Genomic DNA, 53365 nt, shown 5'->3' with positions numbered 1-53365 from the left:
CTTTAGGCATGCTCCAGAGATTCGGCTGGATCATCAATTTTCCCACATCAAATTTATTTCCATCTCAGAGGATGGTATTTTTGGGTTTTCTCTTCGACACTCAGTGTCAGAGAGTGTTTCTTCCACAGGCAAAGATTCAGGATCTTCAATCCAAGACGAGGTCCATTTTACAGATGTCATATCTCAGTCCTCAGGCATGAAATCTGGTTATAGCAATGCCGTCGAATGAAGCCATCATTTCTTCCAGTAGCTGCATAGCCCTGATCACTGCAAAACCAATTGCTTCATCGATGGGTGAAGCCAGACCCTCAATTAAACAGGCAGATGTTCAGATTATCTCTGCAAACCAGTCAGTCACTTCTTTGGTGGCTACAGGATGCATATCTGAACAGGGGTTGCCAATTGTCAGTAATAAATTGGATCATTGTCACCACAGATGCCAGCCTAACAGGCTGGGGGGGGGGGCGAGCGGTAGTTCTAGACCGGCACCTACAGGGTCTTTGGTCAGTCCAGGAAACTTCTCTTTCCATAAATATACTGGAATTAAGGGCGATTCTGTATACATTTGTTCAGTCTTAATTCCATCTAAGGATCCTACCAGTGTAAATCCAGTCAGACAATGCCACGGCAGTTGCTTATATAAACAAGCAGGGTCACGCAGCTGGCAAGCAATGAGGGAGGTTTGTCTTAAGTCGCCACAGTGTGCATCCAGGGGAATGGGAATTACGCCATGTGTTTGTGGAAATAGTTTCCAGATGGGGATCTCCAGATATAGATCTAATGGCTTCACGTCTCAAAAAGAAACTTCCAAGGTATAGATCTCGGTCCCGGGATCCCCAGGCAACTCTGGTGGATGCCATGACAGCACCTTGGGTGTTCCAGCTGGAATACATCTTTCCTCCTCTGGTAATGTTAGCAAAGGTAATTCAGAGTATTCGTTCAGTGGCACAGCCGGACATTCTGGTGGCTCCAGACTGGCCGTATCGTCATTGATACACACTTTTTTGGAATATGCTGGCAGATGTCCTGTATAGTCTGTCCCTGTGTCCAGATCTGTTACTTCAGGGTCCATGTCACACCGAATTTCCTCTTTGCTTTGACGGTATGGTTCTTGAATCCAATATCTTGATGGCCAAAGGGTTGTGAAAACCATGATGCAGGCTCGCAAACCAGTCACTTCCCAGATTTATCATCTACTATGGAAGATATATATTTCTTGGTGTGAATGACACCAGTTCAAACCCGAAAGGTTCAGAGTCTCGAGTCTCTTGTCTTTTCTGTAAGAGGGGTTGGTTAAGGGTCTTGGATTGTCCTCTCTTAAGGGACAAATTTCAGCCCTATCACTCCAATTTCAGAGGAAATTGGCCTCCATTCCTGAAGTTCAAACCTTTTTGCAGGGGGTTCTTCACATACAGCCTCCTTATGTCCCACCGATTCATCCTTTGGGGCTTGAATTTAGGTTTGGAGGCACTTCAAAAGGCACCATTTGAGCCTTTAGAATCTGTAGCATTGCAATATCTCACTTTGAAGGTTGTAACCCTTCTGGCTGAGGCAATGGCCAAAAGGAAATCTGAGTTGGCAGCTTTCTTGTAAATCTTGGCTTCTCATTTTAGGATAGGGTAGTGTTACTCACTAAACCTTCCTTTCTTCCGAAGCTGGTATCGGTTATCCACATTGACGAGGATGATGTCCTTCAAGCTTTTTGCCAGGATTTAATTACTTGTGAAGCTTCCTCTTTAGCACTGTTGGATGTGCTACGTGCGTTATGTATTTACTTGGACTGTAATGCGTCTTTGAGGCATATAGATTCTCTGTTAGTGTTGTTTGATGCACCAAAAAGAGGCTGGCCAACCTAATCGGGATCCATCGCTAGATGGGTCACTTCTGCCATTCAGCAGGCATATTTGTCCTCAAATGTGACCGTTCCAGCCTCAGATCGGGCCAACTTGACTCTTGCTGTCGGGGCTTCTTGGGCTGTAAGCCATGGTGCCTCGGTTGAGCAGCTGTACAAAGCCACTACCTGGTCATCTGTACACTTTTTTACTCCATTTTACCGCTTCCATACATGTGGAGCGATGGACGCCAGTGTTGGGCGGAAAATTCTTCTTTTCCTGCCGATCATAGCAGGCACATTGTTTATTCAAGATGGACATTGCATGATATGAGGCTGATATTACTCCAGAGATTGATCTCATGGCCTATCATCTGGATATGAAGTTACTTCAGTATTCAGTCTGATACAGGGAACCTTGTGCCTACTGTTTTACCTGGGATGTGTGTTATCCTCAGATCTCCCTGCTCCAATGGGTACTCAATCAGATTTAGAGGGAACAGACCATGTTGTTCTCATCGCACTGAACTGAACTGAAGAAGGCATGGTAGGTAGTTCTTCAGGCTATGCTAATGGAACTTATATTGTGTCATCCTCAATAAATAAACCTTAACCCCGATTTAGATTGTTTGGCCTTGATGGCATGGCATTTGAGGTGAAGTTCCTGAAAACAAGGGTTTGCTAATCTATACTACTTAGGGGCATGGGTGTGGCAGGCTTATATTGTTTGGAGTTTCAGCTTTTTTTTATTTATTTTTTTGCAGGTTCACTTGGATCAGGGGCTTTGTTGTCATCCATTAAGACTCAAATCCCTGCCCTTTCTATTCTGTTCCATCGGAAGTTGGCAACCATATTGGCGGTCCTTTGTCCAGCTGGTTGTTCAGTTTCACCCATCTTGTGTTCTACCTGTTCCTTCTTGAGACTTTAAATTTGGTCTTGTAAGCTCTTGAAGATATGAATTTTGAGCCACTGCGCTTCATAACCTGGAAGGAGCCATATCCTCAACCAGGCATGTGTTGAAGTTGTCAGCCTGTTTCGGTTTATTGTTTTTTCAATCCTGGCAAGGTGATCCTGTGAAATCTTTCATCCTTTCAAGCAAAGGTTGTGTTGAAGTTCCATTTAGATCAAGAAATTTCCCTGCTGGCCTTTTAACAGGCTAGTTCTGGTTCGAATCCTCAATTTTCTGACCATGGTTTGTGCATTTGTTAAATGGACTTTGTGCACCTGTTGTACATTATACTATATACAGATATTCCAACACCTTGTAGGCAGGGCCAGGGCCGGACTGGCCATCGGGCACTTCTGGCAAATGCCAGAAGGGCTGCTTTGGCTGAGCCAGGCTTACCCTGCAGTACAACCTCCCGGGACGGTGCCTTGCTCAGCAAGCAGACATCACGAATGCGCGGCCGCGTCATGACGCGCCTGCGCCATGATGTAATGTTGCTGCGCGACCAAACCCCATGGCAATGGGGGCAGTGTGAATCTGGGCGGGGGGAGCGCTATGCAGATAGTCTGCGGAGCCACACGAGCTGAGTCAAAGTACACCACGCCATTCAGAGGAGCTGCACTTCATCCATGCTGTTAATGAAACCCTGGCATCAGCTACCGTGCAGCAGGACGCTGCTTCACAGGGGACTGCACACTCCAAAACTACATGAGGTATCTCTCTCTGCCATCTCCGCCATTAATTTCCTTCTGTCTCTGATCTCACCTTTTTCCTCCTCCTCTTACTCTCTTCCCTCTCCCCTGATTTTTTTCTCTTCTGTTTCCCCCTCTCATCTCCCCCCTATTCCTAAACTCTGCTGCCTGTCCTTATTCCTCCTGTCTCCCCTATTCCTCCTCTCTCTCCCAGATCCCCCTCTTTCTCCTATGGGCTCAATTCAATGCAACGCGAACTGAATAGCGCTGGGAATGAGCTCCTGGAGCCATTAAATTCTGCATGTTAGGTCGGAGGATGCCCTTCTCCCACCCCTCTCGCCTTAAAGAGGGTGTTTAGTCACGAGTACGGGCATTCTCTGACTAAACTTCCCGGTGCGATACTGTTTCCGCTACGCGCTAAGGGCAGAAAACAGCATTTGCCTGTACCTTTGTCGGATTTTTGCTTGCATCCCGGGAGAGATGCGAGAAGAAATCCTTAGTCGGGCTTAGCAGCGTTCTGAATTGAATAGCTCTGGGAGCTCATTCACGGCGCTATTGAATTTGCATTGAATTGAGCCCAATGTCTCTCTCGACTTTCCCTATTCCTTCCCTCTCTCCCAGCTTCCCCTATTCCTCCTCTCTCTCCCGTCTCCCCCTATTCCTTCTCTTTCCCAGGTTCCCCTCTTTCTCCTATATCTCTCCCATCTCCCCCTATTCCTCTTCTCTCTCCCAGCTCCCCCTATTTCTCCTATGTCTCCCGACTTTCCCTATTCCTCTTCTCTCTCCCAGCTTCCCCTCTTTCTCCCATGTCTCTCCCATCTTCCCTATTCCTCCTCTGTCTGCCAGCTTCCGCTCTTTCTCCTCTCTCCTGTCTCCCCCTATTTCTCCTCTCTCTCCCGTCTCCCCCTATTTCTCCTCTCCCGTCTCCCCCTATTTCTCCTCTCCCGTCTCCCCCTATTTCTCCTCTCTCCCGTCTCCCCCTATTTCTCCTCTCTCCCGTCTCCCCCTATTTCTCCTCTCTCCCGTCTCCCCCTATTTCTCCTCTCTCCCGTCTCCCCCTATTTCTCCTCTCCCGTCTCCCCCTATTCCTCCTCTCTCTCCCGTCTCCCCCTATTCCTTCTCTTTCCCAGGTTCCCCTCTTTCTCCTATATCTCTCCCATCTCCCCCTATTCCTCTTCTCTCTCCCAGCTCCCCCTATTTCTCCTATGTCTCCCGACTTTCCCTATTCCTCTTCTCTCTCCCAGCTTCCCCTCTTTCTCCCATGTCTCTCCCATCTTCCCTATTCCTCCTCTGTCTGCCAGCTTCCGCTCTTTCTCCTCTCTCCCATCTCCCCCTATTTCTCCTCTCTCTCCCGTCTCCCCCTATTTCTCCTCTCTCTCCCGTCTCCCCCTATTTCTCCTCTCTCTCTCTTTCTCTCCCGTCTCCCCCTATTTCTCCTCTCTCTCTCTCTTTCTCTCCCGTCTCCCCCTATTTCTCCTCTCTCCCGTCTCTCCCTATTTCTCCTCTCTCTCTCCCCGTCTCCCCCTATTCCTCCTCTCTCCCCCGTCTCCCCCTATTCCTCCTCTCTCTCTCTCCCCCTATTCCTCCTCTCTCTCTCTCCCCCGTCTCCCCCTATTCCTCCTCTCTCTCTCCCGTCTCCCCCTATTCCTCTTCCTCTCTCTCTCCCGTCTCCCCCTATTCCTCCTCCTCTCTCTCCCGTCTCCCCCTATTCCTCCTCCTCTCTCTCTCGTCTCTCCCTATTCCTCCTCTCTCTCTCTCTCCCGTCTCTCCCTATTCCTCCTCTCTCTCTCTCTCCCGTCTCTCCCTATTCCTCCTCTCTCTCTCTCTCCCGTCTCCCCCTATTCCTCCTCTCTCTCTCTCCCTATTCCTCCTCTCTCTCTCTTTCCCGTCTCTCCCTATTCCTCCTCTCTCTCTCTCCCGTCTCTCCCTATTCCTTTTTGCCTGTACCTTTGTCGGATTTTTGCTTGCATCCCGGGAGAGATGCGAGAAGAAATCCTTAGTCGGGCTTAGCAGCGTTCTGAATTGAATAGCTCTGGGAGCTCTCCCGTCTCCCCCTATTCCTCCTCCTCTCTCTCCCGTCTCCCCCTATTCCTCCTCCTCTCTCTCTCGTCTCTCCCTATTCCTCCTCTCTCTCTCTCTCCCGTCTCTCCCTATTCCTCCTCTCTCTCTCTCTCCCGTCTCTCCCTATTCCTCCTCTCTCTCTCTCTCCCGTCTCCCCCTATTCCTCCTCTCTCTCTCTCCCTATTCCTCCTCTCTCTCTCTTTCCCGTCTCTCCCTATTCCTCCTCTCTCTCTCTCCCGTCTCTCCCTATTCCTCCTCTCTCTCTCTCTCCCGTCTCTCCCTATTCCTCCTCTCTCTCTCTCCCGTCTCTCCCTATTCCTCCTCTCTCTCTCTCTCTCCCGTCTCTCCCTATTCCTCCTCTCTCTCTCTCTCTCCCGTCTCTCCCTATTCCTCCTCTCTCTCTCCCGTCTCTCCCTATTCCTCCTCTGTGTGATGTAACATGAATAAGGGACACTACTGTGTGACATAATGTGAAAAATTAGGTGGCTACGCCCCTTCCATACCTTCTATACCAGTGAAGTGCCAGCTTTACCTGTAGATATCTGTCCAATCTGTTTGGTGGGAAAGAAAATCTGGTCCATTTTCCAGCATCTTGGAGCACATTTCTATCGTTATTTACTCCCATACATTCCCAGATTTTCTGTCCCACCACACGAATTGGACAGATACGGGTATATAGGTGTGTACACATCTTAACAGAACCAAAACAAAACCCAATGTTTGACTCCCATGCAGGATGTGCTCTGTTGTATGTATTTTAATAGAGAATGATGTGTACTTGTCTGTTAAAAGTTCAGGGACCCGTGCGTCAACTGTCAGTTATCCCCCGATAACTGCACAGTTAGCTAGCAGGGATTTCTTGTTCGGTCTCGGGAGACCCGAAAAGAAATTCCTGATAAGAGTGGCTGATTGAATCCGGGCCAGCAATCATTTCACACCCGTTCAGTTAACTGTGCTAATTGAATCCCACCCTAAATTTATCTTTCTCCTTAATCCACAAGGCGACAATGGAGCTATAGACTGTGGTAGAGTAGAGCCTGGCACTTTAAACAATTTAGAAGTGTGACTGGCTTCCCCCCTATGTCCCATCAGCCCCTGTTTAGAAAATGTACCTGAGAGAACCAGAGCACATTGGGGATGTCTCCAGCCCTTGTTTGTTATAATTAGTTTTTTATTTTATGTACTTCACAATTTTACTGAAGATAGGCAGACTGCTTACTGTGACAGTCTGCCTGCTACGTGGGAGCTGCCGGGAGGGCACTGCCACGGATACTGCAGCCGGTACCGTGGCAGTGCCCACCACAGCTGACACCGACTCGTGCCGGGTTCCTCGCCGCCCCCTCAGCCCAGCTTCCAGGCCGCAGTAGTTGGTGAGTATAACCACCTTTCCTGAGTAGCAGGAGCGGTGGATGCTGGGCTTAGTGACAGCACAGCCATTGCTGTCACCTTATATGAGGCTGCTTTCCTACCCTATTGTGCACAGAGAGAACGCAGCTTCCCAAAGATAGCACCAGCAGCATCACTTTGCAGCGCTCCCGACACAGGTAGCCGCTGAATACAGTGGGCTGGTCCAGCAGGCTTTGTGCTGCTTTAGTTAGCAGCTCTCAATAGATGTGTCTTCAGAAAACGGCAAGTGTGTTAAATACAGCAGCCCTCCTCCTCTACTTACACAGGAGGAGACACCACGTCCCTCTGTCTCTACTGCAGCACTGTGCTGACAGGACACTGTCCTGCCATTTTAGCAGAGCCGTGCATGAGAGTCGGGGTGCATTCATCTGCCTAGCTTCCCTTTACTTCAAAAAAAGGGGCCAAGCCTTAAGCAAATAGCCGATGCTAAGTGGCTATGCCTGATAACGAAGCCTGTGGGAATTCCCGCCAAGAGCTGCGCCGGACCTGGGTAAAAGTGGGCATGGCCTAATTGTGGCCACACCCCCTTTATGTAAAAAAAAAAAAGTTTTGCAGCGCCGTGAACTGGCGCTGCGTGCTGGTAATGGGGTCATTGTGAGCCCTCTCAGCCCAGCGCATAACCAGTGATCGCTACCCCCACAGGCATAGGAGTCTTCCAGTGCAGCCCAGCACACAGCAGCATGTCTAAGCAAATGCCTAGGGTGACTGGGATGCCTAGGGGCATTCCAAGGTCTGGGGAGGCAATGTGTTAGATGCTGCATTAGTTGCTGATGTGAAAAGACTATGGGGGTATCCAGTTAGCAGTGCTGCTAATTGATCACGGCAGAGCTATCCACTTAGCCCCGATGCCCCCACTTATCGTGGATTATGTTTCGCCTGTCTCAAGCAGGCGAAACCAAATCCATGACTAGAAGCGTTTTTTTCTCCTGATTGCGGCAGTGAAAATACATATGTCTGCGAGTTTTCGCAGATCCTATGTGTTTTTGTGAGGAAAAACAGACAATTTTCAGACTTAAAAAACGGGGTTTAATTGGATACCACAAAAAAACATTGACAAAATAGACCCAAAAATCGGCAAAAAAATTTGTTTTTTTTGCGTCCGAAAATATTTCAGAGCTAATTGGATACCGACCCATGTTGTAACAGTGTACTCTGCTCATCACTTTTTCAGGCTGCTGACAGGACATGTAGAACTATCTAACCCAGCATGCCACACTGCTAAAATGTTCACTCAGTTAGAGACGAATGCATTTTCATACACACATTAAATATGTCTTTATACCAAACCCTGAATACCCACACATTTCATATTCATACATAAGGTTCAATAAGCTTTAAAGTGTATGATTCAAGAAGGTTCAGTTAGTTTAAATGCTAAGAAATAAAGATATTTGTTAACTAAGGAATTATACAAGATAAACAAGTCATTCTTGGAGTTGTTCTGATGCATACTCTTTCCACAGTTTCCCGGTGCTATCGGTGAGGAGATCGCATTATGCATTCTCGAGTTATGGACCGCAGAACCTACAAGCAACCAAAATGTATATTTTAGATTCAACTGTTAGGATGCTGAAGAAGGCGTGTGGAGGAAGACCCCTAGCTGTTAGAGGCAGGGAAAGTCTGTTTAAACCAGCCTGTTAGACGCACTGTAACAGATGCTTCACCTCTGAGAACCAATGACATCAGCAACAGACATACCTTTTGTCTTGTTTATACTGGGGGGGGGGGGGGGTATAAGTATGGGCGCACGGACACTATTTGGGAGTCTTTGTGCTGAATGACGAGGGGTCTCTTGCTGAAGCCTATCTCTGGGTCCAGAAGCGCCTGCGTACGTATACTGTACTTGTGGTCTGTATGATTTACTTTTGCGCCTAAATTGTGTCTTGATCAATTGCGTGTAACTGTCTGAACTTTTACCTGAATATCACTTGTGCTATGGAACCACAGGTTCTATGTCTAAGTCTTTATTTATGGTGTGACTGCGTACGCAAATTAGCGTCATCCTTAGAGGTTTATAGGAAGGATTTTAGAAGGTACAGGCAGGGGTACATAGAGGTTCTGATCCAATACTGTTAACTAAAATAGTAATCTCATCAGATTCCAGGTTTAAACTAGATAGCTCTCTTTAACAGGGGCAGTACTCCTCCCATGCGGGAGTGTGTGCACACTTTGGCAGAGCAAATAAATAAATAAGTAGTAGGGCTTCTGTCTAGCAATCTGCAGACCCAGTATATATATGCTAAGTTTGGAAGCTTTTTTTTTTTTTTAAAACTCCAAGCATTGACCTGGTATTGCAGTACTTCCAGGATCGGTGCACCAAACATTCGATTTAAGCTGTCTGTTGTGGAATTTTCTGTGGCTGTCCAGTGAGGAATTCGGATTGGCTCCTGTGCTCTATGATGCTTGGTCTTCAGCTCTTGCTTTTCAATTTGGCCCTACAGTTCCTGGCGGTCCTGGTTCGGTTTAGCCGTGAGGTCGGTGGTTTTCTCAGCGCTTCCCACCCAGGAGGGCTGCTTTGGGACGTCCCCAGTGTCCCATAGTGGATGAAGGCAAAAACAGAATTTTAGTACATACTGGTAAATTAGGGGAGGACAAATAGCGGCCCTCCCAGCTGTTGTAGAACTACGCACCCCAGCATGCACTGCCACAGTTTTGCTATATAGCTATGCTAAAACTGTTGCAAGGCATGCTGGGATGTGTAGTTCAGCAACAGGTGGAGGGCTGCTTATTGCTCACCCCTGTGGTAAATCCATTTCTCAGATTCCACAGGGGACACTGGACGCCCACCCAGCACTGCTTCCTGCCACATTGTTTGGTTCATTCTATTCTAGTTCTATTGCGATTGTCTGCATTATGTGACTCTGTGACTGCATGTGTTGCACACCGTTACCAAAGAAGTTGGAAAAAACTCTGTATTGGTGCACATACACACTACATGACAAAAGTTTAAAATGTAACCTTTTATTTAAATATATTTCAATGATTAAATGTATATGTGCTAAAGCAAGTGAAAAAGTTCAAACCAAAACAGTGAACAAAATTCTTTAAATAAATATTATGAATTAAAATAAGAACCAAAGGGGTCTCCTCAATTATCTGTTTTTTTTTAATTTGTTTTCTTATAGTTATCATTACAAATAAATGCTGTTTAAATATCTACCTTTTTAGCCATCCCAATCCTATGCCGTTATTCTATTTATTATAGAGACTTGTTTTAATATCCAACAAGTCTGCAACGAGATTACTGATATATTTTACAGCAATCCCTGTTGTGATGAGAATTGAAACTATGTAATAAAAATTGCAATGTTGTCACCAGATGTATTGTTTTACTGCAACAATTGCTTTTTCTTGAAGCAATTTTGTCTACCGATCACCTCATGAACTGGGAGAGAGAAATAGATTTCAAGATATGAGATATCTATTTGTGATTTTTAGAGATAAATAGGAAGCTTGCAGAAGATAGATATACATCTGGACTTCTTTTTTCCTACTTCTTTGGAAACAGTCTGGTTGACGTGTATTTCCGTGGTTGCACCCCTTTATGAAATATAATAATAAAGATATTTGAATTCTCATATATTTAGATACTAGGAGGGGTTATACTGACTGATTTTGGATTATAGATACACAAAATTCCAGTGCAGTGAGATTCTTTTCTTTCCCAGTGCCTGCATGTGTTCCTCTGTTCTCCTTCAGTCGGTCTTGTTCTGTTCTGTGCACTTCTCGTCTTCTTGTTGTTCTGCGTCTCCTCTCTGTGCTGAGGGGGAGGAGCCAGTCACACTACTAAATTATCTAAAGTGCTAGGCTCTACTCTACCACCATCTACACCACAGTGTCTTGAGCTCCAGTGTCCCCTGTCAATCTGAGAAGTGGATTTACCGGAAAGTACCAAAATCCTGTTTTTTTATTTTCTTCCCCCCCCCCCCCCCTCCCCCTTATATTTAGTGCATGGTGAATTCTAAAATATACCTCATTTTGCTCCATCAGGTAATTTATTTTTTTTTGCTCTCGCACATTTAAAAAAGGTCACATTTTGTAAATAAATTATATAATAGTTTGGAAATTATAATGTTTCAAAGCAGACTAAAGCTACATACACACGGTACAATCTGTACCACTGACTACTTGAAAGATATCTTTCAGTGAAGTCATCCTGCAACATCTCTGAACAGGCAAAGTTGACGATATTGTGCAAGTTGCCCTGCATGTACGGACGATCATCTCGTCAAAACGCGCCTCGTTGGTCGTTCACTGCATAAAAATTAACAATATGAACGTTATATTGTTGAATGTTATCGTTCATATACATCGTAATGTGTGTATGCAGCTTAACATTCACATCAATTGTACAGTGTATATATATGAAATGGTACACAAATAGTTACTCTGAAAGAAAGGACCTTTTCAAAGACTTTCGTGTGTGTGTTTTGTCAGTAAACTTGACTGTGTTCTCAAACTCAAAGCCACAGAAGCCATGTTTAGAGAAATACCAGAAGGAGTCAAAGGGCATCATGCCGATGGTCAGACAATGGAGTCTTTGAGTATAACTATGGATTTACACTATCCACAGACTTTGAAAATGGTCGTCTTCGTATACAAGGGGAGGCCGAAACTAGCATTTGCATATTATCGCAGCTGCAAATCCGAAAGAAATGGTATCCACGCATGTATTAGCATCCAGTTCTGAGTCAGGCCCGCTGTCCTGCAGATTCTCCTTATTCCAAGTCCTGGTGTGTCTATTACATACTATATGGATGGTGCACCACTGAGTATTTATCAACACAAGAGAGTGCTGCGTCATTCATGTATATCTGATCCAGCTTCTGTGATGAGAATGATCTTTCCTGCTAGATTAATACATATGATAGGCTTCTTTACAATGTTACGTACGGTGTGATATATTATTTAGAAATTAAAAATATAGGCAGTCATAGCATAGACAGGTACGTTATGTAGACATTTTAAATGTTGACAGGAATATAATGTAGACAACTACTATATAGACAGGATAAAATGTAGTCAGTCACAGTCAAAATGTTGACCGTTAAAAAATAGACAATCATAATGTTGACATAGATAAAATAAATGTGTCATAATGGACAATGTACAAGATAGTGTCCCACTGAGAGAAGTACACTGCGCATGCGTACACTACCATCATGCCATAGTGCTGGTGAAAGTGTCGATGGTGGCATGACCAGATTCGGCAGACTCTGAACGAGTAAGCACTAAGACACCCACTTTCAGACGCAGGGATCTACATCAGTGATAGCATTTGCGTATTATCGAACAAACGACTCAGGGCCTGATTCAGAGGTGAATGCTGGTGCCAAAGTATCACATGAATGCTTTGAACATATATCACCCTTCTAACATTATTTACTTTACTTAATAAAGATAAAAGAACAAACCAGGGTTGCATAAAATTGGATTAAAAAAAATAAATAAATAAATTTATTTGATTTAAATATTTTTTATTAAACTTTTTTTAAACAAACATTTCTAAAGAAAAAAATATTTTTTTTATTTAAATCCAAAAAATATCTGATTTAAATAAAATCAGTTATTGATTATTATTTTATTTTTTTTTAATCCAATTTTATGCAACCCTGGTTCAACAAACTGACCATAGCATTTTAAATAAAGGCATGTGTGCCATTGGAAATGGGTGAAAGTGTATGTCTGGGTGCTTCTGGGGTGTTACTAGTGAATGCAGGGTGGTGTTTGTGTGTGTCTGAGTGCTGCTTCGGTGTTGATGCTGAATGCAAAGGTGGAATGTGTGTGTTGGAAGTGAAGGAAGAGAGAGTGTGTGACTGAGTGCTGCTGAGAAAGCACCTGCAATAAAAAAAGAACCTCGCCCATACTTGCAGACCCCCCCCCAAAAAAAATTATTTCGCTAGTTTTTGAATTTTTTCACCCACATTTACAAAGTACTTTTTTGGGGTGTCCTTTGTGGGGGGTTTTAGTGGTTTTTTTTAGGCGGTTAGCGTCAAGGGGGGGTGTACAAAGGGTGCAGAGTGGTTCCCGTACCTCTGCACCCCAAAACCCCAATTCTGCACTTTTTGCGCCAGGTATTCTTGGGCCGTATTTGGAGCGAAAAGCCGTTTTCGGCTGAACTTTTTCGCCGGTGATGTCATTTTCGCTGATTTTGTACACCCCCTTGATGCTGTGTCAAAAAATGCATAAAAAAACACTTTGGAAATGTAGGCAAAATTTTTTAAAGTGGGGTACAAATTCAAAAACTAGCGAAATAGCCTTTGGGGGGGCTGCAAGTATGGGGAAGAGTTGGGATTTCAAATCATGCTTGCACGAATTTTCATGTACCCCAAATTTGATGGGACTACTTATTTTTCAAAAAAAAAAGTTGCAAAATGCTATTCTTCACCACTTGCTCAAAGATGCTATTTCCAGGAGCGCTTGCATGAATGAAAGGGCCGGCTGGGACCTGTAGTTTCACGGTTGAAAATAGCGTCGGGGGCTGCGCTATTAGCAGGCAGCGTGTAGGATATGTATACCTTTTTGTATTGTCTAAAAGTAACGTGTCGATCTTTTATCTGTCGATCTATAAACTGTCGACCTAGCCGTCATCGTTCTTGGACAAGTATCTCTTATCTGTCGATCTATTAGCTGTCGCTCTATTTGATTTCGATCTGATACGTCTATTTGTGTGGCGTCGATCTATTATTTGTCTACCTACTTGGTTTCGAACTTGGAACATAGACAACTAATAGTTAGACAATTTACGTTGTGTCACCCTTATATACCTTTTGATCTTACACATTTGATATATTACATATGGATCTAATGTCCTGTCCGACTATATTTCTTTTTTACTATTGTTACTGTCTATATTTTGTCATCTAAACTACATGTCAAACTAAAGTGGTCGACCATTTAATGGTTGAACAAGTTGTGTCCGATCTAATAATCCACACCCCACGGAAGTACCCCCCATACATACACACACACACACGCACGCAGATCTCCCCCTAGCACAGAACATACCCCCCTCAGAATTATCATCTTCCAGCTTAGAAGTCCCCCCTCAAACAGATCTCCCGGCATATAAATTCCCCCCCTCAAACAGATCTCCCCTGAGCATAGAAGTTTCCCCCTCACACAGATCTGCCCCTAGCACAGAACATGTCCTCCCCTTAGACAGCTCTACCTCCAGCATCGAAGTCCCTCCTCACACAGATCTCCCCCATCCTTTCAATCTTGCACACCAAGCATGTTGGCAGTGCTGCATTTGCCATTGTTGCGCTCCATCTTTTCTCATCAGAGTCGCACAGAAGTGCCTCTGGCTCCCAGTGGCAAGGTTGTCGGAAGTTGCTGAGTGTTTGTCTAGCAGCTGGGAGAGGATGGGGCGCCTCTGAAGGATGTCATGCTTGCAGCATTCAGTGCAACTCTATGGATGCTTAAAATAATCCAGCCCTGGGCAGAGGCAGAGCTAGTATGACTGGAGCACAGTGAGCCACTTGAGGGAGCGACGGTGGGATGTTTAGATTCCACCACTGCAGCGCCCTCCTCTGCAGTACCTGCAACTCCACCCTGGGCACAGGACCTGGCCTAGATACCTGATGTTTAAGTGTCAAGCCACAAACCAGGGCAACACCAAGAATCCAGCACATGCTTAGTATTTTGCAATTCTTAACACCCAAGTGTAAGTCCAGTTGGTTGGCTAAGCTGTATTCTCATCCTTTGACAGTAAGCTCCTATTATAAGAATCATTGTTTTATCAAGATGCAGTCACAGCCAACTGGCACTCATCTAAAAAGTGAAAGTAAAGTTTTAATACATACATACTCCTACTCACCTACATTACCTGGACTGGTCCGCTTCTCCCCATAGGCATCCATGGTCTTGGTAAAACAAAAAACAAATAAACACGAACCATGAACTAGGTAACAACCACAATGGTTGTTACCTCCCAAATGAAGAGCTCAGACGCGGCTCTAGCCTTTGTAGAGCCGTATCTGAGCGTTCATTGGCTGAGAGAGGTCAGCCCCCGCCTCTCTCAGCCAATGAACGGCTCCCTGGCAGCGAAGTGTGTGTAAAAATGCACCAGCCTGAGCCCGCCTCCCACCCTCCGCCTGGCATATTAGGTAAGCGCTCAGGGGGAGGGAAGGGACTCGGCTGTGCAGCATAGGTCGGCGCAGGGAAGCCTAGCGTCAATCCTGTGTAAATGTGTAGTGCTGACCGCATTCACTGCGGTCGGCACTACACTGGCTAATTAGGCCAGGCCGGCACCGCCGGTCCTACGGCGCCCAGGTCACGTGTTCACAGACAAGTGGCTTACTTGCGCAGGCTTGGAACCTTGGTATAGTTTTAATTCCATCCGAGATGGAGGATACTTTGGCCGGTATCCTATTAGCCATGGTAAATTGCCACAGCTAATTACCTCACTCTGGACTATACAATTAGGTGAAACCAAATCCATGATAAGAAGCCCTTTATCCTGTGATTGCGGCAGTGAAAATACATAGGTCCACAACTTTTCGCAGATCCTATATGTTTTGATGAGAAAAATGGAAAGTTTTCAGATGTAAAAAAAGGAGGGTTTAATTGGATATCATGAAAAAAAAAAAAATTATTGAAACTCATTTTTTCCTTCCCAAAAATTCACTCTGCTAGTAGGATACCAGCCTGTATCTGCACAGATGTTTGCAAGCTCTTTGCATCTGGACTGGAAGAGGTTTTCATCAGGGTGCAGACATGCTGGTTTGCAAAGAATCTCCAGTGTACAGAAAATCAGAGCTGGCCTATTGTTTGCCGCCATGATCTCACTTGTGTTCAATAAGCTTTACTATATTTAGCTTATTATTTACCAGGTTAGTCTTCCTCCATAGTCTTTCAAGCCTGCTACCTGTTTTCTTGAGCTAAGACTGTGGTCAAACCAAGGAGCTTGGTGGTGTTGCATACATACAGGAGCAAGCAGAGGCGGATCTACTGTGAAACTAATGAAGCTTCAGGGTACCCAACCCTGGAAGGGCCCTGAAGCAATTCTTTTTTTTTTTAAGAAGTGAAGTTTTCAACAAAATCAATGGAGTTTTTAAGTGTGTGTTATTAAAATAAGGTTATTTTAGTGATCGAATCAAAAGCCAATGGGTTGATGTACTTAATATTGACCTTAGAATATGCTCTACAGTAGTGTATGTAGGGGGGGGGGGGGGGTTGGTGTTTCTGAGTACCCAGAAACCCCTCTGCTCAGTACTGGCCAGCACATTGCTGCCAGCTGCCACTAGATGCTCCTATCTCCATTTGTGCTGACCCATTTGCCAGAAGTCAGCCGTGCAGTGCTGACCACAAACTGAAAGCTGAGCTGACTGATACAGCTCAGAGTCGGGAGCACGCAGAGTGGAGGGGATTCCAGAGATCCCACTCAGGAGGATCTATAGCTAGGAACCTACAGAGGAAGGGAGTAGGTTTTGGTTTTGTATGTGATCCATACTCCCTGGGTGATTTCTACATCTATCTTCAGTCTCTCACTCTGAGAGACTGGAGATAGTTGTAGAAACCCCCCACTCTCTGTGGGGTTTCTACTGTACATCTATCTATAGTCTCACTCCCTGGGGGGTTTCTATATCTATCTACAGTCTCACTCTCTGGGGGCTTTCTACATCTCCGCCATTTGGGCCTCAAGGTCCTTGCAAGAGCAGCAAGACCCTAAGGATCTTGTTGGATGTTGCTGGTTTCAAAGGGGCACCCATAACAGTCCAAGGTTCAGGGCCCCAAAAATGTAGATCCGCCACTGGGTGCATTAATATCCATTGCAGCCGTCACGTCCCTATTAATAGTAATGTACGATGATCAAGCATCTTGACAGGCACCCAATACTACAGAGAGATACAGATTTGCTGCAAGAGCCTGGAGAGTAACACCCCTCCTTGGATGGAATCGGTATAATTTACTGACGGACGCATGGAATCCCGACAGCGGCTGCCTGACATGGATGAAAATCCTGATCGTCCCTAAGTATTGACTAACCTAATTCCCTCCCCTAACCCCCCTTTTCCCCGCCGCCTAAACCGAAGTCCCTGGGGGGGGGGGGTGCTCAACCCTAAATCCCCCCCCCGGGAACACTAAACCTAAACTCGCCCATCCGCGCTCGGTGTCCATTCGATCGGGATGCCGGGTGTCCGGTATCGACGCCTGTCATACGGGATATGACAGTCGTGAAGCCGGCTGTCGGGATTAGGTCCACCACCTTCCCGACTGCATACCCCTTGGATGATAATTTCAGCTGCATCACTAGAGTCGGTGACACAAAGTGCGGCAAGTAAATCTGGAGATGCCGAGCTGATCTAAAACACTACCGTTTCCTTCTCAGTGACGGAGACTGTAACTGCACAATAACATCACAGTGCAGCTCTGGGCTCCCGGTCACTGAGGAGCAGCCGGAATTTTGGGGTCATCCCCTCTTTGTTTTGTGGATTTACACAAATTATTCCAGAACAAAGAGGACATGGATGAAGCATGACTGCTAACAAAGGTCACCTGGTGTCTTCTCAACAGCTGCAATTTCTGGAAATCTAGATAGACCAAGTGACATACAAAAGCATCAGTGTCATAAGGAACAATCCTAAATATTCAGTTACAGTCTTCTCAGAGAAGCAGGGCCATAACTAGGGTTGTGCAAGCGATACAGTCGCACAGGGGTGGCACCGTCACCCCTATGGCACACGTATGTGGCTTGCATAGTGACTGGAATGGCACATTTGCATCCATCCCCTTGGTTACTTAAACTCTCCCATGTATACCGGAAAATACTTTTGATCCTTAACTTTGTCCTTGGGTACCTAGGTCACAAATAGAGCTATTCTCACAACATCAGCGCCATAACACTAGGGGGTAAACTTACTAAGAATCGTGTCTGGTCTGAGATTGCAAAGTTTAAGCCCTCACAGCATCACTGAACCACGGGAGACTGGACAGCTGAAACACCCAAATTTACCAAGAATCATGCTTTGCAGAATCGTGTTTTTCAATGGTGTATGTGATCGGGTTTATCCGTGTTCCTGGGCTATGACCTCAGCCAAACACACCCGAACATGCAGTCTGCATGTTTGGGCTGATTATACTTTTAAAGGGGAACACCACGTCTTTTTTTTTTTTTTTTTTAAATGAACCCTTTTGGCTTAATTGCATTCAGAAACCTGCACGGATCACACTGATCTGTGTATGATGCTGATAAAAACGTTGCTCAGGAGGTAGGCTATTGTGGACCAAGTTTGCTTAAATTACACCCGTGATTATAATCACGATTCTTGGTAAAATTCCTGTGCTGTATTCCTGTCTATGGAAAGTACCTTCGAGTTTGGCTGATGGTGTATTTATTTCTATTTGTGTTTCCACCCATGTTTTGTGGAGTTTCACAATTTCTCACCCATGTTTGCCTTTAGTAAAATTTGTGAGTTTTTAAAAAATGGCCAAACACACCCGAGAATGCAATCTCGGACTAACATGATTCTTAGTAAATTTACCTCTAGGAGAGAGACTGGTTAGGCAGAACCTGCTGAAACAGACATCTGTGGCTATGAACACACTTGATATTTGGGCATCAGAAACCAGGAGGGGAGAGTCCGACATGGCCTTCCAGACAACTAAAATCATGGACGGTGTTAAAAATCCTCCTCAATCTACCCCTACTAGGAGCTATGGAATTATCTTGCAGTGACTCTAGCTGGAGCCAAACCATGTAGGAGTCCCCTGCATCAGGGGCTGATCCTCCACCACCTCCCCCTTTGACTACCCTACTCAGACACCCACAAATATTGGTGGAGGCTACACTTCTCCCAGATAGAATAATTAAAAAAAAAAAAAAAAAGCCAAAATCTTTTTGATGCCTTGGATCACAAGACCTGCCCAGCTGCCAATAGGGCTGTGTAACAAAAACTGCCCCAAAGGAAGTCACAATCCATTTATGCAGATCAAGCAATTATTAGCCATGGCGCATGCTGCACTGTGCAGCAATTGTATTGTGATTATGCTCGTACAGAGGATTTGCTCTGTGACAGGTAGTCTGCATTTGGGGGAGGTAACTGGGAGGGGGCGTTTAGAATAATGCAGGTGGTTTAAATGCCGTTTTTATGGCTGTGCATAAAATTAGCCATTGCGAGCTCTGTGTCTCAGGAGAGCTGCAGTGTTTGAGGCTGGAGCTGCGCGACAGCCCGATCTGCGTCGATGTTACCGATGTTTATGCTGTTGCACAGATGAGAAGGCAGCAGTGGGCGTCCCTAAGCATTAGGAATATTTTCGCCATTGCGATCCGAAGGAAGTTTGCAGCTGTGAATGCATTAGCATATATCTCTGAATCGAGCCCAATGTTTTCGTGCAGCATTGTGTACAGGGTTTTCAGGAGGTTATGTTTGGTGACCATCTTTAAATCAGGTTCACGGTGTTAGATAGTTGCCTAGGTCTCAAATCTGGTTATTATGATCTAACTGTCTGGGTGCAGGATGGCAGTTAAGGGTATAATCCAAGGGTCACAACCAGAGACGCAATGGGGGTGTAAGCAGCACTGGGGATCCTGACAGTTATTACGTCAGAGGACACTTCATTTCTTTTTAGTGCATTACTAGATCTGGGCTTGGATTCTTTTTCTCTCTGTTTTGATGTCCTGCCCATATCTGGCTGCATCCAATACATCAGGGCGTTTAAGGAGTCTGAATAGTAAATATGCAAGTGATGTTTACCTAATTATTTCATTTTTTTTGAAGCATTCTATGGCAGCCTCATATATTTTCCTCCCATGTCACCGTTACCATAGTTTTCAGGGGCATATTGGGAAGTCTGCTGAAGAAAGTGTGGAGTGGATGGAGCAATCACACTATATACTTTCCTGTCTCTACTCAGCTGACCAAAGTGTAACCTATACATCAGGGATCACATATTATTTCCTTTAAAGTACTCTATCAGCTAAACAGAATTTACGTATTTTATATCCATTCATGGATTGGTGCTAAAGATGTGACCGATTTAAAGTAAACAAACCATACAACACCCAGTTGCTAGCACACCACAGATGCTGGTAGCGGTGTATAAATACATATATTTAAGTGAAAACATAAATCAAATTGTAATAGTGATTAATGGGTGTATTACAGACATTGGGGCAGTTTCTGAGTCACGTCTCTGTGCATGGTTGCAAATGGCGAGTTGTTACACACAGCGCATGTGCAGATGTATTACAGACAGCGCTATTTAATTTGCGTTCAATTGAATCAAGCCCCGAGAGGGAGCTCCCGGAGCTATTCACTTCAGAGCGCTGTTAAGGATTTCTTCTCGCACCCAAAATCTGACAAAAGTACAGGCAATACTGTTTTCTGCCCTTAGCGCTGCGGAAACAGCATCGCGCTGGGAAGTTAAGTCACGAGAACAGGCATTCTCCGACTAAACACCGTTTGAGGCGCGAGGGACAGGAGAACGGGAATTCTCCACCCTAGCTGCGTGCAGAATTGAATAGCTTCGGGAGCTCCCTCCCGGCTCTATTTAATTCGCATTCCATTGAATGGAGCCCATAGGGGCAGTTACTGAGTCGGATCTCTGTGCATGGATGCCAATGTCGAGTTGTTGCACACAGCCCATGTGCAGATGCAGTCACGCATGTTTTGCATATTTCCGTCCTATTCTGAGTCAGATGGAACATGACCAGATCTTTCTCTCTGCGAGATTGGGCGCTCCAGGGCAACAACAATACAAGCACACGGAACCACCCTGACTTGTGGCATTGTGGTGGGTGTGTATCTACAGCTCTGTGTGATCCTGAGTCCTGCATACGGATCTAGCATGAGGCTGATCCTAATGACTGTTGCGGCAGCTGTGGTAAAACCAATGGGCGGCGCAGGATCCTGCTTGCAGATGCTCAGATCTGCGCATTAGCCCTACGGAAACTCGCATTAGCATAAGGTAGTACATTCAGTCTAAAGTCACTAGACGATTAAGTTGAGCGATTGAACGATAACGATCGTTCAATCGATTGCAAAAGTGTCTAAAACGACCAGCGATTTGCGTGCCCGATGGTCGTTTAGACATCTATCATCTTGTAAACATGCTGGTCAACCTGACGAAAACGTCAGATTGAGCATGTTTGCAGATGATGGATGAGCCTGCACTGAACGACTGCTCGTTCAGTGCAGGCTCATCACAGACTGACAAATGACTGCACAATTACAATGTCGTAATAGTGCAGTAGTTTTCATGTCTGCTAGTGAATGGGCACCTTAATACGGCTACAGCTCAGAATCAGCCCCATTGTCACGTTTGCTAAGAAATATTTTAATTTAAATGCCACAACATTATTAAAATGAATACCCATTTCCATACATTAGCCATAGCCTGTGCTGTACACAATGTTTGGACCATGTGTCTCAGATAGCAAGTATACATCGAAATAAAGTTACATCTATATACCACTTTACTTTCTGGTAACATTATAAAGTCTAAATCTAGTAACGCAGCAGCCCACTGTAAATTACGGCAGAGTTAGCAGCTATTTATGGGTAAATATTGTGTACACTTAAAAATAAGTAAAAAAAATACACCACACAAGTCCATTTACACAAAAAAAAATATGTATTTGGGAAGGCAGAGATGTATTGGTCAGTACACTGGGAGGAAGCAGGCAGGTGACTCATTACAGGCTGGGGAGCTCTGCAGCTGTAGTCAGGGCAAGCAATAAGGCATCGGGGGCAGGAGGAACGATGTTTAGGAGGCTCAGTCATCACCACCACACAGGTTTAGTAGGGCGCGTTGATAATCACCTTTTGTGTCTTGCTGTAATGTGGAAGAAAGAAATAATCAGTATTAAGGAGAAGCCATTTCTAAACCGACATACTGTAATACAGCTTCAAAAATGTAAAGTTCGACTACATTGTGCTCCTTATTAACATGGTTACCGCTGTAACGTACTCCTGCTAAAGTGCATGTATAATATATATTAATGTCTTGTTCAACATGTGTAAATGTCTACAGCCATTACAGCAAGCGAAGATCATTTAAGCTGCATGTTTGTTTTAAATCTGTAAATTCCAACAACCTCCCAGTCTGATAAGCAGTGTGATAGGGTTCACTCTAGGTCCGGCGCTGGGCAGGGCCCCGGACCTAGAGAAAGGGCACTCTGGCGTGTGCACGCCCAAAACGTGGGCGTGTCCACAGAAAACGGGTTGTGACTTGAAGACACGCCCCTTTCAGTAGCGCACACAGGGGGAGTTTGAGTACCCAGAAACCCTCGACAGACTATAGAGCAGGCATCATGCTCTTAAGCCCAGCCCCCTCACTGCAAAATGCCATGATTAAAAATGCCGTGATTCGCGGTCGATCAGGAGGAGGCGGAGCCAATATGACTAGATTCCTTTAGAATCGCGTCATTTGGCTCCGTACCCTCCCGGTTGACCCGCGGAAGCTTCACACTAGGGGAGGGGCTTAATGACATGATGGTGCCAGCCGTGTGTGTGTGTGTGTGTGTGTGTAATGTATATATATGTTTAATGTATGTGTGACTTATGTATATATCTGTCCATCCATCTCCTGTTAATGCTACACGGCAACATGCTCTGTTTTCCGTGAGCTACACTATTAAACAATAGTAAAGCTTCAGCTAATGAAACAAAAATGAGTGTGAGTGTGTGTGTAAACCCCCTTATAAAAATCCTGCGTGTGCACCTGCCATTTCATCACTCTTGGGTGCGTGCCCAACCTGTGCTTACGGACATGCTGGGCTGCCCCCAAGGGCTCATATCTCTGTGAATAGATGTCAGACGTATGTGTCCAGCATCCTTTCACTGGCAATAATCGTAAACCGCAATTTTCCCCACCTGCAGCCCTTGGGTGGGGACATCATCCAGCAGGCCGTTTTAGCAGGGTGCCGCCAAGGGGGGCAGGGCGCATTGTGCACTTTTGAAGTCGGGCAGAGCGCGGTGCTCTGCTAAAACAGCCTAGTGGGAACGCTATGATCATATACAAGCTATTCGTCATGGAGCTATACTGTAAACATTAGGTTTAAGCTACAGTAACATACCCAAATAAAAGTAGATATTACACTGAGGATGCTAGTCAAGTTATTTTGTTTAACCCTAAAAAGAGAACCATGGGTCTGACGCTCCTGGCCATTTCTAACTTTGCAATAAAGAACATTCAAGTGGCAACTTTACCTCACTCAGTTAAGATGTTATTACAGGACATTCTTCAAAAAAAATATGCACCTGCAGTTGGAAATAATAAGTCTACCAAATGCCAAGAGCTGTGGAATGTGTCCATCGAAAAAAAAAAAATCAAACCGATGTGCATGGAACATCGGGTAATGAGTTGTTCTGACTGTATATGAAAAAACATATTGCTTGGAATATATAGTAGCTATGTATTGCACCATTGTTCAACAAATGTTATTTTTCTGGATACTACGGATTTTTCATCTTATTAGTATCGCAGACCCAGGTTAGCTGGTTTTTTTTTTTTTTTTTTGTTAAAGGTTATCTTTCTAGGTTTAAATAAAGCTGCATATATTTGTCTATTTGCTTTGAAACCTGCTTTTTGATAGGGCTGGCACAATGCATTAATACCTGACCCACATCCTATTGTCACACTAGTAACACTCCGCAGATGGTTATGTCACACTTACCCCAATGAAGTAGGACAGAGATTTGCCATGTTTTTTCTTGAACTCTGCTCTAATTTTTAGCATGTCCACTTCACTTCGTGAGACCATGTTCCGGATCAACACTTTATCTTTGGTTCCTTTGCCCTGCCAGAAATAAAGTTAGAGGTGAATTCTGAGTATTGGATCAGTTCCTATAATTATCACCATCATAAACTCTAAGCAGAACATTGGGCTCCAGCTATAATAATGCTTACTATCTGGTCAGCTACAAATTTTACAACACATTGTGCTATATCTAACAAGTTGATGTCATGTAACAAGGGGGGGATTTTGTAAACTGTTGTAGCTACAAAAGGAAAAACAAATTAAAAAAGGTTGGGAAATCCAGGTCCTTGTATTTTAGAACCATCTAAATTCTTCTTGACATTTTGGGTGGATGAAAAGGACATACACCTGCTAAATAGGGGAGGGGGAGATATCTCTACACACCGGCAGTGCTAGTTTATTAGTGTAAGGTGTACTATACATGAAGTATATTATAAATTGTATTACTGCACAGTAAATGTATAGATTAGTGAGCATGCCAAAAATAAATCAGTGGCAAAGAGAACATTACACTGCGTAGTTCTAAATAGTGCTATAAGATATCACTGGATAAATATGGCCCATTACAATAGGTTATAATGCTGGCCACACACAGCGATATTTTACCCGATCTCGCCAATTCTGACAGATTAGAACGACAGATCATGTAAAATATGACCAAATTGAGAGTAAATCATGAGTCCCCACTCACGATCACGATGCACGTCCCCGCTGGTCGCACATCGCATCGTCAGATCTGCCGTGCAGTAGGGCAGATCTGACAATCTAGGACACGATGCACTGTGAAAGTCTGGATGCAGGAGAGATCGTATGAAGATTGGACACCAAATTGTGTGCAGATCATGTGCAGAGCTGCCGGGGAGAGTTTCAAGGGAAATCGTACAAATCGGTTCATCGTTTGCAGATCGCTATGTGTGTGGGCAGCTTAAGTCTCAGGCACAAACTTGATTAAAATTAGTTGTTGTTTTTCATATTAATTCTCTAAATCAAGAGCATACTTAACTAATGATATAAACATTGGTGATGCACTTTTTCTGTATACAGGACCTCACTTTTTGTAGCACTTGCACTACATTGGTGTATTGGACAGTGTAATGGGTTAGCATTACTGCCTCACAGCACTGAGGTTGTGGGTTCAATTCCCACCTCGGCCCTAACTGTGTGGAGTTTGTCTATTCTCCCTGTGCTTGCGTGGGTTTCCTCCGGGTACTCCGGTTTCCCCCCACACTCCAAAAATATACTGGTAGGCTAATTGGCTCCCAACAAAATTAACCCTAGTGTGTGTGTGTATGTGAGCATGTGGTAGGGAATATAGCTTGTAAGCTCCACTGGGGCAGGAACTGATGTGAATAGCCAAATATTCTCTGTAAAGCCCTGCGGAATGTGTGTGCGCGCTATATAAATAACTGGTAATAAATAAATTATTAGGCGATTTATGTTATTTTTCGTACATGTCAAATATATTAATATACGAAGAGGAACACTAGGGATGAAAAGGAAAAGGCTGGGGGAGGAACATCAGCAGAAAGCTTTGATACATAAAAAGCAAAGCCTACAGCTTGCCATATGGGAATAAGTCAGTATTAAAAAATTACCTTCATAGAGTCATACAACCGGTCAGCAAAATACAGTGGCTTGTTCTCAATACACTGGACTGGAATAAAACACATTAATCAACATGATTAAAGCTGGATTCTTACTATGGAAACAGTTACAGAATAGGAAGAGGATAGGAAGTAACAACTGGGGTGTTAGCAGTTTGAAAATACAGAAATCTTTTTCAGAAAGATAATTTATTGACATTTGTAATAGAACAAAAAAAAAACAGACTATTTATGAGCCTCCATCGTTAATATGTAGTATTGTATGTGGCAGTAAGCTGTAGGGAGGTAACGGTTGTTGCAGCCTAAAAAACTTTTGCTGTATTTCCCCTAAATGTATTTTTGTACTTCTACACCACCAGTTGGTTTCTATACTGTAGCATAGACATTTTATCACACTCACCAAGATTGAGGAAAGCGTTTTCCAGGTCACCCTTCACTTCCTTCTTGATGCTCTCCTGCATGTCATATGGGCTATAACTCCTGTACCTTTCAAAGACTGGATAGAAAAACACAAACCATATTCAGCATTGGAACCCGCAACAGGGGGTGTTAGTATATCAAATTCATTAACTGTCCCTTTATACACAGGGCTTTCACTTGTAAAGTTCTGGGAGCGCAAACAGGATGACACTTGTTCCATATTTATGCGCAACATAAGTCCATCTTGTAACAGCTATAATGCATGCAGTCAATGCCCAAGTGAAACATGGAGATAAATAGTAACATGCTGCATAAATTGTTTTGTTTTTAGGGCCAAAACGGTAGCAGGGCATGCTGGGATGTGTAGTTCCACAGCGATTGGAATTCTGCCTGTTGAATGCCCTGTTGTACTCTTGGATAGGAAAAAAAAAGCCTGAGTTAGGTATACAGATCAGGTATAGGTCTTAATGCAGCTTTGAACCTAACTTTCCAGTTCCCCATCAAAATCCTGACACGTATCCAGTTACAGTAACTACCTGACTGCAGTTTAAAGAAGGCGCTTTACATTTTGTTAATATAAAATTCTGTGAGTTATAGAATGAGATAACGCTGCAGCATCTTATTACATTCTCGTTAAAGTTAATTTCTTATTTTGGGTGGTGCTGTATTTTAATTGTGCAAGGTTATGATAAGCACTTTGTATAGAAGTAACACTATGTGGTTTTCCTGTTTTCTGAATGAACAGATGCCGGCTAACAGCAGCTTGCAGAGCTCCTGGGAGGCAGCCTGGCTATGTGGGGGCCTAGATGTGTGAAGGGTTCTCTTGCTTGTAGTGAGTCATATACCGATTTCTTGCAGAACAAGTATCAGAATCATAATACGGTATTAGAAATTAATTACAGGAAGAAGAAGAAAAGAAAAAAGATAAAGCAGTTCTAGAAATGTAAAAAGCATTTAGAGTAATAAGGAAGCAGCACTGGGCAATAACCCAACCTCAGATCATAACAGATCAGGGAATTCACCACTACTATTGTGTGGGAGTATTGAGTAGGTAAGATGCCAAATTAAAAATTCAAACTATTATATGGGTACGACCGGCTTCACCAGCAGTTTCCTGCCAGTATATGCAATTTGTTTGTAGATTATTCCCCTCGATGTACATTACTGATTACTAGGTCAGCATTTTATAAATAGGGGATAAGAAGTTAATAGGAGATTTGTTTTGTAATAATATCATCAGATAGCAGTGACTTTTCTATGATCACAAGAACCGCTTACCTTTCTGTAGGTGGGGAACGCTTCTTTCTGTCATGACTGTAATCCACCTGCTCACATCTGTTCCCTTCCTTTTTACTCCAGCCTCATACAGCTCCTGTGATGCAAAGGGGTTTTATTAGCAACCCGGAGCCCAGCAACCATCGTACTCCATGTTCTGAGGATTCCATCACAAAGTATTGCAAGGAAACTACACAGCTTTACAGCTTAATACTACAATATTATAACATATGTATCTACATTATGGAGAACTCTAACTGAGTATACCGATGTCACCAAGCCACTATTCAGTCGAATATAAAAGTCCCAGAATACACAGTGCATTACTTACCTGGTAGTTAAAGCAATAAGAAACACACACGTATTGTATTCTATGAGCATGGCATGGGGTGCACCTACTTACTCTGGCATCCTGATCAATCTTCTCATAGTCCACCACAGAACTCTCTTCTGGTCGCTTGCCCTGCAGACAAACCATTAAACCATAAATGTTAGAGTGCAGCACTGACCCCTTAGCAATCAGTGTCAGCAGTCAGGACTCTCCTGTTACACGATAAGGTAATAGTGAGTAGTATGTTGTAGGAAGTGTTACTCTGGGATAGGTACAATTAAAAAAAAAAAAAATAAAAAAAAAAAGTCAAGAACCCAATTTGCACTGACTCATTTTTGGACATGTGAATGGTTCATAGGGAAGAAGACTTTTACATGAAGACTGTGCTCATATTGCTTGTACAATTAGGAGACTGTCCAACTTTACATGAATTCCTTTAATTGGCTAGGAGCAGCAGTGAAAAGGGGGGCGGCTGCAATGATGTCTAGATACTAGTAAATGGTGTTTGGGGACTCCGTTCCCCATTTTTACTGTGTAGGTACAGTGTTCAAAACTGGAAACTCCCAAAAGAAAAGGAGAATAGAATACATTCAATTTAAATCTACTATTTGTTACCACCAAACACCGCTGGTCTGCAAATCAGAATCTGCAGATTAAACACTCAGCTATCAATTACATTTCATCTTAAATTACATTCCTTGTTACTATTGCTTAAATTGTACTTAGAAGTGTTTCATTGTCACTTACCTTAGCAAGGGCCACCATTAATTTCCTGAATTCTCCTGATGTGTCTGATACAATGTCTTTTTCTAATTCTGTCTTGTATACTGGAAAAGAAAATTCGATTTCTGTAAATTTTAACCTATTTTGTCTGTTTCCACTGCTCTTCAGTGTCTGATATCTAACTTGCTCTGCACCAAACTATTATGTCTTAACCTCACTAGAGCTTGTAAATGTAGTTTTACAGTGTTATATATCCAGCCACAAGGTGGTCCCCTAATGGCTGGTCCTTGGCTCCTACTATATGGTGTCTCCACCTGACACTGTCTTTGGAGTAGGTTCCCAAGTATGGTCTGTGGGAATCCCCATACCAGGAGGCTCGCTGTGATACAACGGTCTGTGATGAATAGTAGAAAAAGCATCCATCCCTTAGGTATTCACAAAAACCTGAGTGTCTGCAGGTGGTGGGATATAGAGGGAAGAGCTAACATTTGGAAAATCAATTTTGAGTCTGTGTCCAACTACACGGGTTGAAAGAGAAATACAAATGGGAAGATGTTCATTAGTCTAATAAGAGTTGTGTGTTTGCCAACAGTCTCCTCCTGGGTGATTGTAATACACACAAGGGAAGTTTCTTGATTTATTTTTACATACAAAAACAAAATACTAAAAAGCTGCATAGTGTAGAGAACACATAGAGGACTATAGTGTGTTTAGACCTTCATACCACTAGGGGGACTGCAATATCCCTAATTTTAGCATTACTGTACAGTACGACTTTGGCCACGGATGTAATGTGAATGGACAGAATGGCATTTGGTGTAATATAAGTTCATTCACCAGCACTCACATTCTCTGTATGCAGCCTGGATTGCCTGTAGTTCTGCATTGTTTCGTGAGCAGATAATTTCTATAAGTGTGTCTTCATCTGTGCCAAGGCCCTGAAATGAAAATCACCTTACTAGCCAAGTACAAACCAAAACACTACAGGAGCTGTCGGGCTAAACATGCAATTTGTTGAAAAGCTAGGATTACATGGAAGAGAGAAATCCAAATGGTTTATAGTCATTAAAATGTCATTGTTTAATAAGTACCAAAAAAAGAGGAACCTCTGCAAAACTATAGTGACCACTGCCAATTCCTAATTGTGCAAATCTAAAGCCATACAAAGACATCCTAAAGTATCTCACTGTAGTAATAATAATAATACTATGCAGCTGACTGCTCTAGAAATTAAATACTTCAAAAACAGGCACAACAATCCTTCGGAAACAAACAAAGCAAAAATAAAGTGCTAGTTGGATTGAATCCTTGTTGTATGAAGAATTGATGGTGCGATTTTGCGGTTTACGAGAGGCTTCCACGTGTAAGATACAAGGAAATATGGCATTTTCCTTTCACTGCTACATATTAATGAGCGACTTCCTTGAGTCATGTCGCACTAACAACAACATTTTTTTTTAAAACTACATTTATCACCATGAACGGAGTTTATAAAAATGTTGTTTTCTCTGTTCTTTATTCATGGTAACGGCTACAGGACATAAATGAAGACGGGGAGCAAATTCAGCAGCATTTTAGTAGTAAAATATTACTCCCCCGTTCCTTCACTCCAATCTACTATGAGCTTGTAACAAATAAATAAAAATCTCCAGTTAATAGTCTGTTACAAACTAGATTTATGTGTGGTTTTAATGACCATTTATTACACACAGTTCTGTTGTCCACATTAAAAGTAAGTTCACTCCTCCAAACTAAACATGACTTGCCTTCATTGCGCCTTTCAGTTCTGATGCATCATACTGAGGCCGGGTCTTCACCAGTGCCAGCATTACTGTCTCCAGATTACCAGAGAGGGCACCTTTTAGTGCAGATGGCAGATCCTACAGATGAGGAATGAGATATGTGCTGTAGGGTAAGTAACTGCTGGCATACAGGCAAAACAGCATTAAAGAGCTAGAACTAAGAAGAGCTGGGTGCAGTGTTTATACAATACCTCTTATTGTTGCAGTACCACTGTAAGGCCATAGAGTGTAAAGGTTTTTGCAGCACAGTACAAATGACCTTCTTACATGATGTCTTTAGCACATGCTCAGACTATTTTATGGCCAATATTAGTGGAGATGGCACAGAGTACAGGGCTGCAACAACAAGTGTAACAACCACCAATTCCAGGGCTTCTAGTTGCACCAATGATTTATAATTGTACACAGAAATCACTAGTCATCTGCTGGCATTACACAGCTTCCTTCATTTCACTGTCTTCATAATGATATACAGTTTGTCATGTATTAGGCCACTACATGACACATGATATAGTAAGCAGCCCATCTTTTTACCATGTTCATTCACCGCACATACACCTTCTGTCACCCTTTACATGGAGGACTAAAAGTAGGCGACTCTCTGAGAGCAAACTGCAGTGTTAACATGTAAATTTGTTCAAGATCCGAGTGTGTGTATTACTGATTTAATATCCCTAAGTACAATATATAATTATCTCATATGAACTGCAATTTACCTTCTTGGACCTCCTCTGAAAGGCAAATGCTATGTCTTGTCTTTGATCAGAGCTCCGGTTTGTTAAAATGTTGATGATTGTTAGTTCGTCCACACCTGAGAAGAAATAGATTTTTAGAAAAGGGGATATTTGAGGAAAGGGTTTAGGATTATTTGCTCTTTGTCAATGCCAGCTACAATTTTTCCAGGTGTACCTCTCCATAAAGGATAGTTATATTGAATTACCAGTATGAGCTGCATCCAGAAATTGGCTGAATGTACCTCAAACTTTGTGCACCATGGGCACTGGATCAGCACCATGTATGCTGCAGCTTCAGTAGGAGCCCGATGTCATCGTTTAAAAGAATACCAGATCTAGATTTTATGCAAGATGTGCAGGTTACAGGCAATGTATAGACTATATAAAATGGAAATACCTAGTGGTTGGAAAGAGACAATACTGGGAATATCAAATTTCATGCAACAGAATTTCTATGAAAAGCATCAGTGCCTGGCTATTTTATACACCACATGTAACATATGCCACATGGACATCCTTCTAAATAGTGTTTGGCCATTATAGCCACACCAATCACTAACAGGTGTAAAAAATCCAGCATACAGCCATGCAACCTCCATAGTCAATCAGTAGCACCGTCAGGTAAAGCTGTCCATACACGCTACAATTATCAGGGCGATGCGCCTGATATCGGCGGATCGCCCCGATAATTGTAGCGTGTGGGGGGGGGGGGGACGGACCGAGGGTTAAATATTGCTCAGTCGGGCATGCCGGCTTGTTCTGCATGCCTGTCCGATGCGATATTTACTGGTAAACTGTCGGCTGCATCGGGCAGTGTATGCCCAGCCGCAGCCGACAGACATTTCGTGTGAACAGGGAAATGTCTCCTCCCCTGGGGGTGGAGCGCGGATGTCGGGCTAATACACTGAGAGAAATCTCACAGTGTATGCCGGCGACATCTGCGGCCAGCAGGCTGCCAGATAAAATGTCTGTCGGTCTGACAGACATTTTATCTGGCCGTGTATGCCCAGCATTAGGATGACACCTATCCAACAAGTCAGTTCGTAAAAAAATCTGCCCTGCTAGAGCTGCTCTGTACTACATGTATAAGCAGCAATATCCAAGTCACAAAGTGGTACATCACACAAGCTCACAGAATGAGACAATATAGTGTCGAAATGAGTGAAAATAGTCTGTCATCTGTTACAACACGCACTACAGAGTTCCAAACTGCCCCTGGAAGCAATGTCAGCTCAACAGCTGTTTGTAGGAAGCTTTGTGGATTAGGTTTTCCAGCAGCACACAAGCCTCACATCTATAGACTGTAATCTTGCGAGCAGGGCCCTCTTACCTTTAGGTCTGTCAGTTACTACCCAATTTAGTTCTATTAACGTTGTTTCCATTTGTAAAGCGCAACTGAATATACTGCGCTATATAAGAAACTGGTAATAAATAATATGAGATATGGTAAGAACTTACCCTTGTTATCTCTATTTCTACGAAGTCCATAGGGTTCCACAGGATACCTTGGGGTATAGGCGATGGCGGCAGACATCCAGGCACCACAGAGTTAAATTTTCTGCCTCCCAGGATGCACTGGGGTCCCTCTCCTATACCCCACCCCCGAGCCTCAGGCCACTCAGTTTCGTAACAAGCCATAGGCCGGAGCAGGAGCAAAAAAGAGAGAGAAGACAGTCTGGAACACACAAGAATCACATTCTCACTAGAAGGAGACGGAGAAACCGGTGACCAGATCAAAGCCCATCTGCAGTACAGGTGCGACAGGGCGGGAGTCCTGTGGAACCCTATGGACTTCGTAGAAATAGAGATAACAAGGGTAAGTTCTTACCATAGCTCATATTTTCTACTTCAGGGTCCATAGGTATCCACAGGATACATTGGGGATGTCCCAAAGCAGTATCCTTTAAGGGTGGGGACGCTCCTGTGCTGTAAGGAGAATCCGCCGCCGAAAGGAAGCATCCTGAGAGGCGAAGGTATCAAAAGCATAATACCTTACCAAAAATATGGACAGATGACCACGTGGCTGCCAATCACCGCTGAAGCGCCACGTCGAGCTGTCCACGAAGGACCCACAGACCTAGTGGAAGAGCTTTAATAGAGGATGGAACAGGAAGACCTGTGAATCCATCCTGCCAAAGTTAGCGTAGTGGCAGGCCAACCCTTTTTATGGAAACCAGAAAGGACAAAACCGAGAGTCTGATTTCCCAAATGGGCTGGTACGGTCAACTTAAATTCTTAGCGCACATACCACAGCCAAATAGGCCTCACCAGCAGACAGGACTGGGGAAGTAAAGGCAAGCACTGCCCTGTTCCTAGGAAAGATGAGAAAAAGGGAGGTCTACATGACAGAGCCTCCCATTCTGAGATCCTACTGGCCAAGTTAAGAGCCAGAAGGAATACAGTCCTAGCCGTAAGCCATTTGAAATCCACTGAGCCCAGTGGATCAAATGGCGGTCCTCAGAGAGCCCTAAGGACCACAGCCAAATCCCAAGGAGCCACAGGTGGAACAAAGGGATGCTGAATATAACGTACACCCTGCACAAAGGTGCGGACATCAGGAAGAGTAGCAATCCTACACTGAAACCAAACTAACAGGGCAGAAACCTGCACCTTGAGGTAAGCAAGGCGAAGACCGTTATCTAAGCCCACCTGTAGGAAAGCCAACCTCTGGATATCCGGAATACCCGAGGAGCCTAGCCTCTAGGGCGACACCTAAAAGAAAGTATACCATACCCAATGGTAAATTCTTGCAGATAAAAACTTCCGAGCTCTTAGCATGGACAGAGCCCCTGTTAACTATAGAGCTGGAAAAACTCCTAGACCTTAAGAGGGCAGTCTCCACCACAAACAACCCAGGTCTGGGGATCAGCCAGGATCCTGAGACAACAGGTCCGGGCGTAGAGGCAACAGCTTCGGAGTCTTAACTGAGAGGCTCCGAAGATCTGAGTAATAGTGCCATCTGGCCTACGCTGGAGCTATCAGCAGGAGCGCGCCTCCTTCTTGCTATTACTGGAGGAAGAAGGGATAACGGAGGGATGAGGTACACAACTTGGAAGGTCCACTGGACCTGCCTACGTCTATCAGAAGAGTCTCATCTCTGAAAGGCTCCACTTGTTCACCAGAAGATTGAACACCTCCTGATGAAGAGGACATTTCCCTGAATGCACGTCTTGACGGCTGAGAAAGCCTGCTTTCCATCTGACGATTCCTGAATGAACACTGCCGATGACGGCAGGAATATAGCCTTCCACCCAAGCCAGAATTCGGGACACCACTGTTAGCGTCGCCTGACTTCGGGAACCTCTTAGGTGGTTTACATAAGCCATCATGATGGCGTTGTCAGACTGTACCTGCACGGTATTTCCGTGGAGGACCTGTCCTGCATGCTGGAGAACCCTGAATACTGCTCAGAGTTCTCAGATGTTTATGGGAAGCGCAAAAACTACTGGTGTCCACCTGCCCTGGAACAAGTGTGGACCCGTCACTGCTTCCCAGCCACGGATACTGGCGTCCGTCGTCAGAAGGACCCTGTCCGCAATCCCAAAGGGGGTGCCCCTTGTTTAGGTGAGCTTTCTGCAGCCACCAGGCCAGAGAGAGACAAACCTCCGGGGAAAGCCTATTGACTTTATCCTATGGGGCAACCCATCCCATCCGGAGAGGATCAAGTTCTTTAGAGTGAAGCTGGGTACTCTCCACCATGTCGAACAGCAACATCCTGGAACCCAGGAACCACATTGCCAAGTGAATAGACACTCGGCAACTCTGCAGGCAACTGCGTACCTTTGCCTGTAATGCAGAGATCTTTTCCTCAATCACAAAGATCCTCAGATGTTGGGATATGGAGCATCCTCTGTGAAGAATCAGAGAGGACCATTTCCAGTTTATCAGTCAGCCCTAACGTAGCAACACAGATATTGTCCGTTGCATATGGCACTGAAGTATCTCTGGAGACCGTGTAACAACAGGAGGTCACTCGGATAGGGTAACAAGCGGACCCCCTGCCTCCGCAGGTGGGCTGCCATAACTACCATGACCCTGGTAAACCGTGAGGCGCGGAGGCCAGACCAAGGGGCAATGCCAGAAACTGGAAATGCTTATCGACCACTGCAAACCTGAGGAAAACACTGGTGTGCTAAGAAAAGAGGGATATTCAGGTAGTCACCCTGAATATATCCAACGACACCACAAAATTCCCAGGCTCCATTGAATGATGGAATGCAGGGTCCCCCTCCCGAACCGAGGAACCCTTAAGAATTTGTTGAAGGATTCGAGGTTGAGAATGTCCTGGTAAGACCCATTGGGTGTCTGTACCAGAAAGAGGATGGAGTAATACCTCGTTCCCCTTTGGGGCAACGGAATAGGTACTATAACTCATGCCTGGAGCATAGAGTGTAACACCCTCAAAAATTACAGGGCCTAGTCCTGAATTGCCAGAAGACCTGTAACGAAAAACCTTCTGGGAGGCTTTTACCGGGAGGAAAAGACATACCTTCAAGCAAATACTTCTCTTACCCCAGTGTCCGTGGTGGTCAGACACCAGCACTGGGCGAACTGGAGAAGCCGGCCTCCGACTCTGGGGGCTCCCGAGAGGAGGCCCGTCCCGTGAGGCTGAAGGCTTATAGTCCAACTTTGGAGTAGGACGTCTTGTACTCCAAGCCTGTTCTTATGGCTGAGCAGATTTCCTGGCTACTGACTGTCTTGGAAAGCTGTATTTTAGACTTACCTTGGCCTCACAGGGCCGAAAAGACAAAGTCCCAGACCCTGATGGGACTGTAGCCGATGACAGACACGCAGACGTAGCTGCTGCCTGCAGGGCCACAATTGCGTCCAGACGAGGGCCAAACAGGACTTGTCCCGTAAAAGGCAAAGCATTCCAAATGGAATCTGCGTCCGCTTTCCAAGGGCGCAACCACAGGGAGCGGCAAGCCGCTACTGCTGCCGAGGAGATTCTGGAAAGGAGTAGGCTATATGTAAGACCGTCTCACTATGAACCTGCTCTGCTGGAGAGTCAGTGTGCAGAGATCCAGTTACCTACTCAGTGTTCCATGGCTCTGGCCCCCCAGCACACGGCCATAGCCGGCCTGGAAGCCCCTCCAGCAAGGGAATTAGATATATTTGCACCTTGCAATCTGGAACCTCCTTCAAAGAGGACCTGGAGGGCATGGGCAACGTAGCACTCCTCACTAGGCGTGTAACATGAGAATCTACCCGTAAAGGTAACTCCCATTCGGAAATGTAATTATCCGCACAAGTGGTATGCAAAAGGTCAACCGTTTTTGAGGCTGGACCCGCTTACCCGGATTTTCCACGCCTCCTCTAAAATGATCAGATAGAGGAATTACAGTGGCAACACCCTTATCCTTAAAGAAGGCATATTTGGATTTAGCCACGGGGGATATGTAATAACCAAAGCCGCACGGGCTGCCCGTAGAAGGCCAGGTATATAGACTTTAGACCCAGACTACGCCTCCTTTGCACTAAGGGGCTCGTGTCCGAAAAAGTCAATAATGTCACAGTCATCAGACGTCATGTCTTTACCCGTCTGAGACCCGAAAGGCCGTTTAGAAGGCCGAAATGGTGACTCCCCCTGTAAAACGTCCATCAGGTGCTATACCATTTGGACAATAAATTCACCCACACAGGCTCCTGCGAGACCTGGGGGGGGCGAAAAACAGGATACACTGGGGTACCATCATCTGTCCAGAGACCCCTGCATGTGATGAGACCACCACAGGCTGTGATAACCCCTTGGGGAAACGCAGGGGGCGTTGCCCACAAAGGCTGTAAGCATCTTAGCCAGCCGAGGGCGGTCCCCTTTTTTGTGCAGGCACAGTGACAGAAATGGGGCGTGATATATAATACAACATGCCCTCCATAAACCCTCAGCGTCTACATATCCCTCCGCTAACTGCACATGATATCAGTACATTATAGCTGGAAAAGAATATCCTCGTTCACAGTCCGACATGAGGAGTGTGAACGGAGCGTATGTGACCTCCCACACAGAAAAACCACGTTTACTGTGAGGTAATAAACACCCTGCGACACCGCACCGCAAGGGCTGTAGCTGAAGAACAGGGATAGGAAAAGGCTGACAGCCAGAAATGAAAGTACAGGCAAACAGCGCTAGCATTTAAGTCACATAAAATGCACAGATAACATCCTGCATTACAGGCACTGCAATCAACTACACAGACCAGAGCCTGGTAGGAAACAGTGCTGCATACACTGACCTTAATTGAAGGAGAGGTATGCGGGGGACCCGGACCGCAATGGCATCTGTATCAGCTTCCAGCAGCGTTTGCCATCCCCAGCACATGTAGTGAGAAAATGGCCACCGAGGAGCAGAGAGAAGGCAGGGCCCGGGGGAGGAGCGCTGACACAGCCCGCTCAGACCGCTGTGGAATGGCACTGTGCAGCAGGGGAGACGCCGGCTGTGAGACAGGGAAGGCGTTCTCCCCTGGCATGCTATCAACCCCTGGGACGCCGCGCTGTACCGCACATGCTACGGCCCGCTGTCCCTGGTGGTCTAGTGGAAGGTGCAGGATCAGTACCTGGCCCCACGCGCAGCCGGTCCCCAGGGAGCCCCCTGCCTGGGGACCAAACAGGACTGTGTTACCGGTGGGTGCCCACCGCGGGACCCCCGCCGCTTACCTTGTTCCCCGTGCATCCGGCCACAGTCCAGGTAGCCGGGGATCACCGCTAACTGTGACCCCAGCTACCTACCAGCATCCCCGGATCGGTACCGGCGTTCTGGTACCGGCGGGGTGTAGGAGTGACAGCATGGACGTCAATACTGACTGTCCTATGCTGGAGCACTCTAGTTGTGCAGCCACAGCTGCGAATAAATATTCAGGGGCCTTAAAAAGACCCCCCTCTGTACGGTTCGACTGGTCCGGCCAGGCACCTACGAAAACTGAGTGGCCTGAGGCTCGGGGGCGGGGTAAAGGAGAGGGACCCCAGTGCATCCTGGGAGGCTGAAAATTTAACTCTGTGGTGCCTGGATGTCTGCCGCCATCGCCTATACCCCAAGGTATCCTGTGGATACCCTATGGACCCTGAAGTAGAAAATAATGCCAAACATTGGCTGGAGTGGTGGAAAGTATCACATTTAGGACTCTGGAGCAGTGGAAACACCTTCTCTCGAATGATGGATCACATGTCACCATCTGGCAGTCTGACTGATGAATATGGGTTTGGTGAATGCCAGAAAAAGGTGTCCTGCCCTAATGTGTACTGCCAACTGTACAGTTTGATGGAGTGGAAATAATGGTCTGGCATGGGCCCTAGTTCCAGTGAAGGACAATCTGTATGCTTGAACATACAATGATATTCTATAGAGAATTGTTTTGTTCCACAGTTGTGGCAAGAGTTTGGGGAATTTGATGTCCTCTTTCAGCATAACAATGGCACTGTGAGCAAAGTGAGGCGAATATAAATATGGTTTACAAAGTTTGAGATGTAATAACTTTACTGGTTCTGTCTGACCTCAAACACTTTTGGATAAATTGGACCATTGATTGTGAGCCAGGACTTATAGCCCAACCTCTCTACTGCTAATGGCTGAAGGGATGCAAATCACTGCAGTCATGTTCCTGCCCAGAATAGCTAAAATCTAATTAATGGCCATTATTTTGGAATGAGATTCAACAAGCACATATGTGACTGATGATTTGTTGTCCAGATACGTTTGGTCGTGTAGTGTACATCTATACAATGTTTGACATAATTCAGTTAAATCTCTTTAATTGTCAAAATATGTGTGTAATATTTTGTGATGAGTTGTATGGAACACCCCCATGGCTGAATTCAGCACACTAGCATGTTTGAGGGCTGGGTTTTGGGGTCTGACATGTAACCCAGTGGGCAGTCCATAGACGTCATAACTTGCACAGTAATGTGTATTATTTTTAGCCAGAAAAGTGGATTTGAATAATGAATTGTTGGTATGCACTCTGCACTCACTTGTCCCTGTACAAGGCAAAACATTATACATTTATGAATATTGATTGCAGCACATACAGGAACTGTTTTTAATTAGCCATAAAAAGCCAGACAAGGACAGTGCAGTGTGAAGAGAGAAGATGTGAGTGTAGCAGACCATAGCTGGTACACACCTCTAATTCAGGAATGTTCCATTATAAGTAAAGGCTCAGCCAAGAGGAAATCTGTCCCGTTTCCTCAATTCCTGTAGCATGTTATCCTTTGCTCAGGTTGTTCCTGGCTCTTTACAAGGGAATGGGAACGGGGGATGGGGGGGTCAGAGATAATCTGTTTGGACATGGGTCTCCCAGGACGTCTAACCATTTCCCATTATAGTGTACACCTGGAATCTATATGAAGAAGGGAAATGTGGCAGCAACAAAACAGAAATGTGTGCAGGGAAAATATATATATATATGAAACAATGGAGACTACACCCACTTAAATCAGGATAATAATAATGTTATTTATATAGCCCTTTTCTCCTATAAGGGCTCAAAGTGCTTCCCCCCCCAACCCTTTCACCAAGGACAAATACTCTCTGGGCCTCATTCACTAAGGACAGCAACTGTGATTACGCACGGAGGTCTGCTGCAAAAATATTCTGCTAATGACTGCAATCGCAAAGCAGTCGCACAGCGACGCCCATTATCGCTATCTCACGTCCGTAATACCTTGCAGTCCTGCATATACATCGGGAACATCTGCCCCTCACGCAGAATTACGGCAGGTCTGGCCTTACTCAGAAATTGCTAACCTTGTTGCATGCAGTAAGTACACAAGCCGCGTATGCCGTTGCAAGTAACAGCTTTCAAACGAACAGGCACGCCTACGTTTCTCAGACCACTCCCACGTCACCAACCCCAAACTCTGACCTCCCGTTACTCACTCTGCGATGGCTTCCTCTCAGCGTGAGTGATCACAGAGCGATCGCAATGCTAACTCAAGCACGCGCACTGCAGTGCACACGCATGTGCAGCACGCACTATCGACCGATCTGCTTACGCTGTTGCAATATTGGATTAATCAGGCCCTCTGTCCAGAATCACTATCTATCTTCCTATTGCAGCTACCTCCCTCTGCCATGAATTAGTACAGCCCAGGTTACTGCAATAATAAATGAAGTGGGACACCCAAAACACAGTCATGATGCCTAAAAGGGCCATGGAAACTAAAATATAAGCAGACATGAAATCAGTCAATTATAAAAACAAAAAACACCACACACCAGGCCATTACTTAACGCAACAGCTGTACGATATCTATGGGGATAAAGCGATTGTTTCACTTTCAATATAGTTTTATTAGTGTGAAGATATTTCTGAAAAGAAAGATGGCAGCTGGCACGTGATTGGTTGGTGAAGCAAAGGTAGTATATTAGATATGCTCTCTGGTGATCACAACAACAATGAACAATTTAGCATTGTTTTGCAATAATTCTTTGGACAGAGCTTGAAAACAGATCGTGTGTCCTTAAATATAAACGCCAGGCAAAACAAACAGTTTTTTTTTTAAATTTAACCCATCAGATCTATGCTGTGCACTTTGCGTTCCTACTAGTGCGGTGTTACTTTCATATAAGCAGTGTGTAATCGCTGACCACATGCTGTCAGAGGAAGCTCGATTGGGCACATGACAAGCATATGGTCAATATCCCGGCAAAGGGGATGCCGGCGCCAGAAACACGGCACCGAGCAGAATCCCGGCACCCCGAAGGTAAGTAGCGGGGTTAGGGGGAGAGTTAGCGTTAGGGGTTAGGGTTAGGCACTAGGGGGAGGGTTAGGTATAGGGTGTGTGGAGGTTAGGATATCTACAAACAGGTGTCGGTGTCCTAAGCCTACCAGGATGCCGGCGTCAGGATTTGGACCGCCGGTATCCCGTACCCAACCCTTACTACCATATCGACCTATCAATTTGGTTCTAGAATCACTTTGCGCAGTGGTGACAACCCTGATGGAGCACAACATCCCCACAGGTAGGAGCGTTCCCTCTTTCAATATTGACTCTAAAGAAATGGTACCAACCTTTTGTCTTAATTGCAGTTTCAATGGCTGCTGCATCCTTCTCTGCATCAAAGTTTGTGCTAGGCCTGACAGTACCAGAAGTTGGCTGATTGGAACTGGTTTGCTGCAAGGAAATAATAATAATAAAAAAAAATTAATGAAAACAAATAACGAGAGAGAGAACATTCAGAAAGTCTAGCAGGGGGGTATGAATACTGATGAAATGCATGAAGGGGTCAATCATATTCCATGCGAAGGGTGCGAGTTGCTGTTGCAACGACGTTAATACGCTGGCAATGGCACCGCACCTCGCTCCCAGTACGAATTCGCTTAACTTTGCTCGGAACGCTATGAGGCTGTGTGCACTTTTATGCAAATCCGGGCTGCCGCCAAGTAGAAGACCATTTGATTAAGAAGAAAACCTAAAATTTCTAAATCATATATTACTTAACAGTGCGGTCAAACAGGGGCACTCCCCATAGAGGGCACACCCCTCCCAAACATTTGCGATTTCGGGAACTACACCGCTGTTCCACCTGTGGGGCGAAGTGTCCCGCGGGCGGTCGGCAGCCATTGTCGCCATGACTCGCACCCACGATTACCTCGCGTATAATTGGACTGACCCCTAAGTCGAATCAGCACCCAAATTATAGCTATTTAAGACATTGTTGCACAATTCAAAAATATGGTGTAACCTTTGTTTACAATAGGCTGCTGTAAATTAACATTTACAAACAATTCAGATAATTTGGTTCCATGAACTAAAACAAAGTGCAAAAATATAAACATCTTACAATATGTAACATTGTCACTCTGAAGACAACGCCATATTCATTTCTATTGCACAGGGTCATTTTAGGTTATGTGTGAGTATAGCAGTTTTAACTCCTCCTAAATAGATTTAAGGTGTTTCTAAAAAATAAAAAAACCTTTTCAGCAGACTTGCTGACATTTAAAGGCACAACCAGGTATAAGATATAGGGAGGGGGAAGGGTGGCAACATGTTCATGTAATCGTGGTCCTGCACTCCCCCCCATATACATACTATACAAGGCACATATACTGAGATTATAGCAAGGGCCAGGGTAATGATTCAACAAGTAATCAAGTTGTTATCAAGCCACCTGGACTGCCCAGGCGGCAGTGAGCAGCATGCAGGAGGCGCCTGATCTTTCGGGAGAGTAGGAAAGTATGGTTTTCACACTATTTAAAAAGAAACATTAACTTTACTTACACTTCCTTCCAATTTCAGCTTGCCTAGAATTTCATGAATAGTCGCCATTGGTCTGGATTCTGTAATGAAACAAAAGGTTGGGAAAAAATAATTTTGCCTGTGCACACGTGTGTATAGTATATTTATACACAAACACAAAATGCTTAACCCCAAATTAGGCACTCCTACCACTTTAATGTGAATGATTCTCAAATGGCGTCCAAACAAATTGCAAAAACTGATAGCGTGTGCACAGCAACCAATGGACCTACAGTCAGGTCCATAAATATTGGGACATTGACAGAATTTTCAGATTTTGGCCTCTATTCACCACCACAGTGGTTTTGAAATGAAACTTTCAGATTTAATTTGAGGGTAATTACATCCAAATCGGGTGAACGGTGTAGGAATTACAACAGTTTCAATATGTGCCTCCCACTTTTTAAGGGGCCAAAAGTAATGGGACTATCAACTCAAAAGCTATTTCATGGACAGGTGTGAGCTATTCCCTCATTATTTCATTATCAATTAAGCAGGTAAAAGGTCTGGAGTTGATTCTAGGTGTGACATTTGCATTTGGAATCAGTTGCTGTCAACTCTCAATATGAGATCGAAAGAGCTGTCACTATCAGTGAAGCAAGCCATCATTAGGCTGAAAAATCAAAACAAACCCATCAGAGAGATAGCAAAAACATTAGGTGTGGCCAAATCAACTGTTTGGAACATTCTTAAAAAGAAAGAACGCACCGGAGAGCTCAGCAACACCAAAAGACCCGGAAGACCACGGAAAACAACTGTGGTGGATGACAAAATAATTATTTCCCTGGTGAAGAAAAAACCCCCTTCACAACAGTTGGCCAAATCAAGAACACTCTCCAGGAGGTAGATGTATATGTGTCAAAGTCAACAATCAAGAGAAGACTTCACAAGAGTGAATATAGAAGGTTCACCACAAGATGTAAACAATTGGTGAGCCACAAAAACAAGAAGACCAGATTAGAGTTTGCCAAACAACATCTAAAAAAGCCATTACAGTTCTGGAACAACATCCTATGGACAGATGAGACAAAGATCAACTTGTACCAGAGTGATGGGAAGAGAAGGAAAGGAACTGCTCATGATCCTAAACATACCACCTCATCAGTGAAGCATGGTGGTGGTAGTGTCATGGCGTGGGCATGTATGGCTGCCAATTGAACTGGTTTCCTTTTATTTATTGATTATGTAACTGCTGACAAAAGCAGCAGAATGAATTCTGAAGTGTTTCGGGCAATATTATATGCTCATATTCAGTCAAATGCTTCAGAACTCAGATGGCGCTTCACAGTGCAGATGGACAATGACCCGAAGCATACTGCAAAAGCAACCAAAGAGTTTTTTAAGGCTAAAAAGTGGAATGTTATGCAATGGCCAAGTCAATCCCCTGACCTGAATCCGATTGAACATGCATTTCATTTGATGAAGACAAAACTGAAGGGAAAATGCCCCAAGAACAAGCAGGAACTGAAGACATTTGCAGTAGAGGCCTGGCAGAGCATCACCAGGGATGAAACCCAGCGTCTGGTGATGTCTATGCGTTCCAGACTTCAGGCTGTAATTGCCTGCAAAGGATTTGCAACAAAGTATTAAAAAGTGAAAGTTACATTTAGGATTGTTTAGTTTGTCCCATTACTTTTGGCCCCTTAAAAAGTGGGAGGCACATATAGAAACCGTTGTAATTCCTACACCGTTCACCTGATTTGGATGTAATTACCCTCAAATTAAATCTGAAAGTCTGCAGTTAAATCACATCTTGTTTGTTTCATTTCAAAATCATTGTGGTGGTGAATAGAGGCCAAAATATGAAAATTCTGTCATTGTCCCAATATTTATGGACCTGACTGTATATACTCCACATAAAGATCCAAGAAAGCGAGGGAGCACATATATGAAAGTACTTATATTTATAGTGAATATTTTATGATGACAAGCTTATCTGATTACTTTTAGGATCTCATCGTCAAATCATCTTATACTGTAACTTATGTACTTTTTCCCATCTAATGGCATTCTGAAATACACCCACACATCAACCAAAACAAGGTCAAAGGCAATTCATGCATAGTAAATTCTTTCTCAGACAAAAAAAAAAAAAGAAGATGGTAGCACTCACTACAGCCCCCTTCCACAGCTGGCTGTAGAGGTGACTGGTCTATAGCTACTCTCTGAAGGGACTGTACTCACCAGCTAAGCAACCTTTTATTATTATGGTTTACTTTAGTCAGTGTATGGGTTGTACGCAGATTGTATTTTTGCGGATATTAAAACATTCTACTTGAGTGTCCTTTGGCCTTGTTTTTGGATGGCATGTTTCTTTGAAAACCACAATTAGATTGGAGGTTGTCAATATGTCACAGTAGGACCATTTGATTAAGAAGAAAACCTAAAATTTCGAAATCATATATTACTTAACAGTGCGATCAAACAGGGGCACCCCCCCACAGAGGGCACACCCCTCCCAAACATTTGCGATTTCGGAAACTGCCCCGCTGTTCCACCTGTGGGGCGAAGTGTCCCACAGGCGTTCAGCAGATTGGGCACCACCACCGTGGCAGCTGTGCGGCGGTGCCGGCCCAGGAGAAGAGGAATGGATGTCGCACACATGCTCGTGGCATCCATTCAGTGCAGGAAGAGGGCTGGGGGCAGCCCAGCTACTGACGTAGTGCTGAGCTCGCCCCCAGCCTGATGTTAACGGGATGCATGCCATACAGCCACGCCCCCAAACAATGTCAATTAGGGGACGTGTCCTATGGTAATTAGCCAGGGATCTTCACATAAAGAATGGCAAAAGGAGTTGAAGAAGCCCTCAAAGAAACCTAAAGTCACCTAAAGTCGCCAAATGTAATGGGGTGAGAGTTTAGAAAATGTGAGAGTTTAGAAGTAAACTCTCACACTTTTAAACTCTGCCAATGTAATAGAGTCCAAGAACATGCAAACTTACTGTACATGTTTTTAGACTCAAGGAACTCTCACAATTTAAACTCATCCAGATGTTTTCCCACTTTGAAGATAAAGCTCGACCAATGTACTGGAGAGAGTTTACTGCTAAACTCTCATATTTTCTAAACTCTCACCCTATTACGTTTTTGCTCCTGGTCTCTACTAAATAGGAAATATTCATCACAGTGGAAGTGATGAACCTTGAATGCTACACCACCAGCTAGACAAGCACAGGAATTTGTGCTGGGGCTTTCAATGTAGTCTGCTGCCAACTTAGAAGGGCAGCGAAGGAGTAATTTCATTGGGAGGTACAATCACAACCCACCAAATTTTGATTTGAGGTTTGCAATTGGTCTTCCTCACACCCTACTTGTTTCGGATGGGGCTGCAAGGCGGGCTCCAAAAAAAAAAAAAAAAAAGGCTAGGTCAGCAGCCCCTGGGGCTCGGCTGGGGAGGAGGGGCCTGTACTAACCCCTTTTACCTTGTGATGAGCTTTATGGAAGTCCAGAAGTAGAAGTAAAATAACATTGCTGAATAAGGGGTCTATTTACTAAGCAGTGTCAGGAGACAGAGTGAAAAGTGATAAGACAGTGATAAGGTGCAGCCAATCAGCTCCCAACTATCATTTTTCAAACACAGTCTGTGAGATGACAGTTGGGAGCTGATTGGCTGGTACCTTATCACTTTCCACTCTGTCTTCAAACACTGCTTATTAAATAGACCCCTAAGATACGCTTGGTCACAGACTGATGCATGTACATATTCAATTTACTACTAGGAACTGGCCCTCTGCACAATTGCTCCTTTCCTGAGAAGCAGTCTGCAGATTCACATGAATCACATCGATTTGTTAAACTTTTAAAAAGGCACAAGGCTCTTGTAAGATCAAAATACCTTCTTCTGTAAGACCGGCTACCCCAGGATTATGCCATGTATATGACATCAGGAGGGAGGGGCTTGTTTGTTTGTTTAAATACTCTTATGGTGGCAGAGATTTAACAAAGCCCAGAGTCCTAGCGCAGAAATAGCTAAGGTGGTTTTATAAAAGGCTTTTGATCTTACGATTTTTGCCAATAGCTGACATAGGATGATGCTCTGAGATTTCAGTACAATAAGCTCAATGCTCTCAAATCGTAGAGATTACTATTTGTTGTTATCTACGGTCACAATGTCTAGAAGTCAGGATTGCTTATCTCACCTGGTGCACAAGTATATGCTCCGACTTGCTACTGAAGTCAAGCCAACTCTGACATCTAGACAGAGCATAAATGGTTTATGAACCAGTATTCATATTGGAAATGGCTCACACGGGAGAATGGGGGGTGGGGGGGCCTTGCTTGAAAAGAGCTTAAGATGTTTTCCTTAATATCTCACTGCAGTAGAGTAAGAGAGAAAAGACCAGCGGCTTTCCACTGTAGAAGCTATTGTAGAGCAGACTTGATGGTTAGCAGCCAGTGAAGAGAAAGGGGGAAATCCAGTTGCCTCTTAAAACAGAATAACGGTGCGTGGGAAGATCTCAGACTGTCTCAATTGACTTTTTTAATTTTGCTATTCTGATGCAGCGGTAAGCAGCACACTCGAGAAATGCACGCCAAGTATTTACCTTAGGAGCTACATTGACTGGACCACGGAATCTAAAGCCGGACGACTGTTCGGCAGTCTGGATGATCTGCCGTCCTGACAATTGGTAAGTGCATACACACTTACCAATCGTCGGCCCAATGTGTCGTGCCTGCCCAGTTGTGATGTCCGTCACCGGCGGCCTCTGCAGCAAGTGTACGGGTGGTACACATCTGCCAAAGGTTGTGCTGCACAGCCAACGTGATATGTCTGAACATTGTTGTTCACTGACATATATCGTGGATGCGTTGGGTGTGTACCTGCTATATATCGACCGTTCAATTGAATTCCTTATGCCAGATATATATCGGCCAGTGTGTACCCAGCATAAGAATTTAGGGTTAAATGTATGAAGTGGTGAATGGGTTATCTCCACTTTCCCAAAATGTACAAAAAGGCAGGTTGTGGAGAAAACAGATTTTTCTTTTAGTGGCACCTTCTTCTGTTATTAACATTCATAACATAAGCAGCTATTGCAGCGGAGCGTTATGGGCACTAAGCGATTTGTTGGTTACCATTCCTGCCACCAGATATCTCAGCACATGCACCATCAGTCTGGAATGAGATCTTGTGCATACACAAGGTGCCCACACTGACCCATTCCATCCTGATTCAGCACTAGGCTAATGTAATACAGGCTGAGGTCGCCGTAGAGGAGTTATGGTAACATGTGTCCAGCTGCTCTCTTTGGCAGGAACGTAACTAGAGGTGTGCGAGCGATGTCGTCGTCCAGGCCGCAGGCACCTGCATTTGTCTTTCAGTGTGCCTGGACCAACACCTGTGGTTTGACCATGTGTTTGGTGGCGGGGGCGGCACAGAGCCCTGTTCTAGATCTGCCTTTTTGTATTACATTTCAGCGCCAATACATCCTGTATCAACACCCATGCAGGATGTCTCAACATTGGGAAGAGGACAATGTTAGTATATTGACCCTTTAGTATCTGCACAGATTCATTTCTTGTTTGCTGTGAAGTGAGAACTATTTCTATATGGCAATTACTGCCAATTTGTCAACTCTGCATAATTGTAAGATTGTTTAGCTCATGATCAAAAGTGAAAAAGAAAAAACAGAAGATCATCGCTGGACGAATTTCCTTTATTGATCCGATATTCATTTAGTAACTTTGCAACTGAACAAACCACAATGCAAGGGGTGCAAACAATCCAGGGTAAAGGTTGGACAGCTTTAATTTTTCACTACAATATAAATTTGAGTTTGGACACACCCCTCCTAATTCTGAGGGGTACATTTACTAAAGTGAGAGTTTTTAGATGTGGAGATGTTGGCCATAGCAACCAATTAGATTCTAGCCATTATCTTCTAGAATGTGCTACTGTAGTTAAATGTTAAGTAGTTTCTGATTGGTTGCTATGGGCAACATCTCCACTACTAAAACCTCTCACTTTAGTAAATCTCACTGCAAACTGACCCACCTGCAGTGAGTGCAAAAAGGTTTTGCCATGCTACAAAGTAATGTCTAGTGTGTAGCAACATCGTCCGCAACAGAGCCCGGCATCGGCAAGTGTATACACACTTGTCGATGCCAGCAGCGACGGCCGAGGCCATGATGCATTCGTCTGTCGGACCTGCATTTGCTGACGAAGCGCGGGAGCGTGCACAGTCAGGGACATAGCGTGTACACACTAGACGATGTGCCAGATATCTCGTCCCGGCCAGATCGGACAAGATATCATTTAGTGTGTACCCAGCTTTACTCCAAACTCAGATTCAGCCTCTATATTTCTAAGTCATTTGCAGTACACCCAGTGGCGTAACTAGGGTATTTGGAGCCCAGGGCAAATTTGTAAAGGGAGCCAGCCCCCCCCCCCCCCCGATGTGCGCGCGTGTCGAAAAAATGGGAGTGGTCACTTAAAAATGGGGCGTGTCAACATGACACACCCCTTTATTTTCACACTGAACATTCCTATCCATATGCACCTTAACCCCAGTAGTACCCCTTATACAGTACCCCCAGTATGGAGTTGTGGTCCCTCTTATGCAGGCCCATAGTAGTGCCCCTTATACAGTATCCCCAGTAGTGGTCCCCCCAAATGCAGTGCCCCATGTAGCAGTCCCCACAATGCAGTGTGCCCAGTAGCGGTATCCTAATATGCAGTGCCCTTTATATGGTGCCCCCAGTAGTAGTCCCCGCCCCGCCATTGCAGTGCGCTTTATAAAGTGCCCCCAGCAGTAGTCCCCCCCCCCCATGCAGTTTTCCCAGTAGTGGTCCCCTTATGCAGGCACCCAGCAGTGATCCCCCTATCCAGTGCCCCCTGTAGTGGCCCTTCCTATTATTGCCCCCAGTAGTGGTCCCCCGAGTGCAGTGCCTCTACTAGTAGGCCCCTTTTACAATACCCCCAGTGGTAGTTCCCCCCCAAGTAGTAGTCCCCAGTAGAGGTTCCCCCTCCCGATTAAGTGCCCCCAGTAGTAGCCCCCCCCAGTAGAGGTCCTCCCAATAATGGTGCCCCCACCCCCAGTAGAGGTCCTCCCAGTAGTAGCCACCCCCCTCCCCCGTTCTGCAGATAGGTAAAAATATTATATATATATATATATATATATATATATATTTACCTGAATCCACGCTGCTGCTGCTCCGGTCCGCGACGCCGCCCGACAGTCCTCCCGGGCTGGCGCGCTCAGCATTATGGGACAGACGTCATGACGTCAGTCCCATTACCCACTGCAGGAGCCGGACGGAAGTCCGGCTCTTGCAGTGGGTGCTGCTGCAGTCAATGAGAGTCCATCTGACTGTCATTCGCTGCTGTTTAACACACGCATCGCCGCCAGCGCTGGCGGCGATGCGTGTTTTATGCACAGCCTGAGCCCGCCTCCTGGCGCTATTGGGCAAGCGCTCAGGGGGAGGCAACGGGCTCAGGTGTGCAGCACAGGACCGGCGCAGGGAAACCTAGCGCCGGTCCTGTGTAAATGTGTAGCGCCGACCGCAATCATTGCGGTCGGCGCTACACTTGTGGCTAACTAGGGCGGGCCGGACCGTGGCCGGCAGCGCCCCCCCGCGCCACCGGTCCTACGGCGCCCAGGGCACGCACCCTGCCCGACCCCCCCCTAGTTACGCCACTGAGTACACCTGTGCTAAAGAGACCTTAAGCACCATCCCTTATACTGCAGCATAGTGTATTAGGCCTATGTACTTTGCGTGGTACTCTCAGGCATTTCACAGAACTTCATTATATTTTACAGAACATTAATGTTAACGAATGCTTCAGGAAACATAAAAACGGAAATTAAGTTAACGTTGGTCAGTAAGCATGGGTATAGATGCAGTCACTTACATTGTTTTTTTGGAGCCCTCGCCTAAGAGCGATCATTTAGCATTGGTAACATGCGTTGAACATATAGGGCCATATTTAGAGTTGCATGCTCTACATCAGTGGTGGCTAACCTTGACACTCCAGATGTTGTGGAACTACATATCCCAGCATGCCTTGCCACAGTTTTAGCATGCCCTAATAGCAAAATGGTAGCAGTGCATGCTGGGATATGTAGTTCCACAACATCTGGAGTGTCAAGGTTAGCCACCAAGGCTCTACATGCATGGAAATTAATGCAAATCTCTGCCCATATGCAGGGTTGCACACTTCTATGTGGCCGCATTTGTCCCCATCCACCCACAGTCATCACTATCAGCATGGATTTGCACCAGCCGTACACCTGGCACAAGAGATAAGTCTGAAGTCAGACAGATCTCTGCGCACCCTTACCTCTGTATAGCCTGAAGTTCTGTCTACTGTACATGCCCACAAAACGCAAAATCGGTCTAAGAATCAGACTTGCCTGCAATCAAACCCACATTTTAAAGTTTCCTCTTACCCTTAACTGCTTCTCAAGAAACCTCTTTCCACACCCTAAATGTACCACATGCAATAGCTAGATTACAGCCACTGCAAGGTGAATATAACAGGCCTAGCTAGCTGCAATGTAGACAGATGATTTGCGAAGCACCCTAGACCCGAATAAATAAAAATAATCTTATTAGCGTTGCTTTTAGGTTTAGACCAGGTGTCTGGGTTAATATTTGTGTAGATCATGATACATTTGTGTGAACATGCCTCTTGGATAGCTAGGTGCCATAGCTGCCGCACACAGTCTTAACACTTGGGTGTGGTCCACACAATACCACTGCAGCCAGTTCTACTACATACATGCTGAACAAACATGCTGCTCTGCATTGGAACACAAAAAAAACACACACACACACAAAACAAAACAAAACAGGAACCCTCACACAGAATTACTGGCGGCATAACATTCTAGTCATGCTCTAGTGAAGAGAAGAATCTTAATCTATCCCATATTACAACAACCTCAATTTAGGGCATTGAAGTACATGTAGAATTTCTGACAGAGAAAATAGATACATACATGCATGCATCCTGCCCGATTCTATGCCTTTCAAGGGGCATATGTATCAAAGCTTGATGTGAGATATAGATCACCAACCAGTTTCTAACTTACATTTTGCAGGCTGTGTTTAAGAAATGATAGTTTGGAGCTGATCTGTTGGTGATATATATTTCACAATTTTATCACACATCAAGCTTTGATACATATGCCCCCAAATGTGTATATTATTGTGCAAGAATATGATGTGATTACTTTTTTCTTTGCACTGAATAATAACATTTTATTTAAAAGACAGCAGCCTTTAGCAGTTTACTGCAGATTTTGGCTGTAGGTTAAAAAGTCTCCCATTCCACAGGCTATAGTGGTAAGAGCCTACATCAGGCTCTCTGCCAGCTTTTACTCCACCCTAGTTATTAATCATTTTGCCACACCTATCTTTCTAATCCGCTCTGCTTTTTCTTCCCTAGTCATTTTCCAAGGCCTGTGAAATGTACTCAAACCTAACACTACTGAGAATCATTTGCTGTACTTAAAGGATTAGCAAACTTAAAAACACATTTTCATAAAAAAAATAGACATTAGCAACAGTCACAAAGTGTAAAGGATGCAAGTAAATCAAAGTAATTGGAGATAAACCATGTTTCCCTATGGATGTTACACTTCCTGTCCCTTTGCCAACTTACATTGGTGACCAGAACCAAAATCTGATAAACATGTACATTTGGTTAGGACCTTATTAACACCTACTGTACCACCAAGTTATACACTTTAGGTATTGGAATAAATCTGGTATTTGCCGGACCCATGCTTGCCAACTGTAAACAAAATTAGTGTTGCCACTACCTGAGGTTTGTGAATATATGCTGGATACATGAAACAGGATTTGAAGAGTATATAATAAACAAATAAGAATTTCGATAATAAATATAGCAGTATGCATAGTTGCATTAAACCTGTACCAAGTGCCTTGCACATGCATCCGATAGCGTCCTGTGCTTGAATACATTTGAGAAGAGATCAAAATGCATTAGGTGTACATGGACACTTACATGGTCTAGTCAGTGTGGCACAACTGAGGAAAGCTGGGTCTGTGTAGGTACATCTGAGTGTATACTTGAAATGTTTAGTATTCTTTTGCAGAAATGTTTAATATGTTTATATGATTTAAATGAAGATCTCAAAACACAAAGAAAATAAATGTATAAGTGAAGGAAGAACAAAAGCTAAAAACAATAGTAGCAATTCATTTTACTATACAAATCATTTGCTGATTCATAAGTAATTGTGCTGCTCCCACCCCCAATCCGCACAAGAGTATTCTTCTCGCTCATCCGTATTTAATGCTGTGTAACATTGCAAAGTATTCCCAGAATATGGCCACAAATGTGAGTTCTAACCATAGGCTACCAGGTCATTGGATGAATGAAGTTACCTATAGGAGTAACATACAGATCAGGGATACACATGTTACATGAACAGACTACGGTACGTTCTGCTGTTTATAGGACAGATCTTGGAAGCAGCTTTCCCAATTCATTGTTGGCGAGGACAAGCCCATTGTCTGTAGAAGTGAGTGGACTGAATCGCTGCAAATCATATAATAGAAAGCTTTTATTTGTGGCAAGTATTGTAATACTTCTGTATTTGCCGTTCTCTGTACTAGTGTCTAGGGCACTGGTGGTGTCGCTGTGTGTAATAACTGCATGTGTAGCTATTAGAGAGATGATGTTGCCCCTTGTGTGGGATCGTAGAAGTTACTATAGTTCTGGTGTTACTGGTTAGGTGTATAGTGCTGATTGCGATGAGAGATGGTGTATGTATGCCAGCTGTGTTATTACTGTACCTGAGCCGCAGCCGGAGGAGGAGCTGGGGAGAGCAAGGAGAATCAGCAGCCGCGGACGGTGACGGGAGAGCAATGCGAGAGCTGCAGCCCGGGCGTGGCATTTATCAGGCGGCCACGTGGAAGCCTAGCCCAACTCCTGAGAACGCCCCTCTGACACCCGCCCCGGCTGCCGCTGCTGATCCCCCTTCCTCGCCCTGCCTGCAGTACGGAGTCGGACACATCCCAGGGTGACTCCTCTGCTCTTGTGGGGAAAAAATAACCACCCTGACTGAGTGGTACTACAAGGAGTGTCTCCCTGGCTATGGCTCTGCGATCGGCATGGACAGAGTATCCTGTACCACATTCAATATAAGTACAGGAATAGAGAATACATCAGCAGAAAACGGGATAAATGGTTAATTGCATCTATCTATAAATATTCAGCACAAAGAATTTACGGGATAAATGGAAGCTCATACACCACAAAGGCTGCATTCTGGCCTGAGGAGGTGTGTATACAGGTGGCCCTAGCCCTTCTGCTCCTGACTAACGGAACAAGGCATCCTTTCACTCCTATACACAAGCCAGTCTCTCTGTAATACTCACCACATATGTGAAGTTAGTGTATCCGGAGAATCAGAAGACAGCTGAAACTCATACATTATAAGCAAGCAGATAAATAACTTGATATAGAAAGAAAATACAGTCTTCTAACGCTTTCCAAAAAAGAGAGAGGTAATTTTATTGGATGAGGTAAAATAGATCTACATGAAAACGGTTGACAATGCCTGTATAGACATTAGACAGACAATAGGTCGACAAGAATAAGGTCGACATGGTCAAAAGGACAA

The 53365-nt window shown here is 44.7% G+C and overlaps 1 protein-coding gene across 1 annotated transcript; it reads right to left on the bottom strand.

Annotated features, from left to right (window-relative positions):
* Positions 1-21495: 21495 nt before the first annotated feature.
* ANXA2 (annexin A2) lies at positions 21496-52640 on the bottom strand. The gene is made up of 13 exons (XM_088443791.1): positions 52536-52640; positions 41752-41810; positions 40539-40641; positions 30514-30608; positions 29762-29875; positions 28843-28933; positions 28020-28099; positions 27345-27404; positions 26945-27038; positions 25647-25742; positions 25238-25296; positions 23559-23681; positions 21496-21715 (listed from the first exon to the last, which is right to left on the bottom strand). Exons 2-13 carry the CDS (start codon positions 41797-41799, stop codon positions 21656-21658), a joined length of 1023 nt encoding a protein of 340 aa, XP_088299917.1. The 5' UTR covers positions 41800-41810; positions 52536-52640; the 3' UTR covers positions 21496-21655.
* Positions 52641-53365: the final 725 nt, after the last annotated feature.

This window comes from Taudactylus pleione, unplaced genomic scaffold, assembly GCF_031769625.1.
Source record: "Taudactylus pleione unplaced genomic scaffold, aTauple2 ptg000019l, whole genome shotgun sequence".
Classification (NCBI taxonomy): Eukaryota; Metazoa; Chordata; class Amphibia; order Anura; family Myobatrachidae; genus Taudactylus; species Taudactylus pleione.
The sequence above is the reverse complement of the archived record's forward strand: the minus strand, read 5'-3'. Positions and strand labels throughout refer to the sequence as shown.

Coding starts and splice junctions, on each gene's coding strand:
- ANXA2 (XM_088443791.1), bottom strand. CDS start 41,799: ATGGCGACTATTCATGAAATTCTAGGCAAGCTGAAATTGGAAGGAAGT. Junction 27,405..28,019: donor TAATGGTGGCCCTTGCTAAG/GTAAGTGACAAT, acceptor GTTTGTCTGCAG/GGCAAGCGACCAGAAGAGAG. Junction 23,682..25,237: donor GGTTGTATGACTCTATGAAG/GTAATTTTTTAA, acceptor TATTTCTGGCAG/GGCAAAGGAACCAAAGATAA.